This window comes from Prionailurus viverrinus, chromosome A2 (assembly GCF_022837055.1).
Source record: "Prionailurus viverrinus isolate Anna chromosome A2, UM_Priviv_1.0, whole genome shotgun sequence".
NCBI classification, from domain to species: domain Eukaryota; kingdom Metazoa; phylum Chordata; class Mammalia; order Carnivora; family Felidae; genus Prionailurus; species Prionailurus viverrinus.
The window spans coordinates 112725450-112797538 of NC_062562.1; the positions used below are offsets into that span (position 1 = coordinate 112725450).

At 36.1% G+C, this 72089-nt stretch overlaps 1 protein-coding gene across 3 annotated transcripts; it reads right to left on the minus strand.

The window, feature by feature from the left end:
• Positions 1 to 1950: 1950 nt before the first annotated feature.
• On the minus strand, positions 1951 to 52219 carry TMEM196 (transmembrane protein 196). Of its 3 annotated transcripts, XM_047850613.1 has the most exons (5): positions 52073 to 52219; positions 10628 to 10684; positions 6308 to 6562; positions 5065 to 5138; positions 1951 to 2149 (listed from the first exon to the last, which is right to left on the minus strand). In XM_047850613.1, the coding sequence occupies exons 1-5, from the start codon at positions 52217 to 52219 to the stop codon at positions 2143 to 2145; spliced, it is 540 nt and encodes a 179-aa protein (XP_047706569.1). In that variant the 3' UTR covers positions 1951 to 2142. The 3 variants fall into 3 exon arrangements, with proteins under 3 accessions (XP_047706569.1, XP_047706570.1, XP_047706567.1); XM_047850614.1 differs by lacking the exon at positions 5065 to 5138; XM_047850611.1 differs by lacking the exon at positions 5065 to 5138 and having other exon boundaries at positions 52055 to 52219.
• Between the last annotated feature and the right edge of the window lie 19870 nt (positions 52220 to 72089).

The window sequence follows — 72089 nt, forward strand, 5'->3', positions numbered from 1 at the left end:
AACATCTTACTGATGTATTATAACTCTGTATTATACAAACACGTCTACAAAGAAATGCCACCTAAAATTAGAGTCAGTGGTTATTCCTTCAGTACAAAACTACATCCTTGTGTAAATTCAGTAGATCCAGATATATACAAAATATCTGCATTGTATAGTTTATATTTTCAGTGACAATGATTATGCCTGTTTGTGGCATCAATAGAACAGTGATAATGTTGATTTACTATTGAGGTTGCATTTATGGGCAACTTTTGTAATGTGCTGGATAAAGAAGTTATTCATATGAGTTAGAAGACTTCAAACACTACACCAACCATAGTTCAGTTATTTCTTTTGATTATATACAGCCAGAATTTTCTTATGAGTTGACTTAAATGGGGCAGGTGATGATCATGTTGCTCTAAAACTAAAATACCTTCAGATTTCCATTAACTGGAATTATTATTTTGTTATAATTAAAACCCATATTTTGTTTCTAAATTATAACATGTTCTCATCCTGAATGTTAAAGGTTGAATTTACCTATGGCTCAATAAGTAACTCATAAAAATGACTTGAAAACTGACTAGCTTTGGGGAAAAGATAAAAGTATACAATACAGTGAGAATTACATATTTTAAAATATTACATTTTTAAAATCTATTACCAGAGGTTTTATTCTCATAAATATGTCAAAGACTATGCTATTTTCTTGCCTATTCAATTTGTCATAGATTTCTATTTTAACATTCCATTATGGAAGATTTAAATCTAGCTATATAAATGTTGGCCTATTTCCTTCTACAAAGAACTCTTTCAGGTTCTTTGAATAAATGTATTTTTAAAAATGGTCTGTATTGTTTCATGTAAATTATAAAGTTAAAAAAAATGAAATTAAGTTCTACCAAAGCTAATTATAACTTTACCTTTTGGGCATACATCATCGGGACTGTAAGGTGTTGAAATAGAAGTATCATGAATAATCACAAGTCATTATGTTTATATTTATAAGGTGGAAGTATGTGATTTAAAGTTGTTATGTTTATAAATCAGTATTGATCATTGTTATTACATAAATACCCTAAAAGTAAAATAGCCAAATAAGTAATCTATCTTTATACTACCCTATTCAGATATCTCAACTCCATAAATGTCAGTCACAATGAAATTTACACACAGCAGACATAATAAAAAGAATAAAAATGAACAAATTTAGTAGAAATCAAATGTGTGATTTTGTGGGCATATAAAAGCCTTGAAAAATTGCTTTCCCATATCTTTGGGGATAGAATCTTGATAATATCCCAACAGTATTATAATTTCTTTTTGACTACCTATTTACATTCATGAGTGCTATAAATATATGCTGTATATATTTTCTATATTTACAGTATATGTACACACACACACACTTTATTTTATTCTTAGGCTCATTCATGAACATGCAGATCAATCTGCACGGTATAATGAAAGCATATTTATTTTCCTTAAATGATGTTCATTTATAATTTTTCACTCTTGTGCAAAAATGCAAAAATATCATACAGATTAGCATTGTCTCTCTCTAAAAAAATTCTTGTTTATGTTTTTGTTTTTTTTATCATTTACAAATAAATTATGAAATATAGTTCATTCACAAATTGGAAATAATTATGTTTTTACAACAAGGCATTGCTGAGGTTTTGAATTGTGGTATTCTTTGAAGCCATTGTCTTTCAAAACAAAGACATCAGTAGGTTATTGTTACTTCTTGATATTTGTACTTTTGATTATTTTTATGAAATATATCATTACAAATCTAACACTCATGCTAGTCAAATAGTGGTTTTGTAGAATATGAATCTGCTTATTCCTCTTTTTTTTTTTTTTCCTGAAAAGTCTTTAGAACAATCTGGGAATTCTGCTAAAATTACTGCATTACTGAAGGCTTCACCCAATAAAAAAGCTGAAGAAATAAATGAGGCAAAACTGTGGGAGAATAATTACAGTGGGTGCTCAAGAGAGATAACAGCAAATGCAAGAACTGTTTTAATTTTATCTCCTAGTCCTTTGGTATTTCCTTTCCTCATGAAAATCCTAAAAAATGTTCAGTTCTTTAAAACATTGATTATACTCTTCCATTAAATATCAGTTGTGGTCCTCCATTGCTCATGTTGTCTGTCATTTCCTGTTAGAAAAAATAAGATGAATTAGTTAAAGTTTACTTCCAGAGTAAGATACTGATTTGGTTAATGAATTTTCAAAACGAATTTCAAGCCACTGAACAACTTGTTGAGTTTTGGGGAAGGACAAGGATTGATATTGTTGTTGCATTTGAGAAAATGAAATTTCATGGCATCTTGGAGCGCATGAAAATGCTGAAATGATAGTCTGTTAGACCAAAGTCTTCTACACACAAAAACAGTTTAATCTGTCCCCAGTGCCCTGAGTCTCTCCTTTTGTTCCTCAACTTTATTTTGGAAATACCTCACCTAGAAATTAGATGCTTAAGCCTATGCACATTGCATATTGCATAGGCTTCTCTGCTGAGCATATCAACAAAGTGCCAACATATTCTAGGGGTTACCTTATTCTAAAGAAAAATGGGTGGCCTTTTAGGCCCACAAGGCGATCATTGCTTATATGTAATGGTGGGTTACTAATAAATCACAATAACTGGTTTTCATGACACTATCAATGCTACAGTGAAAAAAAAAAACAACCAACCAAACAGTAAAACCTCAACATGTTTTTTAAGGGATCAATTACTAAGATGTTAATAAGGAAAACTACATGGAAGGCAAACGAAATTTAGATATAAAGGATGAACTAACATAAGTTCCATTTGCAATTTTAGAAAATGTTAATTTAAAAAAAATTTAGATGTTTTGAATTCATGTTTATTGAACAGTAAAATCTTCCCTAAACATTAAAGAAATATGAGGAGATATGAAGCCATTCCCATTTATAATATTAGTACACCATATTATAAAGAATATTTAGGCAAAAAATATCTAAAAGAATTTTACACTTGAACAAGCCTATTTGCAAAATATATAGTAAATAAAATTCAAATCAAAATTATTTGCTCATTTATCTCAAGCCCATCAGTTTATATCTAATTGCTATTTGGGTGAATTGAAATTCACCATTTAAATTCACCTTTTAAGTACATTAAAAGTTAATGTACTTGCTTTTGTAAACTTTAGAAATTCTTCCAAATATTTATTTGAAAAGTAAAAAGGTATCCATGCCTTATTCTGAATCTCTTCTCTTTGAAAATTCAATATAGGAGATGAAATAGAATAAAGATTCATGCTTCTTGTATTGGGTGGTTTGGAAAGTTTTTTAGGAGGATCCAGGAAGGACGGGAAGGTAGGAACTGACCTGGTTTTTAGAACTTTGCTTTGAAAATTTTGTTGTCTTTTAAAGATTTGGTAGAGTTCCTTCCAAGAAAATTCTGAGAAAGGAGACAATATGCATTGGAGACTTAACCTCTTCTTACATCAAGATTTGTGTCTCTTTGCAAAGTGCCTGGCTCCTTCCAGGCCCTAGGGAGTTGTCTTATACCTGGGTATCCAATATGCATCCTCAGTAAGGTGCCAGGGAATTACAAGGTAATAAGCCTAGAAACTCAAACTCTTTGGAGGTAAAGACTGAGGGAAAGTGAAGGTCCTTTGGTGCCAGCAACCTGCTTTGGTGGCCTGGCGATTGTTCAGTCTGAGTGGTTGGCTTTGCTAGATGTGTACATGGTACAAGTAAGTGTGGAAATGTGGTGGAATTGTTGCCCTGAGGTTAAGTTTATAGATAAGAAGCCTGATTTGAGGCTTCATTCATGAACTCACTGTGGGTGGCGAGATAAGATAGAAATGATTCTTCAAAAATGATCTGTAACAGAATTTACTCATTCAGCTTTCTCTATTCCTTCTTTTAGTACAAAAACAATTTCCTAATGAACTTATAGAAGTAAGATTCTTAGGTACTTGTTCTCTTAAAGTGAATTTGCATTCAAAAAGTTGCTTCAGGGGCGCCTAAGTCAGTTAAAGGGCCAAATCCTGGTTTTGGTTCAGGTCATGATCTCATGGTTTGTGAGATCAAGTTCTGTGTCAGACTCCATGCTGACAGCACAGAGCCTGCTTGGAATTCTCTCTCTCCCACTCTCTCTGACCCTCCCCTGCTCAGGTATGCACATTCTCTCTCTAAAAATAAATCAAATTTAAAAAAAAATTGGCTTAAAACCCATAAAAATTAATCTAATATATAATATTTTATTTCAGGGTGAAGAAAAAATCCAGTGTTTAAAAATCTTACAAAAGAAAGGAGTTTTTTCTAACTAAATTCATACTAGTATGGACAAAGTAAAATCACTGATAAGAGAATACAGCATAAATTAGGTTTTAAATGTATTAGCATCTTCAGTTTATTTGCAAATAGGCATGTCCAACTTAACACAAAGAATATACTCTAAATTTGGGCAGGATCAAATGGGACTATTTGCAAATGGATAAACTTTCTGCAATGGGGCCAAAGTATCTGTGTAGCTTTCTACATTTCCAATTATATTGCTTAATCAAGGCAAGAATGGTGGGTGACTAAGTTATTTTTAGCAACCAAAAATACAGGAAATAAATTTGAAATGTATCACATCAGATAATTTTATGAAAAGATGGCTTTCATATAGCATTTTTACTATATTAGTGTCAAACTTAGGTTACCTGCTCATGTAGTTTTGGCACAAGGGAGATATAGTTTGTCTTTATCAGAGTCACCTATTATTAAAAACAAAACTCTGGTCTGTGAATGATGGTATTGAGTCAGAATCATGATGTAGCAGAAAATAAAGAAGTCATGAATCATCCAAACAGAAATGTGTTTGGATGCTTATAGGAGGCTGAATATTTTAAATATTCAACCAAGTTTCAAGCTGCAAGACTCTGCCATGTAGGTTCATGTTGCGTCCTCAAAGTAGTTCTCATGAAAGCAATACTTTGAGGAACAACAGACATTACAGCAGACTGATCTGCTGACATCATGGCTTCCTAGAAGAGGCGTTGCTTCCTGCAGTGACATTACAACATGGTAACTCCCTAAAAATCAGCGTACCTTGTAGGTAACTCTGGTGTCGGGGGCACCACCGGGCAGCTGGGCAAGTCGGTTATTTCAATAGCCCTCAATCTCTAATATAAATATAACAATCATATAATAAATATTGCACATATACACAAAACAAACTAAAGCACACTAGTATACAAATAGAGAACAAAAGAGCCACTATCCAAATATATAATGATAATCTATTTTTAACAACCCATTTCTTTAAATTACCAGTCCTGCTATTTGTACTATAAAATTCTTTTCAAGAACATGTGTACATCTGTTTAAAATTGCTTTTTCCACGGAACAATTTAAGAATGAATATCCAATATCTACTCCCCTTATTTGAATGTATCGACTGCATACAAAATGGAAATGCATAAAACTATAGAACAAATATTTTTTTCTTCAAGATAACATTATAAAGGAATATGCAGTAGTAACTCTTGCTACTCTTTCTTCTATCCTGTGATCATGCAGTTTTATTTCCATGATACCAAGTGAAATATGATGTGGCCATTATCTTAGCAAGTTTATTTTACAGATCTTTTATCTTTTCCTTCAGAGGTCGAGTAACAGGAACTGAATTAAGAAATATGTGCAAAATGTAACAGAAACACAGACAGCTCACTATTTGTGCTTTAAGCAATAAGTGTTGTTTCCGGTATAAATGGGTTTCATGAAACAATTATGCAAGAATATTACTTAAAATACAGGCAAAGCTACCCAAATATGCATGAAGTTTAGATGAGAATTTAGTGAAGCTTTATGTGGATTGTAATATGGGCACTGATAGGCAAGGCTTTTTGTGGCCTTATTAAAAGGTCCTTTTATGCTCGAAAATCTAATTTACATAATCAAATGCATCTACTTACAAGCACAAGAGGTGAGCTAGAAAGGGGAATTCATCAGATTTCTGAAACTGGCATTATTGAGTTGCTAGTGTATTTAGTTTATGTGCTTTTCCTCAGTACAATACATACAAATCCATATTTATAAGGCATTCAATATTTTATGAAATGCTATTTTAGGAATGGTGTTTTTATATAGATAGCTATGAGATTGAAAATAGGTGTACCCAAAAGAGCAGAGAAAAAAATAATAAAAATTTTCTACTCCTAGTCCAATAGGGCCAAACTTTTATAAAATCCCAATGCCTCAAATTCTCATCTAAGCTGCAAATTGGTTCACCAAGGTTTGACGACAGTCTTCATCCCACGCTCGCAGCGAGCAGAAAAGGTACAAAACTCACTTTCTCGGCCATTTCATGAGAGTGGTGCAGCGAATGCTCCCTTTCAGAGAACATCCTCCTCTGCTCGTAGCTGGCTAGTCGACACGTGAGCCAGGAAGACAGGGTGCAGCCACCAATCCCAATGCACGCGAGAGACATGGAGGCGAGATGCAGAGGATAGAGGGAAGAGGTCTTCTTCGTCACTGCCCGCAGGAACTGAAAGTTCAGGATGCCTCCAATGAGTCCACAGATGCAGCAGGCAGAAAAAAGGATCATCTGATAGGAAGAAGGAAGAGAGTGTCAAAGATGAGGAAGCAAAGCCAACCTAACACAGCGCCCCATCCTGCCGCACCTCCCGGAAGACTGAGCTACAATAAAGTGCTTTGGGTCTTAGAGGACGAGAGCCATAGTTTCACCAAGTTCCCATGCAACCCAACTCAGGGAAGAGAGTGCAGACCAGTGTTTCAGAATTAATAGCTGACTGTGTAAAGGCCGGGGATACATCTTTTTGAAAACCCTGAAGTAAGCAAAATTTGTCTTCAAGGTAGATTCAGATTTAAATATTTACTATCTATCATGTGCTAGGAACTTGAGCAGATATCATCTCAATTAACCCACCCAGCAAACCTCTGAGAGAAATCGTGATATATACTTAGGAAAATGGTGAACAGGCAAAACTCAAGGTTAGGTAGGGACTGAATCCAGATTTTCTGACTCTAAATCCAGTTTCACTATGTTAATCCCCCTAAAATATCCAAATATCTTCTCATTGAATTGTCATTAGTTCCAACAAACTTCAAATGTTTATACTGCTCTAGCTAAGTGAGCTTAGAGAATATAGTTAACCTGTTTTCTTCATTTATACGAGTTTTATCATGTATCTGTTTCCCCCATAGGATAGGTTAGGGACTCCCTGTGAACTGGTCCTTTATACTACAAATCTTTTTTAAATCTGTGGCACCCACAATGAAGAATACACAATATACATTCCAAAAATACTATCTGGTTGTTTTGGGGAAACACAGGATGTGGCTTTACTTTTGATCTCATTATTGGTTTGATTTGGGTCTCTATAAAGAGAGCTGGTGGGGGTGGATGGTATTCAACCTAAATGTTACATAAATATGTAACTGAATATTGAATATTCCAAAAGCTTCAACGTGGGTTTTTGTTTTTGTTTTTGTTTTTGTTTTTGTTTTTGTATTTGTATTCTCTAAGTTCCCCTACGGGCTTCCTTTATACTTTAGCGTGTGATACTAATATAATTATTTAAACTTATTTCCATTTTTGTTCAGAACACGGTCTCTACTCCAGTTGCCTCTCTTGCCAATCATATAGCTTGTTCATTCCCGCCTCAGTGATATTTCCCATTTCCTGGAAATTAGTTTGCTTTTTTCTTGGATTGCTAGATGGAAGACTCAAATCTAGCCTTACCTTCTTCAGAAAGCCTTCCTGGATTTACTGACTTCCTTTGGCATAATTCCATAGGACAAACAATTATTTAACTTAATTTAGCATTTAATTTTACATTATTAGGAATCGTTTGCTGTCGACAATTAGTTGACTTTAGCGAGCATTTATTGAGTACCTGGCATCTGTTAGGCCCTGAGTGAGGCAGCTGTTGGCATTACAAAAAATAATAGCTCATAGTTGTTGTCCTTGAGTACACAGCAGTCTTGTGTGAGAGAAGATCCAACATTTCAAATGGCATAGCAGATATTAAGAAAGAGGGATGAATTGGTTGCCCTTAGAGTAGGGTGGAGGAGAATTTAGCATAACCAAGGGTTTCAGACAAGGCTTCCTGATAACATGTCATCTAAACTAAGTGCATGCCACTCCCAGAAAAGGGTAAGACCATGAATGTATGAAATAGCATAATGAAATAGGATGGTGGGCAGAAAGAATACCAAGTAGTTCGTTTTGTTTCTCTCACTTAATTCAGCATCCTAATTGTGTCCGTCTCACAGTATTTATTACCAAGCCTAAAAATCCAATGATGGGTGACTGTATCTTTTTATAGTTAATTAAATATAATACTGAATATCAATTGCCAAATAACTGAATCATCCAAAGTGGGAACCTGTAGCTCCTAGTTTCACATAGAATCAATATACTACCTTTTAAAGGATATTCAGATGGCATGCAGTTTCTTGGGAAATACTTTGGTGTTTACATATTCTCAGAAAACATGGAAAGATGTGACATTCTAGCCTTCAAATGATGAACTACTATTAATTAAGAAAGTTAATGACAAATTATTTGGCTATCATAAGAACACAATGTATCTCTCCTAATATTATTCTTATTCATTCTTTAAAGGCTTGCTACTTCATTTAACATATGCAAACAGAACATTCTCACCTAGGTATTAAAATGTTAAAATCTATACCCACATTTAAAAACATATACGAGGTTTGAATTTCACCAGACTACAGAATTTAGACTCTAGAGATACTTGGAGTGGAGAAATTACCATGCACTTTGAAGGGTGAGAATCCTTGATAGCTAAATGTCATCAATGGGAATATCAGAGGGTGAAAGAAGTTAAAGTGAATGGTAGTTTCTAAAAAGTTTAGCACTTATGATTTTTTTCTTTTATAACTCTTAAGAGAATTAGAAAGACAGAAAAAAGACACTAGTGTCTTTAAAAAAATTTCTTCCCTCCCCTTCTCCTATGACTGAATATTTGTGTCCCTCTAAATACAAATGTTGAAGCCTAAACCCCAATACTATGGTACTTGCAGATGGGATTTTTGGAAGACAATTAGGTCAGGAGAATAGAGCCCTCATAAATGGGGTCAGTGCCTTTATAAGAGAGACTTTTAGAGAGCTCTCTTTTTCCTTTTGCCACATGAGATCACAGTCAAAAATTTGCAACCTGGAAGAGAACCTTACCAGAACCCAACTACACAGGGACCCTAATCGAGGTCCAGCCTCCAGCACTGTGCGAAATTAATCTCTGTTGTTGATAAGCCACCCAGTATATCCTTCTTTGTTAATAGCCCAAATGGATGAAGATATCTCCCCTGCCTTCCCATACCCCTCTTCCTTTTCTCCTTCTCTGCCTCTCCCTGTTTTCCCCTCCCTCTCTCATTCTTTCCTTGCTTTTCCTCCCTTCCTTCCTTCCTTCCTTCCTTCCTTCCTTCCTTCCTCTCTTTCCCTCTCTCTCCCTCTCTCTCTCTTTCTTCTAAGTTCTAAGAAATTGTTCTTATATGGTTATAAAGACAGTAGTAAAATAAAAGCATACAAAGAATGAAGGCCAAGTCTAAAAAGTGATGGAAGAATCATAGATGAAAATTAAGAGCCTCCAAAAATTTGTATGTAAAGGTTTCCCTTTATATGATTTTAAAAAAGTATACCTCGTATGTCTAAAGCAATGGGTGCTTCATTTTTTTTTTTTGTCACAGTAGATATTTTCACAAAAAAAGATATGATTGAAAAAGTAGTTAAACAAAAATAGCTGTAATACTCCTATGCCTGTCCTCCTCAGATAACTGGCCTCCCCCTGGAAAACTCTTTTTAGACTCAAAGCCTGCTTTGTAAGGTCCAAGCATAGTATTAATTTTTCCAACTTAGAAAGGTCTATGATCTTTCCTATTGCACATGATAAAATAAACAACACTGTTTCTTTCTTTTGAACTCTCAAAAAACATCATGGAGGGATGTGGGGAATCCACACTTCAGCTATAAAAATTGTACTCCAGCCATTATCAGAGTTAACTGGGTGAATGTCTTACAACCCGGAAAGTCGTGATAGTACCGTAAAACATCTGAAAACACTTACAATTACATTCACAGTAATAAAATAAAATTAAATAAAAAAATCATTGGGAATTAACTGTAACTATAACAACACAGCTGTTTTGCTGCATTGCAAAATTAACTTCACAGTCAAAGCCAGTAATCTGTAGGCCCAGTTCCACATTTAAACAGTTAAATTTCCCATGAACTCAAGCCATGTCTTTTTTAGCTTACTGAAGAATTCATGTGTGTCTGGGAGTCTATAAACTGGAAAAGTGGAGATTGTCAACCACAGCAGTCATTATGGGTTGCATATTCATGCATTTAAAGAGTATATCAAAGCTTTTCTTTCTTTTTCTTTTGTCATAGTCTGTAATAATCTTGATGGGTTTTGTTTTGTTTTTTGTTGTTGGGTTTTTTGTTTTTGTTTTTTTTTTTTGTTTTTTTGCAAATGAAAAAGCCAGTATTTATTTGTCAGTCTTCTTTTCATCCTAAATGAGTAACATTCACTATGTGAAAGTTGGCTTCTCATCATTTCCATTTTTGGGTTCCAACATTTCAAATACGTCAATGCACAATACAAACAAGGCAGAAACTTACGACAAGTCCAGATTTTTTTTTGGCGCACAATATTCCACATATGCCACAAAGAAGAAACTGAAAAGGAAAAGAATAACAATTATTCCACATTCAAAGATAAGAAGACCTCTAGTTTTTAGCTTATAGCTCACTCATGACACTTGTTCCAGGGAAGCTTGAAAATGTTATATTCCCATCAAAAGCTGGAAAGAAAAATGCCTCATTCTAGAATAGTAAGAGATAAAAATGCAAACTTTAATGAAATTTGTTCTTTGTAAGGTTGATATAAGTAATTGTGGGACTTGAGCAAACCAGAATCAGTTTTACACTAGGCAAAATTAGGAAGTAAATAAATTTAGGGTTTTGTTATTCCTGTTTTCTTTCACTGTCTTCTTATCCCTTTCTATTTTCTCAGGGAGAGAAGTGGTATGATACATTCATTCATAATAGATTTCTAAGCAATTAGAAATCAATGAGCTTTACTACAGGTAGTGAATCTCACACAAACAAAAAATAAGGCATCAGACAGGGAGATGTTTTTCTTTAGAGACATTCTTTGTATCTCTCAAACTATGTCAGTAAAATGGTAACTTCCGTCCTCATTCTATCAGAAATACTGTCCTTGTGGGTATGTTAGAAGAACTCAAGGAGAATATTGGTGGCATGTAATTTCTTGTAAATGAGCATATTGGTGACATAATTGCTTTGCAAAAGCAGCTGCATGAAATCGTCTACCAGTGACACACTATTAGATATTTTGGTTATTGGAAAACAGCAAATCGTTTAAATTGTTTAAAAATATTTAGAGCCATTTCAAGGTACATTTATACATAGATCTGGCTAGAAGAAAACCATATAAATAAAATAATACATTCATTAATAAATAATAAGCCTGCTAAGGGCTTTCAGACTAGCAAAGAAAGCTTTGAATGCTGTTAAGGTTTTCCTTCTGATTTTCTTTTACATTTTTCTATCTCAAGCCTGAACTAATAACATAAGTGGTTTTAAATGAGTGTTTCACACAGGGGTAGATTATTAAATATACACATAAAATATTCTACTAATTATCTGAAATCAATCATATGCTTGTGAGAAACACCAACAAAATTTGATAAAGAAATAATGAGTAAGGGAAGTTTCCCTTTTCAGGGAACTTTCTATATAGGGGAACAAAATGATTATAAAGCAGGCAATGATGCAGCAAGACAGATCAGGGAACACAAGGATATGCTATAATTTGCTTCTTATATAGATTATCTTTCAAATTAATGGGAAAAAGATCAAGATCCAATGGGATTGGGATAGTTCATTTAACTGTCCTTAACATCATACACCAAAATGTCTAGGAAATGGTTTGAATATTTAAGTGTATAAAAAAAGTATAGTAACATTTAACAAAATTAAGTATTTATATAATTTTGGAGGAGAGGGAAAGATTCACTAAACATAACAGCAAAGTCACAGAAAAAAAGGGAAAATACTTATAAGTATTAATACATAAAATTATATTTTTGATAGTAAAAAAATAACATATCTCTCAAAGGCATAAAACAGATTGGGATTATATTTAGAAAGCATATGAAAGACAACGGGTTAATATACTATATAAATTGAGCTAATAAAATAATTTTAATACCATAAAATCATGAGAAGATAAAAGCTCAGAACTTCATAAAACTTAAATACTTGTATACTTTTCAGAAATTTTAAAAAGCTACTTTTGAGTAACCATCTGTCACCCCCCTCTGTGTCCTGGGTCTAGATGAACTTGTCCTCATGTGGACTCTAATTGATGACCCCATCTCACGTCTATCAAGGCTGGCTCAAGCCATTCCAGATTTGGACTAGTTCTGTACCTCTCAGTGCTTCCAAGCTTCAGGTCAAAGCCTCAACATGCCCTTTTCCTTGCTTGCCTGACTAACCCATTACTCACCCTGAAAGTCCATTCACCCAGAACTCATTCTTGAAATAGTTTGAAAGCAGTGGAGTTTTGTGTTCCTTGGATCTCTTCTGAAATCTGTAAACATTGCCATTATTTATTCACAGCCAAACCTGAAGGGACCTCAGGAGCTTAGGCAGAGCTCTCCATCCCAGCAACTTGGTTAGAAGATCTGGGTGGCACGAGTGCCTGGGTGGTTCAGTGGGTTAAGTGTCAGACTTCTGCTCCGGTCCTGATCTCACAGTTCCTGAGTTTGAGCCCCACATCAAGGTCTGTGCTGACAGCTCAGAGCCTGGAGCCTGCTTTGGATTCTGTGTCTCCCTTTCTCTCTGCCCCTCCTACATTCACAATTGGTCTATCTCTTTCTATCTCAAAAATAAAACATTAAAAAAAATTTTTTAAAGAAGATCCAGGTGGCAATAAAATCGCTTCCTTCTATCGTCCACTAAGAAAAGGAAGTTCAGGGCTGGGGAGGGGAAAGGTAGAGTTATGAGGTGAGCCAAACAATATTTTCCACTCTCAATCAGGGGTGGAGTGTAAATACTTCTCAATAGTCACATCTATGAAGGTATCCAAAATTCACATTCCCTGGAGGAAACCTGGAATCTGAGGAAAAAAACTAACCCATGTAATGGGCAGTATATAAAAATCATGGAATTTCTGAGGAGGATTTAAAGGATTTTAGCTGAAATTTAGCCATCATAGTTTATAAAGAAGTATAAAGGAAGCACAAAAAAAGCAGTATATGATCTTTTATTTCACTGGCTATCTGAACCCCAAGTCAGAGCACTGGAAAGGATCTTAAAAGATGACTTAATTCAGCCCCTGCAGTTTGCATGTCGGGGAAGTAGAGGTCTAGACAGGCTTAGCAACTTGCTCAATGTCACTCATCAAGGTCACAAATCACACATGTAATATTCTTACTTCTTTAAGTTACTTTCTAAAAATGTAATGGAATGCTTTTCAAAAGGATTTTTCAGTGCTAGTACAGTGTACATTATGTCCAACCAGAAGTGTTCAATGAACATCTGGTCATCTATAATGCTTGTTTCCCCCTGCCATGGTTAATTTTTGGTGTAATAAAAATGATCGCAAGATGAATCAATTGTATTACAGTCCAAAGTTAAGTGTACCTTATTATACAGAGAATTTGTTATTTTTCAAAATACTGTTTGTGCTCAATAGAACTTTATTAAGAATGCAAAGCACTTGCCCGACATGAAACAAGTGAAAAAATAGTTTTATTAAAAAAAGTAAAAATGATGGCTGGAAACATATCTAAATTAGATATGAAATTTTACGTGAGAAAATATAATTTTATTTCTGAGAAGATGGGCTGTTTAAATCCAGGGAGAATCATTTGCTTTGCTCTTACTATGAAGTTACATAAATGAAGTGATCTACTGATAGGAAGTGCCACTATGTAATGAAACCGGTTAGCCCTCCAAAGGGAATTCATTTGATTCCAATTTAGATTACATTTAATAGATAACTAGAGTTGTGACTCATTGTAGGATAAAATGGAGCAATTATGGAAATAGCATCCTATATTTTGAGTGGACTTTCTTAATGGAATGCCCATGGAGGCTTCTGCTTTTGCTTAAGATGTAGAAAGAACAACGATGCCATTTCCACTTAAACAATAAGAGAAAGCAGAAAACTATAGATTGATAACTTTGAAAGCCCATCAGAATGTCGAGGTCCAGGGCAGTGGAATAACTGCAATTAAAGAGGTAGAAGGCCCTCGAAGAAAACTCTGTATACACAAACTGTGCCATTTGTTACAGAGATAGGAGGAGGGGACATGGATTGTCACCTAAGTAGGTGTGGGCAGAGGGAGGTTGGTGGTGCCAAGTTCTGTTCTGTCCTTAGGCCTTCTTTCTTATGAAGCAAATGCTTTAAGCCCCTGGCAAAGGGGTAGCAAAGCCTATCATTTCCAGGGTATATGGAAATGCCAAATGTGGATGGCAACTGTAACTACAGGAATGGTAGAAAAAGATATCTGCACCAAAGATAACTAACAGCCTAAAAGAATATTAAGATAAAAATACAAGATTTTGAAAAAAAGAACATTTGAACTTTGAGCTGTATGTATAGTCAAACTCCATTCCCCCAAGAGATTACAAAAAAGACAGGAGTATTTGGGCAAAAGTACTGTGGTGGACTGAATTATGGCTCTCAAAAGATATGTGTGTCCTACTCCCCAGAATCCACGAATGTTACCTTGTATGGTAAAAAAAAAAAAAAAAAAAAAAAAAAAAAGCCTTTGCAGATGTGATTAAATGAAGAATCTAAAGATGAGGAGATTATTGCAGATTGTCCAGGTGGGCCCTAAATGTAATCCCAAGAGTCATTTAGGAGGAAGACAAGAAGGTCAAAAGAGAAAGAAGGCTTGAAGAAGACACAAAGAGACACAGAGAAACAGATCTGAAGAGGCCATACTGCTGGCTTTGAATGGGGCGCCTGGGTGGCGCAGTCGGTTAAGCGTCCGACTTCAGCCAGGTCACGATCTTACGGCCGTGAGTTCGAGCCCCGAGTCGGGCTCTGGGCTGATGGCTCAGAGCCTGGAACCTGTTTCCGGTTCTGTGTCTCCCTCTCTCTCTGCCCCTCCCCCGTTCATGCTCTGTCTCTCTCTGTCCCAAAAATAAATAAAAAACGTTGAAAAAAAAAAAAGAAAAAAAAAATTAAAAAAAAAAGAAAAGTGAGGAAGAGGGCCCTGAGGCCAGGATGTAGGCAGCCTCTGTGAGCTGGAAACCGATTCTCCCAGTGGCCTCCAGAAGGAATCTAGTCCCATAGACCAATTTTAGATTTCTGACCTCCAGAACTGAAAGAGAATAGATTTCAGCTGCTTTAAGCCCCTAAGTTTGTGGCAATTTTTCAGCAGCACTAGGAAACTAATACAGGCTCCAAAACATTATTCCACGTGAGACATCCTATAAGAATTACTAGCCGTTGTTTAGGAAAACAAACAGGGAAAGACATGAGATAAGAAAGGAATGTAGTAGAAAAAGCACAAAAAAAACACAACAACCAGTAAATCTTTTAGTTGAAAAGTATTGGTTGGAAAAATTAATATCTGTTTACAATGAGTATCCCAGGTGATTTGGGTGTAAGAGATGGTGAGGTGGGGGTAAAGATGTAAGTAGTGGTTCTAAAACTCTTTTATCATTTAGCAGAATAACAGGAACTAACAAGTTTTAGATTGACAGATAAGTACAACTTTAAATTTGTGCATTACAACATAGCGACTGAGAAAATAAAAATAAAGAGAAAAATACAATTTGACAACAAAGACTGAACCAGTAGATGTCAGGGAAATTTTTTTAAAAATGAAAGGAAATAAAGCGAAACTATAAAATAAGTTGGTATAAATAATTTCAATAGTGTAAGGAATCAGACTAAATGTGAATGTGTCCAATTTTCCTAATAAGAGGGAAAATAGAAGGGAAAAAAGAGTCTACAAGGTAAAGAAGGAAAGGGGTTGTTAAAAGATCCCTAAAATGAATAAATGATTGAAAACTTCTTTACTCCTTCTGCTTTTCTCTGTCTCTGTTTCTCTGTCAGCATTGACCTAAATGCTGGTTAATGAATTCTTTATTAGTATTTCTTTCTGTCCAAGAAAGTTTACTTTACTTTTAAGAGTAAGAAAGTCTACTGTAGAATTTCTCAATTTTAAACTACATAATGGAAAATGTTGAAACCATGGTTGTAATGGAAGCAGACAAAAACAATGGCCAGAACAAGCAAGTATTGGGTGATGAGATTATGAAAGATGGCCAATCTTGTTCTAAGACAGCTTATTATAGTTTTGCAGCGTAACACTTAACCACCTCAGATGAAACAATTTTCACTGAAATTCATTAGCCATTACAGAAGATATACATACTATAAAGTAGAAATGACACTACTTTTTCCCCCTTAGGGTAATGAGCTGAACCAAAAATTGAACTTAATACTTTGATACCATTAGTGATTTATGCCGTTTTGCCAAAATTGAAATTTCTTTAAAATATATAGAAAAATTGCCAGGAAAACAGACGTTAAATGTTGGGGGGATGGATTTAAAAGAAATCTATTTCTGGTTGAATAGTGTATTTCTCCTTGTACATGGATCAAAAGTTTGATAATTTACTTTTCTACCACCAGTTCTTGAATATTTTTACTCTACTTCAATCACCTATTAAAGCATGATAACTGGAGTTCTTCAAGGATTATTTTGTAATTTAGCACACAAAATGCTAGTATGCCAACAGAGTGCATATTTTTCCTGATACTGTGACGGTATGATTGTGATTTTCTTACATGATACTCTGGCTAGACCCATCAGGATGAGTGGTTTTATTCTCAGTTAAATATAATGAATCATAAACCACCGCATATTAAAATAGATGCAGCTTCAATGACCACCATATTTCATTTTTACTCAGAAAAAAATTTTTACTTGTACATATTCATAATAGTGGCTGAGATAAAGCTTTTGTGTTGCAAAGCATTTTGATACTCTCTCAATTCTCTAGCAAAAAATGTATTGAAAAAGGGAATTTTGGGCGCCTGGGTGGCGCAGTCGGTTAAGCGTCCGACTTCAGCCAGGTCACGATCTCGCGGTCCGTGAGTTCGAGCCCCGCGTCGGGCTCTGGGCTGATGGCTCAGAGCCTGGAGCCTGTTTCCGATTCTGTGTCTCCCTCTCTCTCTGCCCCTCGCCCGTTCATGCTCTGTCTCTCTCTGTCCCAAAAATAAATAAACGTTGAAAAAAAAAAATTAAAAAAAAAAAAAGAAAAAGGGAATTTTGCTTCATGATAGGCAAGTCAATGAAGAAAAGAAATTATGAAGCAAATAAACAGTTTTGAACTGCATGCTACATAAAAATGGAATTGAATGTGTTGTTTCATTTGCCATTCCTGGTACTGTTGGGGTGAGGGAATCGTCTATTTTTATTTCCAACCTTGCCATAACTCCTCAGACAAAGCTCTGCTGTTGCAATCAAGTTTCTGGATAATATGATGGAATTTCAAACTGAATGAATGAATTAATAGATGGATGGATGAATGTATCACAGTATTAATCAAATTTAGCGAATTCCAAGACACATAACTGGGTGCAATTAGTCTTTTCACTGAATCAAATCCAATTAACTTCTTTTTTGTTTTTCTGGAACACTCATGATTGGTCAGATTAGGGTAATTCTCTTCTCAATGGTGGCATTTGAAAATAATTGGGATGGCGTTGACCTTTTAAATGTCACAATCATAGCTTTGTGGGTTTCAAAAGTTTCCTTCTCAAACCTCAGATGTCCTTGAGATGTCAGCATCAGCGGACCTTTTTCTACACAAAAGTCACTGAAAAAGATACTACCTTGACACTGAGCGGTAATTGCCAGTAGATCCTTTTTAAATGTGAGAAGTAACTTCCCAAACTAGAAAGGGTTGTATTCTTTTTAAATTTTGTATTGATGTATAATTGACATATAACATTATATTAGTTTGTGCTCTTAATTATGTTGGACAGAACACGATTTGGGAAAGGGCCCTAGGAGTATATATTCCAGCTGTTGACTTATTTTCTCTCAATAGACACAGTGTAGGTGTTTCCCCTTGGTGAAACTAGAAATTGAGCAGTGTGTCAACACTCGCAGCTGAATGTTATTACCTACTATTGGCTAGTCTGTTCTGTAAATGACTCTGAGTGATTATAGGGCCACCTCCCCTTTAAATATCCTTTTTTTAAATGTTTTTTTAAATTTATTTTTGAGAGAGAGACAGAGAGAGAGAGAGAATGGGGGAGGGTCACAGAGAGAGGGAGACTGAGGATCCAAAACGGGCTCTGCACTGATAGTAGTGAGCCTGATGTGGGACTCTAACTCAGGAACTGTGGGATCATGACCTGAGCTGAAACCAAGAGTTGGAGGCTAAATGATTGAACCACCAAAGCATCCTCCCACCCACCCTCACCCAGTGACTGAACCACCAAGGCATCTTCCCACCCACCCTCACCCCGCCACCTTTAAATACTCTTTATGCAGACAGCATCTCTTGATGCACACACTATTCCAGTAAGATTCTCAAATTTACTCCTGGAAGAAATCAGATACTTTTAATTTAGACAAGATCAAATAATGTAAAAAGCAGTCAGCAGGTATCACAGAAAAGCTTCAGGACATTAAAAAATCAGAATATAATTTTTTTACCCATGGGATCAAGTAGTTTGTTACTTTGGAGTTCTTTCAAGCCCTCAGGGTACTATAGCTGGCAAGCCTTTCTGTCTGAAAACAGAGATTCTAAAGGAAGGAGAGTAGTTCCTCATTTTATGATTAGAAGAAATGGCCTGTCCTGGAAGGATGTTCCCTTAGAGAATACTATGGTAGGCAGAGAAGGATCCCTAAAAACAACTTCATCCAACTTTAGACCTTAGGTCACAATTATAGCAATCCTGACCTTAGGGATCCTCCTTGAAATCTTTTGTAGGATCTCAAAGTGAAGGGATCTCTTCCCATTTGAGGACATATGTTTCACATGATAATTCCATCTGAATATGTATCCATCCAGTTTCATGTCATAAGATTCGCCCTAACACTGTTAAGATTTAGGCAGAGAATAAAAGCTACCCATGCTATCTCCCCTTTTGTTCTGCCAGGATAATCTTTGACAATACACTTTTGTCTGCTTTAACGATTTGACCTACTTTGGCTCAAATGATCTTAGATATAAACACTGACAAGAATTTTTTAAACAATGGCATCTGTAAACCATTTTTAACAGAGTGACATGGGGATACTTGTCATAAATGCAGAGTTATGGGCCCCCATTGAATCAATTTTTGGTGGCATGGGATCCAAGACTCTGCATCTTGGATAAATTCCAGGGTAACTGCTTTGCTCCTTATAGTTTGAGAACCTTAGCTATAGAACCGAGGACTGATTTAATTCTCTGGTTTGACTTAGGTGAGCTGGCCCTGCCAGGAACTGGCTGGATGTGGGACCTTAGCATGGGAGTAGTAGCCCTGAAGGGAGCAGCAACAGATGTCTAATATCAGACTTTGAAGACTCCCTAGGCTTATATGATGAACCAAGCTTATTCTCTTTCCTGAAGGATTTAATAGAGAGTATTTGTCTCTTAATTCCCAGGTATTAAGACAGTTATCAGAAGCCTTACAGCAGAAGTAAAGGGGTTTTGTTCAGGCATATCTCCATCAACCATGGTGGGTGGGGTGGGGAAGGAAATTGATGTTGTTTTCTTGGGATCTTATCTTAGACATTCTGTGCCTTTGCAAGGCAAGTTTTAAGTGGCTTATCTTTGCCAGGTACATTTCCCCCATCAAAGAAGGGAGGCTGTTAAGGTCTTCAAGCGCCCCCCCCCCCCCATTTTCCCTTGATGATAAATCACTTCTGGTGATCAGAACACCTAGACTGAAGCAAAGGTGGGGCTATCAGTGCTCCATATAGAGCCTCTAAGAAATGGCAGAACTGTTTCTTTAAAGGGCATTAACAAAAGGAAAGTTTTCTTGCCCAGCTTTTTCTGTTCATTGTTTTCTGTCTACTCTCTTTTTTAAAAAAAATTTTTTAATGTTTATTTTTGAGAGATAAAGACAGAGCATGAGTGGGGAAGGGGCAGAGAGAGAGAGGGAGGCACAGAATCTGAAACCGGCTCCAGGCTCGGAGCTGTCGGCAGAGAGCCTGACATGGGGCTCGAACTCCGAAACAACGAGATCATGACTGAGCTGAAGTCGGTAGCTCAGCCGACCGAGCCACCCAGGTGCCCCTCTGTCTACTCTCTTTTAAGAGACTCTGGAATCCTGATTAGGGTCTTGCAAAATAAGTACAGAGAAGAATTATACTCCCACTCTGTGGTTCAGCATTACAGTTTATATTATTTAGCCAGGTTTCTGTGTCTGCTACAGTTCTCATAATGAATATTTTGGATCAGGTAGGAAATTATAGTTTTCTTCCTAAATATATTTATGCCAGAGCCTGTCAGTATACATAATTGGACTGTGAAAAACATTAGGTTGGAAAGAGTAAACTAGAATAAGATGTTTCCAAACTCCATGGGTAATCAAAGTTGCGGAGCACTATTTATAACACACCTGAAATTTACTAAGGGTGAAGTATCCTTTGTCTCCATTTACCAATTTAGTTAACTTCAAACTGGTTTCAAATGATGGCAAATGTGCATTATATCTTTCCTATAACTTGGTTTAGTTTTATTGCCAGAGAGCCCTAAAACCTTGACAAGGTAAATAGACTTGTAAGTCAATCCTCAAAAGAGATCATTAACAAATGTACAAAATTGAGAACTGATCAAAAATTTCTCATTGCCTTAAAACATCTAAAATAAGGTCTTTAAAGAACTTGAATTAGGCTGTTAAGACTATCAGATTCTGGTAAGTGAATCTGGAGAGTGAGGTTTTTGAGGACTAAAGTCTGGAAGAAATCATTGTAATTGAAGTGCAATAACAGTGTAGAAGATTTATAAACTTAAGTTAACAAAGGACCCAGGGAAGATGCCGAGTTTCTGAATTGTTTCAGAATAGCTCTGAATGGTGGTTTCTGAGTCTCAATGATTTATGTTATTGATGTGATGGCTTTCAGCTTTCTTTGGATAAAGAAGATTAGCCTAAGATAATTTTGAGCCCTCCTTCCAGCCTCCCACTGATTCATTTCTTCATTGCTCAGTAACTATATTATCCTGGTGAAATTGTATAGACACTTACCTGTCTTTGTAGTATTATAACGTGATACTACAGTGAATAGAAAATAAGTTAAACATTCGGTAGAGCCAGACAAGAGGTGCTGGGTCTTAAGCAAAAAGATGAAGCCTGACAGATTTTCTATTTCCTGGAGTTAAGGTGTGCTTTTACTGAAAAACCCACAAAGATTACAGGAAGAAATAATAATGTAGCAAAAAGAAATAATTTTGGAACATCAAAAGACACACTTGGGTAATGGGTTTTGGAGAAAATATTAAACACTGCACTCTCCATCAATATCCTTCAGCACAAAGATTATTTGCCTTACTGGAAGAAAGTTTACAAGATATCTTAGCAGATGGACCTTTACCCTCATCTTCCAGTCCTTTTAGTTTGGTTCCTGTTAAAGGACCCCACATGGCAACACTTTCTCAAGTATTCTGTTGGGATAAATTCTCAAATTTCCAAAGTTTACTTTTTCAAAAGTTCACAACACTTACTATTTGGGTTCTCTCTTCCAATATTTCTGGGAAGTCTAAAAACACAGTCTTTAATATTTCCACTCTGTGGGTAGAAGAATTAAGAAGCCAAAAAAAAAATCATACAGCAAGTCAGTGGCAGGAGTTCAACCAGAGCTGAACATTGGGGTTTCCAATTCATTGCTTATTGTGCATTATACCCCATTTCATGTTAGCTCTAAGTATATTAGAAACACTTGTCAAAAATATTCTTTTTTAAAGTTTATTTACGTTTATTTACTTTGAAAGAGAGAGAGTGAGAGAGCGAGTGAGCTGGGAGTGGCAGACAGAGAGAGTTCCAAGCAGGCTCCACACTGCCAGCGCAGCACCTGATGTGGGGTTCAAACTCACAAACTGGGAGATCATGACCTGAGCTGAACTCCAGTCGGAGGCTTAACAGACTGAACCACCCAGGCACCCCCAAAGATAGCCTTTTTAATACACAAGTCATAAAATGTTCCTAATGAAAAGCCTGTGAGAGAAATCTCCCTGGTGGGAAGGACAGGTATACAAGAATGACTGTCACCTTAGTTTTCACTTTCCTCTGGAATCTGTTTTCTTGTTTTTATTAAAAAAAATTTTTTTGTACATTTATTTATTTTTGATAGAGTCAGAGCACAAGTGGGGAGGGGCAGAGTGAGAAGGAGACACAGAATCTGAAGCAGGCTCCAAGATGTCAGCACAGAGCCCCACGCAGGGTTCGAACTCACAAACCGCGAAATCATGACCTGAGCAGAAGTCAGACGCTTAATCAACTAAGCCACCCAGGTACCCATTTTCTCTTTTTCCTATAGTCACTATCATATTTGGCCTCAGGTTCCCAGCTGTATCTCGAGCCCCGTGTAGATAAAACCTAAAGTAAGGTAAACCTCTATCTCCTCAAGACAACTAAAACAAGCTGACATTTACAAAAGGACTTGATAAAAAACCAAGAGGTACAAGAGCAAAACTGACAGAGAAATTGTAAGATGCAGGGCAATGGTCCCCTCCTGATGCATATCTCATCTAATATGCATGCCTGTGCCATCCCACATCCCGTCTGAAGGACCCAGGATTGCGGATTCTAAGAGGATGCCAAACCTAAGAAACAATGTGTAAGGGGCCACTCCGGGTTCTTCTGCTCCCAGTTAAAATTACTTTTTTGAGTATTATGTGAGTTGATTTGATAAAAATGGTGATTCTTTTGCATTTCATTCTCTTTTCTATCCAGATTTTTTTTGATGAAATAACTCAGAGAACCTTTATTTTTATTTATTTTAAAGTCCTAAGACCATAAAAATGCCTGTCTATGAGATTACCTGATTCAAACATAAATGCTTCTGGTTCTGCAGGACGTGTGTACTCATAGGGTGAAATGAGGACTAGCCAAAATTCTCTTCATTGATGTATCTGGGAAATGGGGGCAGTTTAAAATGTTGCTGATTATTTCTGGATTTAAATGTTATGATGAAGAATAAAGGATAGGAGTTATATGGAGTGAGATTTTCACTCATGACCAAGTACATTTTTCTCATGTCCACAAAGTAGCTTGGACTTCTTCACAACATTAATGAGGTCCCTTTGGAAATGTATGGACAGTGACTGAGTGACCACCTCTTAGGGTGCAGAGAAAAAATTGATATAAGTCTGATGAGGGACTGAAGTAGGATTCTATGAAATATACTGACATTCTGAATGAGATTAATTTACCACATGACTACAAGATCACTTTAAAAAAAAAAACAATTGGCACCCAGGGACAAAAGTGGCTCTGTGCAGTCTCTCTCTCTGATGAAACAGAAGACATTTCAGGCTCCTCTGTGTCCTGGGCTATTTATCGTAGTGACCATAAATTAGCCAAGACAATGTATAAAAGTATGGTTAATTGACGCCACTGAATATAGAATGCTGGTTAACGGTTTACTGTAACTGCAGAAACAGCCATGCTATTTTTACCTTTCTTTTTACTTAAGGTTAATAATAGATGACTCTTTATGGTTCCTAGTGTATAAAATTATAACTGGCATCCACATACAGATTTTCTGGTTTAGGCCACTTTCCAAAACATCAGTTAATTTATGTTCTTTAGAGCACTGCGGGAGTTAGGGGACTTTATCACTCCGCCTAGAACCTCAGCAGGAAGGAACTATGGCCAGAACTAGATTTAGAACTCAGGAGTGACATAATCAAGATGGTGCCATAGGTTGTTCTTTACTTTGTTCCCCCTCACGAGAAGAACAACTAACAACTGTTCAAGGACACCACTGGAAAAAACCCTGGAACGTGGGGTTGGGACTGAAGCACCCCCTGTACCACAAAGACCAAGGCACACGGCCCTCGAAGAGTAAGAGAAGCAGCTACTCATTGACCACCTTGCCCCTCCCCCAGGCCAGCACCTTACCGTGCAGGGAGGTCTCCCCTGAGCCTCTTGCCCCTCCAGTGAGAAAAGAGAACCCGAGAGGGACAACCACCCCCACCAGCATTGTGGGTCATTCTGTGGGAGCCCCTACTCTGGCCTCACACCATGGTGACTGCAGGGGAATCTACAAAACTCAAACACTGGGGAAGCGACTGTGACAGAGAAGGCAGGGTAGGGACTTGCAACCACCAGCACACAGATAGATCTCAGCAGATGGAGTTCACACCCTCAGTGCCCAAGGAGTAATCCCAACCAGCAGCTCTGTACGTCTCTAGAACCAAGTGAGGGGTACACTCTGATCGGGGAACTCAGCAGGGGGCATATATGCCTGATTCAGACATTCAGTCGAGGAATTTTCCTGGCCTGAGAGCCTAGTTTGCGCAGGCCCAGGCAAAGAGTTGGATCAGAGCACTGCCTGCTGTGGAGAGTGTCTTCTGGCCCCATCTGACCAGAAGGGCTGGTAACAACAGAGCACTGGTAAAGCTCGGGGGCCCTGAAGCAGAGAGTGGGCAGGCAGAGCTGACCACCCCAGAGCAAAGCCAGTACCAGGTGTGGAGCCCAAAGTTAGTGGAAGAAAGGAGGTAATAGAGATTAGAACAGAAGTGCATGCAGTCGAGAAGAGAAAAGCAATAGAAAAGATGAACCAAACTAAGTGTCGGTTCTTTGAAAAGATAAACAAAATAGACAAACCCTTAGTTAGGCTAACCAAGGAAAAAAGAGAAAGGACCCAAACCAACAAATTATAAGTGAAAAGAAGAGACATTACAACTGATATCTAAAAAGACCCCAGGGGCACCTAGGTGGCTCAATCCGCTAAGTGACTGACCCTTGATTTTGGCTCAGGTCATGATCCCTGGTTTCTGAGATCGAGCTCCACGTCATTAGGGAAATGCAAATTAAAACCGTAATCAGATATCACCTCATGCCTGTTAGAATAGCCCATTATCAAAAAGATAAGAGATAACATTTACTGAGCACTTGCCAGTCTCTGGGCTAAACATTTTACATACATCACCTAATTTAATTCACATCTTCAGCTGAGAAAACTGATCCTCACACAATTTTTTCATACCACACAGCTGGCATTTGGCAGAACTGGTATTCAAACACTGGCCTTTCAAACTTTAGAGGGTGAACTAACTTCATATTTTCCAATAATAATTTTACCCCAACTTTTTCAGTATTCAGTGCTGTATATTTCCAGTGCTGTGTTTTAAAGGATGCTCCAGGACAAAGATCCAAATAAGCCCTAAGTTTTCTCTTTGACAGGTGGATATTTTGGTAGTGTGGTAATAGAAATCCAAGGTAATTTGCCATAATGACGATCAGATCTTGGATGGTTATGATGCAAATGGGAAGGGATGAAATAAATTCAGATCCACAGGTAATTACTAAATTGTGATAAGGGAGCTTTTCCCCCAAAGGCTACTGGTTTCTAGTCTCTAAAGAGGTATTTTCCTACCACTTGGTGGCAGTAGCTACCAATTAATTCACAGTGTTGTTTTTCAATTGAACTTAAGTAGTGGTCTTTAATTCCTATTTGGGAGTAGTTTTCTCCTTTCAGTTCATTAACCTTTTCATGTAATACATTTATTTTCCAATAAATATATTTATTGTTGTTATTATTATTATTATTATTAATTATTGTCTTGGACATCATTCAGTTCCTTGGATTTCCCTTTAGAATGAAGATCATACATAATGAAAATAGAAAATTTCCAGTTTCCTCCATTCAACCTTATAGCTTCAGAGGTGTTCACTGTGTAGCTGACCAAAATAGGCTAATGACAGAGCTCAGACAGGATGGCTTATCAAACCATAAATAGAAGGGAACATATCATCAATCAGTATTAACTTAGTATGTGTTCATAATAATAAAGAAACTTCAAGCATGTTTTCTCAGTCCTAATGTACAGTTCACTTTACAGAAGAATAAAGTGAGGTTCAGAGAAGTGTAAGTAATCTTATCCAGCCTACACTTGAATGGAGTACACAGCTAACAAATGGCAGAAGCAGAATTCAAATCCAGATCAGTCTGACACAAAAGCATGTGCATTCTCCACTGTCTCATGCTGCCTTTCTGACAATGGTATTATTATTCTACGGGAGAAAGCCGTCACAGAAGACTTCTAATTTTGGGGCTCAAAAGGGAGTATCAAAATTCTAAGGATGTTCCACTCTCCAACGTAGAGAAAAGAAGAAATGAGTTTATGGTGATACAGAATGCATTTTGTTCAGTTTTAAAGTCAGGTAGAAAGTTGGAATCATCTACTAAATGAGCTAAGGCAAATCTTTTTTGGGGAGGTTTAGACAATATCAGTCTTAAATAATTCTATGGAAATATCTAAAAGCAAAAGACAGGATTAAGGTACTAAAATTTAGGACTTAAATGTACATTTTGTTTTAGGATATGTTAGGCCATGATGAAATCCTTATAAAACTATTTTAACAAAACAGCAGAATACAACACTATGCATATTTTTTTCTTATATTGTAAAAATTACTATTTTCATACATGTAAAGCTAAGGCAATAATATCACCACGTAAATAGTGATTACCTCTGAGTGGTGGGATCACTGGTCATTTTAACATCATTTTTGCAATTTTGTATTTTCCCAGTTCTCTGAGGTAAACTTATATAAAATAACAGGATGTTTCATTTAATATTTCCATAACTCTGTTCTGATCACATCACATCATATCATATTGGTCTATGGCTTTAGCATTTAGAAGAGTTAATGAATATAACAAGATGGAAAATAAGTCAGCCGAGGCAACCTTCTTAAAAGTGAAGGAAGACCTACTCATAAAATATTCTATGGAAAGAGCTCATCAAAATATTTTCCTTGCTGGCTTTTAAATTCCCACCATGTGAATGCTTTATTTGAATTAAGTCACAGAATCCCCAAAAGGCATCCATTTAAAATCCATCCTTTAACTTGGGTGGCTTTTACACACAAAAAAAATTGATATCTATGTGGGAAAAACACGATTTTCCTATTTTATGTGTATGTGAGAACCTTTGATAATAATCCAATGCAATGCTAAACGTCTTGGAAATTACTGTTTCAGTGAAAGGGAAGGTCAAGGCTTTTTGTGAGTTAGTCTTATATTCATTAACAGCTCCTCCAGATTCCTCTCTACCATTAATCGTCTTTCTTCCAAATACACAACATTCACAAACACTTCTGCTTACTGGGGCTAAGCTCAGTCTGTGGAAACTAGAATGTTAGTGATTCATAATGTGCCCAACATCAATATATTATTTGCATTTCTTACTTGATAATAATCTTTACAGTTTAGGATCAGTCTCTTCCATTAAGAGAGGCAGGCTTTTTCACCTTTAAATAATTCTGATTGCCACAAATTTCTTTCTTTCAGTAAGCCTGAAGCCATTGTCCCTGTGATATACACCCATTGCCCACATTTTATGACAAATACACCATCAACCCTGTGTGTTCTCTAGGCAAACATGCCCTGGTTTCTCAGTCATCTTCGTGATTGCTCTCTCGTAAATGTTCTGTTGTCTTTCTCTCTGTGTCTCTTTAAGGAAAAAAAAAAAAAGTCAGCCATGGAATTGCCTGGTAAGCAAATCGATAAATTGGCAGACCTTCTTCTTTTAGTCAGGAGATTTCTTTCTAGTAAATTTCCAGTTCATTGATGTTCCTAATCATTATTACGTCTGGCTTAAAACACTTGCCCTCCCTAGAGGTATTTGTATCTCACAAGAATTAACACATATCTATCTTTACCTATGGAGATTTTCTGTCTGGTGGGAGGTAGTTTTAAGCAGTGGCCCTCTGCTGTTCTTTGTCAATTCCAGGCCATTTTCTACTCTCAAAAAGTACAACAGCGAGTAAAATATATTGGCTCTACAATGTTTAGAAGTCTATAAACAAACACCATACATTATCCAATTCCTTTCCTTTACAAATAGTTCTATAATTTATGGAACTCAATAGAAATGACATCATTCCCTCAGAAATAAAGTGAGGCTTGCACAATTTGTAACCAAAATGCAGCTTTAGAATCTATGAATGAGAAACAATCATGTTTTATATCTTTTTGTTTTTTATTTACTAATTTTAATTAATTAATTGATTGATTGATTGATTTTAATATTTATTTATTTGTTTTGAGAGAGAGCGAGAGCACACATGAACAGGAGAGGGGAAAAGGGAGGAGGCAGAGAATCCCAAGCAGGCTCTGCTCTCTCAGCCCAAAGCCCAACATGGGGCTTGAACTCAGGAACCATGACATCATGATCTGAGCCAAAATCAAGAGTCAGATGCTTAACCGAATGAGTGACCCAGGTGCCTTGTATTATGTCTTTTTAAAATATGTTTTTTAGGCGTGCCTCAGTGGCTCAATGAGTTGAGCATCTGACTCTGACTCTTGATTTTGGCTCAGGTCATGATCTCAAGGGTCCAGAATGGAGCCCCAAGTGGTGCTCTACACTGAGCACGGAGCCTGCTTAGGATTCTCTCTCTCTCTCTCTCTCTCTCTCTCTCTCTCTGCCTCCCTCTGCCCCTCTCCCCCGTTCAAGGGTGCTCTCACTCTATAAATAAATAAATAAATAAATAAATAATTTTTTGAAGATTACAATTTCCCAATGTGCATTTCCTCGAATAGTGTTTTGTTTCCAAAGTTATCTGTGAGGACTAGCTATAACAGTCAGAACATGCTGAGGACAATAGTCAAAACTGTAATACAATTTTAAGTTTTACCCTGATTTCTTGGGAAACAATAAGGAAAGCATCTGCTTAGATGAAGAAGATATCATGGTTATATTGTTTTTTGATGCAGAAATAGAAAGTACGTTGGCATGATTTTTCTACCATTAAATGACATGAAGAGGAAACACGTATATTGGGAGAGAAAATAATCCCTTTCCCTTACAAGATATAGCATGATGGTCGTACAAATGAGATTACAAACAGGAAGAAGGTATCTGCAACAGCTTTCCATATTGTACTGCTGGGTCCTCTGAATCATTAGAGGAGCTATATGTATGTGTCAGGACATTTCTTGCTCTGGGAAAAGCTTGGTTGATGGGTATTGTCCACTAGGGCCTGGAATATAGAATCAGCACTATTCTTTACAGCCAGAGCTTAAAACAAATGGATGGAATAGAGCATAATGACTAAGAGTATAGACTTTGGAGTAAAGAAAACATGGGCTTTAAATCTGGCTATGCCACAAAGTAGTGGGACTCATAGCAACTACTTAAATTCTCTGAATCTGAACTTCCCCATCTATAAAATGGGCATACTACTACAAATATCCTCAAACTTATCTTACCGTGCTATTAAAAGGATTGATGAGACAATATTTATGATGTATTTGGTATAATTTTTATGACCCAATAAACCATAAGTAAGTGGAGTTATTAACAAAATTATATAATATTTTTTAGTATCTGATGAGTACAGACTAGTGTCTGAATTCCTGAGAGGAATTACACAAAATATTTCAGATGTTGATTCTTTGTTTATTTTCCTCATTCACAGAATCTTGCATTATGGCAAAACTGTGTATATTTGCTCATGTTTCCTCCTTCATGGAGGTGGATTGTCCCATATGAAATCAATATTTACTCAGGAATGTGGACACTATTATTCTCTCCAACTTCCAGCTGTGATATGCTGAGCAGCAATTAACAAGATTTTAAGGCTTATAAGTGGATTACCTTTTAGAAAGTAATTATCAAATGTATTAATTTCTACTTGATACCAATGAAGTCTTCTAAGTGTTGCCAATAATACTTGCCCTGAATGTGATATTTCAAAACAAAATGTCATTTCCAAAGTGGGTCCATGTTCTAAGAGATCAGAGAATAACACAGGATGTTGGTCATCATGAAAGCTTTGTCTGTTTTTAGCTTAGCCTACAATCATTTTACAATTCAGTGTGTTCACAGCCGGATGCATGGAAGTCAACAAAAGAGATCCAGCAGGGTACTATACTCACAAGTGAATTTCAAGTCTGCTTCCATTCATCACTTTCCTGTTTCTATCACTCTTACTACTATTTTCTTAAAAATAGAAGAGGCACTTTTAAATTAAGAGGCATTTTCTTAAAAAAGAGGCACTTTTGATTCCCCTCCCCTTTCTGTATCACTCCTATCAATCCAATTACTGTGAGCCATTAATTCTACATCCACAGTGAATCTCTTATTTCATCCAAGCCCTCAACAGCCCTCCCCTGGATTATCTATGAGCTTTCTAGAGAGGGTCTCTCTCTGCCTTCTGTTTTTCTAATGTCATTTGAAGTTCATCCTAAGCATGATTTTTAATACCTCACTTCTTCATACACTTTTTTTTAATGACTCAACAAATATCTTGGCCTGCCATCAGGCCCTAAATGGATGGTTTCAATCCAATTTGCAAACTAGTCTCCTGCTGATATCCTACAGCCAAAGGGACTTAGTAATCATTGCACACACTCAGCTTATCATCTTTCCCTAAATCCACTTCTCTATTTGCAAAACTTTGTTCTTATTCTTACCTATTCGTCAGAGTCCATCTTAAGTTTTCTGACCAGATGTGATTTCATCTTTTTTTCTGATTTCTCATAGTACCAAATGTACATCTTTTAATTTGACTCTAGTCATTTTTATGTTTATTACCTGTATCACTAGACATGAAGCTTTTTAAGGAAGAGACTATTTTTTCATATTTATAACTACCACCAGTACCCTACTCCCAACCAGAATATTTAGAATGCTCCCTGGTGTATATATAGTACATACTTATTAAATTGTTGGAATGGAAGAGGAAGGTCTTTGGTCATGGTACTTGTCAGTCAATAGGTTCTCAATAATTACTTGTTGTATAAAGTAATACATGCAGTTTTTATTCCCATAGTTCATAAAATTGCTCAACGATTATCAATGACACCCTACTGATTATTTCTTTATTTTGAAATAGTCTCCTAACAGGACTCCACGGGACTCAGCTCTCCCCTATTTTTTAAAAATGGTATTTATTTATTTTTGAGAGTGAGATAGAGAGTGAGCAGCAGACAGGCAGAGAGAGAGGGAGCCAGAATCCCAAGCAGGCTCCACACTGTCAGTGAGGAGCCCTGTGTGGGCCTGAACTTAGGAACCGTGAGAATCATCGCCTGAGCCAAAACCAAGAGTCAGATGCTTAACTAACTGAGCCATTCAGGTGCTCCTATCTCTCTCTTTTTTAAATGTTTATTCATTTTTGAGAGAGAGAGAAAGAGGGCATGAACTTGGGAGGGGCAGAGAGAGAGAGAGAGATGGAGACAGAGATTCCGAAGTGGGCTCTTCACTGACAGCAGCAAGCCCAGCTGAGAGCTTGAATTCACAAACCCAACTGTGAGAACATGCCCTGAACAGAAGTCAGACACTCGAGTGACTGAGCCACCCAGGCACGCCGGCACTCAACTCTCCTTATTTTCCCATTCTTTTCTGTCTATCAGTCCTCAGTCTCTGTTACTGGGTTCTTTTTTCTCTATCTTACTATAAGCTGGTATTCCTGAAGTGTCAGTCTCTTCTCATCTAAACTCTTTGCAGCTTTAACTATTACTTCTCTGCCAACAACTTCTCACATGTATAGATTGAGAATGCCCTCTATCTGAAACAGTTCCAACTATATTTTTTACAAAGATGCCCTCCCAAAATTTCAAACTACACATTTTTATCTTTCTGTATTCACTTCTACAGTATCAATGATCTTATGTGGTGGTTGAATGCCATTATTTGGTCTTCAGAATTTATTTACCCATCTTCTAGCAATTATACCTCATTTTTCTGCTGAGGAAGGCATCTATCCCTCACTCTCAGTCGTGGGTTTCTCACCCCACAAAGCTCTGTAAACCAACTTTAATGCATTAGGATGTTCTGTCTCCTTTGTCATAGTGATTGCTTCAGAAATGACCACAAGATACAAGTAAGGCCAATCAGAGGGAAAAGAATGAATTCTAGAAATTTTTTTTTTAATTTTTTAATGTTTATTTATTTTTGAGACAGAGAGAGACACAGCATGAGCAGGGAAGGGGCAGAGAGAGAGAGGGAGACACAGAATGTGGAGCAGGCTCCAGGCTCTGAGCTGTCAGCACAGAGCCTGACGCGGGGCTCGAACTCACGAACTGTGAGATCATGACCTGAGCCGAAGGCAGACGCTTAACCGACTGAGCCACCCAGGCGCCCTGAATTCTAGAAATTTTATTTCATCATTCAGAGAAACAGACTGTCTTTTCTACTGCCCTATGTATGGTGATGATATGACCTGAGAAATAGTAGGGGCTACACTGTAAAAACTAAGAATGACATCAACCAGGGGTGCCTGTGTGCCTGTCAGTTAAGCTTCCAACTCTTAGTTTTGGCTCAAGTCATGATCTGAGGGTCATGAGATCGAGCCCTGTGTCAGGCCACAGTGAGCATGGAGTCTGCTTGGGATTCTCTCTCTCCCTCTTTCTCTTTCCCACCCCCACTCATCTCTCTCTCTCTCTCTCTCTCTCTCGCTCTCGCTCTCTCTCGCTCTTGCTCTCACTCTCTCTTTCAAAAAAAAATAATGAATTCAACCAGAAGAATAGACACTAAGATGCTTCATAAAAATACTTTACCCTTCAGAGTGCCCCAATCATTCCCTGAAAATATTGTGAAAATATTCTCTTGAAAATCCTGTCATCATCCCCCTGGAGATAGCCTTCTCCAAAATTTCTCACTTCTGGAAATAACACAGCCATCCACTGAGTTCTCATTCTTGACATCTGGGACTCCTTATTGACACCTGTTTCATACCCTCAGGTATGTCAGTGAACCACACAGTATTCGGTTTGTCCTCAGAAATATATCTGCTCTGTTCACTCTCATTGTTTCCACTCTATTCCAAACCTCATCAGTGTAAGAGAAAAAGCTTCCAAATTTTTCTTTCCATCCTTACCTTCATCAAACCCACTCTTCTCTGAACTTGCTACCTCCACATTTTAACTCTTTCAATTTTACCCCATTGCCTTTAAGAAAAAAATCAAAATCTTGACATGGTCAATAAAGTGTTTCATATTCTGCCTTCTTCTACAGTCTCAGCCTTCACTGATTTCTCTCTTAACTTCTTGGAACTCATCAAATTCCTTCCCCCTCAGGGACTTGACATCTGATATTTCCATAGCCTGAAATAGTCCTATTCTTCTCTGACAGGCTAACTATTATTCCTGAATTAAATATTACCTAAATATTATTGCATAAATATTACTTCCTCATGAAAGCCCCCCCCCACACCCCCACCCCTTAACTTTCTGGACTAAGTTCCCATTTTAAACTCTTATAGCATCCTGACTTTTCCCTTTATAGCATTATAATTAAATGCTTAGTTGTATATTTATTTGTTTAATGTTTGTATCCCTACCATACATTGTGTCTTGAAGGCAGGAACATTATCTTCTTGTTCTTTATAGTACCACCAGAATATAATACAGAGTGTATCATAAGTTGATGGATGAATATTTCATGAATAAATGCATCAAAGAGGCACAACTTGTCTAAACTTAATTTGTTTTCTTGCCCTACAAACATGCCTCTGTTTTTGCTTTTCTGAGCTCAGTATAGTTTTACTCTCTTTAACCTGGGCAGAAAGTCAGCCTTAATTTCAAATCTCTTCCACTGTCATTTTTCATAGCCTGTTTCTCACCAGATTCTTGTTGAATCTGCCTCCATAAAGTTTCTCACACATGCCCTTTAATATCCATTTGCATTCAAGTTAGCTTTCTTCTGATTCTAAATTTTAACCTGAAAGATGTACATAATCCCCATGGCTCTAACTCTTCACACCGCTGCCTAGGTGATTATTCCTAAAATACAATGGCTCATGTTACTCTTGTCTTTCAAAACCTTTAAAACATTCTTAGTACCTGTCCATTTTTTTTAAGTTTTTTTTTTTTTGAGAGAGACAGAGACAGCATGCCTGGGGGAGGAGCAGAGAGAGAGGGAGAGAGAGAATCCCAAGCAGGCTCTGCACAGTTAGAACAGAGGCCGACGTGGGGCTTGAATTTAGGAAACCTTGAGACCATGACCTGAGCTGAGACTGAGTCAGAGACTTAACTGACCGAGCCAGACAGACGCCCAGTACCTGTTCATTTCTTTAAAGACATATAGTTCAAATTCCATAGCATACTACTCAAGTTCCTCACAGTTAGGTCAGACCTACCGCTTTACACTCTCTTTTTCTGCACATTGTGTGTTCTGAAACCAATGTTCTCTTTTCCATTCTCAAGCTTTCCATGCATCATGTCTCCGCCAACTTGGAATGCCCTTCTTTCCTCACTTCCCATCAAGCCCTCCCTACTTTATTTTTCCAGACTTGCCACCAAAGTCATATCCTCCATGAAGTCATCTGTCTCCCTTTTTACTTTCCTTTTTGCATCCACAGGATGTTCATACACTACATTCTGTATTTAACTACGTTTATTTGGATTTAGGAGGAGGCACTATAATTTAGTGATAGAATGTCTTCTCCAGAGTCAAATGGCTGAATTTGAATCATGGTTTCATCATTTTCAATTTGTGCAACTTTGGGAAAGTTACTTAAATGATTTGCCACAGCTTTCTCTTTAATTGGATGCATAAGAGAACATACTTCATAGAATTGCTGTAAATAATTAGATAAAATAATTGGTGCAAAACACTTAGAAGAATTCAAGTGCTCGATATCTGTTATTGTTTGCATACATATGTGTCACCAGCTATAAAGCTCTTGGATCCAAAGCACAGATAATTATCTCTCTCCAAATTCTCAGCAAAGTGCTTCATTTAAACTAAGACCAGTAATTATCTGTCAAATTGATTAATTGCAAAGTTCTAGGGTCCTGTATACCTTAAGGCTTTGTATTACTAAAACTGCTTTAATAAGATCCTGTTAGAGGTCCTATTGAAGGAGCAAATATTCAGGAAAGCAAGGAAAAGGGAGGGAAAATTATTAGAATTTTTAAAAGGGAGGAAATTATGTGAAAACATTATCAGTAATATTGTAATTGCAACTCTAAACAGGAGAATACACAAAGGAATCTTGTACAAACAAGCTGAAGACTTATGAGAAATGACAGTAGGGTTTGATATGTGTTGTTACCAAAGTGCAGCTTTTGATGGAATTGTTTTCTGTAGTCATGGGCTAAAAGGCTATGGCCATGCACTATTGAGAAAAATGTTCTGTACTTTATAACAGAACCCCTAGGCTCCCATTCAGTCTTCCTTTGTCATTTGACTATATTAGACAAGTCAACTGAATTCTCTGGGGCTTGATCTTTAAAAGGAGAGAGTTGGACTGTATGGGATTCATGAGTTCCTCCCTGCACTGATATTCTCTGGTCCCTAATCTAAGTGGCCCTGTTTTTACCCCACTCATTTTTAGCAGACATTTCTCCAGTATTTATGAGGTATTTCTTGAGTATCTACCATGGCACTATCACAGCTCTCTGACACTCCATATATCATTTATAATAAATGTTATTCTTCATTCATTTTATATAAATGAGGAGACTAATACTAATATCACATGATTATGGAATTAAAAGAAACAATCCAGTGAAAGTGCTTGCCTTGTTATGGTATGTGGCAGGTGCCAATAAATGTTTATATTCTCCTTCTAATTGGAAAATTTTTTTCTTACACACCAAGATCCAGTATAAATATTATTTATTTGTGAAGTCTTTTCAATCCCTGCATGTACTCCTAGTCAGAACCTAACAAAATATATTATAGTCAAGTCTATTATAACACTGATGCGCTGATAATATTTTATGGTAATTATTCACTACATATCTGTCACTCCCGAAGGCTCTGAACTCCTAGTCAGGTATTACATATTTTTTACCTTTAAAACTTTGGCACTAACACAGGACCTCACACTTACAAAAAGTTCAATGAAAACTCATTGGCGAATAGATAAATGAATGACTGAATTTCCAGTTAGTAGGAGAGGTGGGGAAAAGCCTCTCCTCTCTCAAAACACTTTTGGTATTTGCCAGATGATACCTGAAATCCCCTTAATGAAAAGTCAGACAAAGATTTGGATTTCACCATTTAAAAAAGAAAGGCTGAAATTTTTATGTCGTTGGGGAAGGTAACTTGGGTGTCCATTTTGGGAAATACTGTACCAGAACACTTAGCATACTGTTTCTACCAGCCAACTAAGTCAATTTAGCCTTCTAGTCCACTAATAGCTCAAATAGTCTTAAAGGTTTTCCTCATCTATAGTTCACGTCTTAGGTAAATAAAGCATGAAGATTTTCCTGATGAGCTAATTACTTCTTTTGATAAGAAAAATGTTTCTAGATTAGAGAAATTAGAAATCCAACATAAGGCACAGATTCGAGTCATATACACAACGTCGCATTTTCTGATAGTCACATTAAAAAAGAAAAAGATGAAAACTTGAATATATTTTATTCAACTCAATATATTCACGCTGCTATCATTTCTACATGAAGTCAACATTGAAAAGTTTGAAATATGTTGCAGTCCTTTTTGCCATACTCAGTCCTTGAAATCCAAATGTGTATTTTATACTTTTAGCACATCTGAACTCAGATCAGCTACATTTAAAGTGTTCAATAGCCATATGTGGCTAATGACTACTCTAGTTGTACAAATCTAAATGACACCTGATTTTAATTACAGTCACAAGCCAAAGAAAAAAGTTCCCCCCACAAATATCACCCAGGAGATACGATGCTTTCCAAAATGAGTTCATTTCAGTTATGTGTGAGCTCTAGAGACAAGTTAATTTCTATTGCCCTGGTTTCCCTGATAATTCAATGGGTGATGTCTGCCAAATTTGTATTTTTTAACTTATCAGATACTTTCCCCTTGATATTTCCTAAACTACTTATGTATCCCTCTAAGACTATTTTGAAGGTCTGAAGACCTAAGATGTTTGGTGATACCCCTTGGCTACAGCAAAATCATGAGTTAAAGTTATACCTCTTTCTCCAAAACAAAAACAAAAACAAAAACAAAACAAAACAAAACAAAACCTATTCCTTTGAGGAAATCATTTACTTTATAAGTGACTGGGGTATAAATAAGAATACTTATTATCTTTTATAATGATATTTTAATTTATTAACATTGCAGTGGAAAACTCAGCTTACCCCAACACTAGTAAATACACTCTGCTGTATCTATAGCCAAGGATACATTTGTGAAAAAGTGCACCTTTTTTAAATGTGGCCCTTTTAAAGTCATCTATCTTTATAAAATATTTTGACAATTTTTAAGACAGTATTGGATAAAGGCACAATGCATATACACATATTTGTTCCTAGCCACTTTAGGCCAATTGTATACTAAATCTGACTCTTAATTTTGATTTCTTTATGTTTGAATTAAGAAGAAAACCCTCAGACAGAAAATATTCAGAATTATATGACTTTGACATTCCCTATCCAAGCTCTTTGAATGTGTATAGATTGATAAATGAGCTTTGGAATTTCTTTTTTAGAGGCTTCTTGAAAGCAATTCACTTACTTACCTAAATTGATCACTAGCTCTTGTGGGTTTGGAAAATTTGCTAACCTCTAAAAATTCACTACAATTTCCCTGTTGCTTTGGAAAAGCACCACAGAGAACATGCCATAATTTCTGTAAAAAGCTGTTTTCTTGAAACCCCCAACTGGGGGGAGACCTCTAAAATGTGTTAAAATACTTACATCTTCGTGATAGTTTAGCAGTGCCAATAATTTGAGATCATTCCTGTTCAGTTTGAGAGAGTAAACAAATAACTGCATTTTCCTTTCAGTTCAGCATTTATCTTAAGGATTACTCAATATTTTGAGGCATCTATGAAAACTGGGTTAGACTAAGTATTAGATGAACTGCCCTCTTGTCCTGGTTCTATAGTTAGCCAGCAGTGTTAACTCTCAGGGCTTTAGTTTACTTATCTATAAAAGGATGAATTTGGAATAAATTACTTCTATGTCTCTATACAGTTTATGTTGTGTGACTTAATTATACTTCTCAACTGATAGGGAGAGGAAACATTGTAATGGCATTCTCTTCTTTACCCCTATAACCATGACAGACCTTAGATGAGACAGAGAACACAGAAGCCATCAAGGCTCCTCTCACCATTTGCCATTCAGTGTGATAAACTGCATCTTCAGTCATATTCATCTTGCTCTTCTTTTTTTTAAATACACAAAAATACAATGTATCAATACAAGACCTGCACTTCATCTCTACATTAAATCACCCTTCCTCTACTCAGACTTTCTCTCCCTTTCTACCTACTCCATTATTTACCTCAGCACATAGAAGTGTTCCAAAATCTCCCTTAAAATCAAAAACCTTCCTTGACTCCAAATCCTTTCACATTAATTGCTCTCTCTCTCTACACAGACCCCTTCACCACCACTACACCACTACACTTACTATTTCTGTATTCTTGCTTCCCATTATTTCTTTAGCATACTTCACACTGGAGTATGTGTCCTTTACTTCAACTGCTTTTGCTAAGGTCACCAATGACTTCCATGTTATAGTCTGCATCTTACAAGGAAGCTCTCTCCTTTGGGCTTCTCTAACACCACACTTTCTTGGTTTTCCATACATTTCTCTGGTCACAACTTCTCAGTCTCTCTTTCTTACCTTCATATTAATATCCAGCTTCTGAATTTCAGAGGAACTAAAGGCTTTGTTTTGGGTAATTTCAACCAGTAATATGGCTTTAAATACCTTTAAATGGGGGTGCCTGGGTGGCTCAGTCGGTTAAGCGTCCGACTTCAGCTCAGGTCATGATCTCACAGTCCGTGAGTTCGAGCCCCGCATCGGGCTCTGGGCTGATGGCTCAGAGCCTGGACCCTGCTTCCGATTCTGTGTCTCCCTCTCTCTCTGCCCCTCCCCTGTTCATGCTCTGTCTCTCTCTGTCTCAAAAATAAGTAAACATTAAAAAAATTTTAAAAAATATTATAAATACCTTTAAATGTATTTAATGTATTTATAGACTGTTCCCATGTTTAGATTTCACCATAGTCCTATGTTCTGAACTCTAGACCCATCTAATAGTCCACAGCATGTCTCTGTCTCACAGGTACCTCTAACAGATCACAAATAAATTCTTGATCTGTACACATCCTATGCAATTATATCCTAGACACACACACACACACACACACACACACACACAGTTTTCCCTTTTCTAATCATCTAATTCTCAAAAGAGTAAATGGGATCCTACCAGTTGCTCAGTCCCCAAATCTGAGACTTGTTCTTTTGTTTTTTTAATTATTACTATTATTTCTTTTATTTTAGATAGATAGAGAAAGAGAGAGAAAGTGAAAGCAGGGGAGACGGGCAGAGGGAGAGGGAGAGAGACAAAGAGAGAGAAAGAGAGAGATTGGAGCTCAGGCAGGCTCAATGCTCAGCATGGAGCCCCACACAGGGCTTGATCTCATGACCCTGGGATCATGACCTGAACTGAAATCAAGAGTCAGACACTCAACCGGCTAAGCCACCCAGGCGCCCCATCATTCTTAATGCTTTATTCAACAATGACATCTAATCAAACACTAAGTCTTGTCAACTCTGTGTCTCAAATATCTGTGCTTCCTCCATTTTATTTCAATATTTCACTGTCATCCATGTAACCATAATATCATAAATGTCAGTAGCGTCCTAACTAGACTTGTAACTTCTTGTCTGACTCAAATATATTTTATAAACTGAAGCCCCAAATGAGCTTCTTTAAATGCAAATATAGGGGCGCCTGGGTGGCGCAGTCGGTTAAGCGTCCGACTTCAGCCAGGTCACGATCTCGCGGTTTGTGAGTTCGAGCCCCACGTCAGGCTCTGGGCTGATGGCTCAGAGCCTGGAGCTTGTTTCGGATTCTGTGTCTCCCTCTCTCTCGGCTCCTCCCCCATTCATGCTCTGTCTCTCTCTGTCGCAAAAATAAATAAACGTTGAAAAAAAAAATTAAAAAAAAAATAAATGCGAATATAATCTTGTCACTTTTATGTTTAAAACCTTTCCATTATTTTTAATAGTCTCCTATTATAATTAAGGAAAAATCAAGACATTGCAAATTGTGTATAAAGCCTTAAGTGATTTTTTCCTTTTTGCCTCTTTACCTCACTGAGTGCATTCTATCTCCTTCTGCTCATTTGCCATAAATCCAGTCACCCTGGCCTTCTTTCAGTTTTTCAAATACATCAAACCTTTCCTATTTGAGGGTCTTTATCCATTCTCTTCCCTCTAGTTGGAACAGTGTTCTTCCCCTGTTTCATCCGGGTAATGCCTCATCATCCTTCAGAAAATACTGCTTCCTTGAGATGTTTTAGATGTTTGTGCATTATTTGTTCATTGTATATATATAATATATATATTATATATCTCTATCTATATGTCTGTATCTATCTATCTATCTATCAGCTTCAGAAGATCAGGAATCATGATTATTGTATTCACTGCTAGATCCTCAGAACCTAACTCAGACTGTAAAATGCTGTAGCTGTAGAATCAATATTTGTTGACAAAATCTTATAGAAAAGAGAACTAAGGAGAATAAGCATCTGGCATGAGAATTGGAATGGGAACCTGACTCTTCTGATTTGTTTTAGCTCTTTCTCCATGCTACATTGTCATTCCTCTTCTTGACTCATCCCAACCCAGTGGGATGAGCTCAGGCCCATTAAATGTCTTTACCATTGATCTCAACATGGAATGGTCCCCATCTCCATATCCCTAACCCCTAGGGGTCCTTGCCCCTGAGCTATGCTATCCCACAACCCAGCTCCCTGGGATTTGTCTGCCTTTATTAGATTTACAAATCTCCTTAATGACCTCTGCTTTCCCCTCTCCCAATTCTTTTGCATTTTTAGCATAATGTTCATCTTTAAAATAAGTCACTTTTCCACTTTCCTATTTATATTTCTTTCTTTTCTTAGTCCATGGAAAACCCTGCTAATTATGCAGTGTTATTTTTTCCCTTAAGCTAGAACTAATTTCTTATTTTCCACCCCAAAACAGAGCACTGAAAAAAGCAAAGCACATAGATCCATATACCATGTTTCTTTCACTCCAGAAAATTATGAAGTTTTCAATATTTCAAAAATTCAACTGGAAAAGGATAAGTGTACATTTTTATCAAGAAAGTCATGACCTCTCACAAATATGATCACCTTTACAAAAAACAAAATACCAAAGGAATAAAATGTACAACAGATATGTTGTTGTGCTAAACAGTTCTCCATTAGCATCAGGCCATCTTGGTGGCTTAGCAGGTAGCATGGGGCAAGAGGCAACTACAGTGAAAAAATAAATTGAACCAAAAGCACTCAAGGGAGACATGGAAAGAAAACCCCCACAGTGATAAAAAGGGATGCACAGCAGGCAGTGAGGTAAATCTTTTTCAGAGACTGTAAGGTAACTGAATGAAACCAACAATCACAAGAATGAATTTCAGAAGAAATCATCAAACATAGCACGTAGCTGATTGGCATGTCAAACTTTTCTAGATGAATCCAAGTCCAAAAACCTCAGAAACTTCTTACTGCCCCTGGACCCAAATCCCTCAATGTATAGAAAGAATCAGCCTTGATTCTCACACCATTCCCTCACATCTCCCTTTCAGTGTTCATGGAACTCAGTCTTTCTTGTATTTAATACATTATGCATTGTGTTCTATTCCAATTCTGCTTTGTGATAGTTTTTCTTTTTAAAAAATAATCTGTTGACTATTTTGAATATGCTGAGTAAATAAGGCTTTTGATGTTAGAGCTGTTTCTTCTCCAAAAGTAGCAAGAAAATTATAAATTTTGGTAGGAGGGACTGAATTTGCAGTACTACACATTTAGGTGTCAATCACCCAAATAATTGTTAGGTATAGTCATTACTCATGTTAATCCTTAAAATGGAACAAAATAAAACTATCTCATATATAGCAGTAACAAAATTGAAGAGTTTATCTTCTGAGTCCAAATTTTTGTTATTTTAGCCATTACAAAAAATTGAATTTCAAAATTCAAACACATAAAAATTTAAGATAATTATTTCTGGAGGGAAGTACAAGAAGTTGTCATCAATATTGAACACCCAGGTATGGAAACATTGTCAATAACATTCTGTTTATTAAAGCAGCTTAAACTTTATATATATATATATTATATAGGGCCTCTCTATGACCTATGTCGTGATGACAATTTAGTAAGTGTTTGTATATAGCTTAAGGTAATTTTACATTAATGTGGGCTATCCTAGTTTGCATAATTTTTGTTTATATTTTTATGTTTAAGATTTCTTCATGTCATTTTTGAGTAAGATTAACATAGATGCTGTAATGTATTTGGACAACACTCAAATATAATGTCCATAACTTGATACATGTGGAAAACACAACAAAATTTAAAATGTAGAAGATACATTTGGTGAAGATGAAACAACAACAACAAAAAATACTTCCTTGGGTACGTGCCAGCTTTGAGTCTGTGATTTGTGACCTGTTCTCACAGAATTGAAAATAGCCAGGGACTCCAGGGGACTAGAGGGTAGAAGTTATGTTCTTCCCAAGAATTGTCAACACCATAGAAGAATGTCCACCCAACATGCCTGGCAGTTTCTGAAACCCAGCCAGTTATGGAAATGAGTTGCAGCTCATAGAGGATCACAGCATTGTGAACTTGTACCCAAGTCGGGTTACTAGCAGCCTAAACACAGCATATAGTGCATATCAGTGACAATTATCAACTTCCTTGTATGAATTTCTTATCTTTTAATCTCCCCTGCATACGCATATGAGCACATGCATGTGTTCACACACACACACACACACACACACACACACGCACACACACACACACACATGCACACATTATCTCTTCAGGTGATTTAGATCACTAAATCCTAAATCTGCTAGGTACTCATTCCTTAGGTGAAGAAACTCATCCTGCTGAGATAAATGGTCTAACACAGCAGTTGGAATTCTTAGGCAATGCAGCATATTCGAAATATAAGCTGCCAGTGTTACTATTATTAATGTGACTGTTATTATTATTAATTCTTCAGAGCAAACAATGTAGGAAAATAGTCAGCAGGAAACAAGTAGAGAAAGAGATAAGAATTCCAACAGCCTAGCCAAAAATAATGATAAACTCAAATACATGATCTCTATTTGGGAGAACACACAAAAATTATCCCAATGTTGACCTAGATAATATTCCTGGGACCCTGGAAAATGAACTCTAAATCACAACTATTAATGTTTGAAATTGGTTATGAAAAGCACATATTTTCTAAGAGAGGGTATATGACCTAAATGTTATCAAGCATTGAGTCCAAGATCAATTTCATCAATGGCCTTACAAAAAGCTACCCTTCAGAAATGTATAAAAATAGAATTTCTATTAACACAAAAATAGAGACCACGTACAGAAAATTGATTTTCCAGACATACAGCAATAGCATGCAGTCATTGTTGTGGGCTCATCATAGTTATTAAATACTTAACCTGTATCAAGCCCTTTATATAAGTATTCATTTTAATTTTTTGAACTCCATAAGATAGGTATTAGTATTGCTATTTTACAGATAACTTAGCTGATAGCTCAGGGAGATAATGTGACTTACTCAAACTTAAGCTAACAAATGTTAGAGCTAGAATGTGAACCCAAGTCTTAATGCCTCCAAATCTATTTTCATTTCTTAATGTAATGCTGATGTTTCCAATTAAATAAGTGAACTCTTATATGTCAGGCAGCTGTAAGAATTATTGAACATCTTACAAATGCACCATCAACAGGAAAGCCACTTGAAGTGGGTTTACGTTTGTGATGGTAGATTTACACTTCCCTCAAGTCTCAAGAGTTCCCTCACATCTTTCTTCTGATACAGGATACATGTCTTGGAATCAAGAGCTGGTGTTTTGCCTTGAAATGAGCACCAATGCCCGGTCCAACTGCTTTGGCCTCATGATCATCAAGTTCTAACCAGCAAAGCTCACCAAATTTAGTTAGGAATCAAAGGCAGATTAGTCTTACCATTCTTTCAGGACCCTTTTAAAGCTGGTCTTATCGTATCTGGGTGAGCTACATCTTCACTTGCCAGTTATTATGTGAACATCTCTTTGCTTTAACAAGTCTAGTCTCCTCAATCCTCCACAAACTCTCCATTTTATCATCCCTTTCATGACTTTACACATGTTAATAGTTCTGCTTAGCACATCTTCTTTTTCTCCTCTGCCCACTGGAAACCTGCCCAATCTCCAAGGCCTGGATAAAGAGCTCCCCCCACAAGGGAGTCAACCCTGATCCCTCACTGATAACTCACATTTTGAACTAGGTTTAAATATGGTTTGTATATTCCTGACTTGCTTTCATAATATGTAATGATCATTTGAGATGCATAATTTCAGTTTACTTTTTAAGGCTAAAGCCTAAGCTCTGAAGGTGAGAACGATTTGGTCTAATATTTCACATTCTTCTGGGAATATGGAAGTTGTGCTTGTTCATCAGTTGACTATGTCAGTCTCTTCTGGGAAACAGGTACAAACAGTGATGGGGACTTGATCTTTATGCCATTCTGCCTGACTCATATATTCAGGGATGGGAGCAAATAATGAGATCAGACTTCAGTGAATGACTTTTTCATGACAATTTCCCATGTTCCACACAATGCAATAGAAAAAGTGCAGATTTTAAAATGAGACTGTCCATCTTTAAATACTAACTCAGCTGATTAAATAAAAGTGGATTCTAGGTCCTTTTCCCTACATAAATTTTATATAATACTACATTCTTCACAATGTTGTTAAGATTAGAAATAATAATGTATATAAAAACATCTGGAACACAGTTAACTATTAATAAATCATATCTTGTATTACTTCTACAAGACAAATAGCTCAAGGCACCCTGTCTCCCAAAATGGTCTTCTTAGCCACTAATATTTTCTTTTTTTGTCTTGACCACATAATTTTGTCCAATATTTAATAATAAATCATGAACTAATGGAGCTTAGAATTTCTTCTCAGGAATCTTGATACTGGTGCTAAAAACCATGAGCCCTAATTAATAAGAATCGTTGTTGAAATCTAGGTATTTCATTGATGCATCTATTAATACTACAACATGTAATAAATATTGCTTCAAAAGCAAAACCATAAAAACCTCCAAGATATTATGTATCTTTTTTTAAGTTTATTTATTTTGAGAGAGGCAGAGTGCAAGCAAGGGAGGGGCAGAAAGAGGGGGGACAGAGAATCTGAAGCAAGGTCTGCTCTGACAGCGCAGAGGCCGATGCGGGGCTCGGACTCATGAAACATGAGATCATGACTTGAGCCAAAATCAGATGCTTAACCTGAGCCACTCAGGTGTCCCAATACTATGTGTCTTTATTAGAAGTATTAATTTGTACTTTTATTTTGACTAACGATAAGAACATATATAGTTTTATATGTTTTCAAGGACTTTGATTTATGGCATAAATAATGGTTCCTACATCCTCACTGTTTGACTTGTCTGACTTAGATAATTGTCTAATTTATCTTATCACTGAATATTTTTATGATAGAATTTTTACCATTCTCTTTACCCCCAAAAGAAAAACAGAGAGAGACAGAGAGAGAGAGAGAGAGAAAGAGAGAGAGAGAGAGAGAGAGAGAGAGAGAGAGAGAAGTGCCTTACTGCTGTTTCCCCATTCAGTTTTAAGCTGAATATTTTACATGACCTGTCTAATGCAGATATTTTGGTACATTTTTGTAGTTGATAATGTACCTTGTGAATTAAATCAAAAGGTAACTAGACACATACCATATACGAAAAAAACCAAAAGGTGAGTCAAACTAAAATTGATCAGCGGTGTTGAAGAAATGTTGAGACCCAGTGTAGTACTGGTGTTATCTAGGTCCCAGGCAGTCCTAGGATAGTATAAGGGCAGTTGAAGAAAGAAGCAATTTATGCTCACTGAGCACTTATTCTATGCCAATGTTGGTATTGACGGTAATCCATGAAACTGGTACCGGCATTTCTCTCCTTGACTTCATAAAGAAACAGAAGTTATCCAGTGCCACAGTTATAGTGAGTAGGATATATGAATCCAACCTGTCATTCAATTTGACTATAGTATATATAGCTTGGATCTGCATTCACAAGAAAAGTTGCATGGTTTTTGATATAATAGAAAAAAGTACTCATACAATTTCTTCTGTCTCCTAGAAATATACTCAATGAAAATATATACTGCCACCCACTTATTCTGGAACTGTCCATTTAGCATGTTGAAATAAACATCTACCTGCAGAGTGACCACCTGGTAATTTTACTAAATTACTAAGACAGTAAAGTCAAATATTATTTAAGACTCTGAGCTTATTTATTTATAGAATGTCATTTGAATGAATAAGTTTATATATATATATATAGTGTAGTAGTATACTATATATACTATATATATATATATATATATATATATATAGTAGTAAAATGAAAATCTGTTTACTTCATAAGTAAATGACCCAACATTATTTGAACAAAATTTTTGGGGTTTTTCCCCCTCCAGTAGTTGTGTACACACACTTTCACCAAAATCTATTCTAGTTCTTATAGAATTTTAAAGACAAGCGTTTCAGTTTGGATCGGTGGGTTATGCCACCAACCAATAAAATTAAATATTATCTGAGGGCTAATATAGAAAGTTAAATCTCTTGGCCACATTTGAAGCATGTATTGGATGATCTGGTTAATAACCATGTCAATACAAGAAAACCAACTTGAACACTTTAGGCAAAATCATCCAAATGAAAGGGTTTGACTTTATTCAAATCATGTTTGTATCAAGGAAACTGTCCACAAAAAGGTGACTGATGCAATTATTATCAATTATCCCCTAATATTCCTATGCCAAAGTCTTCAAGATAGTTATACTCTCAGATCAGGGCCAAAATCCTGAGACATAATTTGTCACAGGCCCTAGATAAAAATTTAAACACATGTCACTTTATGAGGATGAAATATAGACTAAAGCAAAATACTTCATCAGATAATGACAAAAGTCACCATTTTTCTTCTATTATACCATTATCAATCAATACCAGAAATAGAATTTTATTTATGTTTCATTTGACACATAGTATGGTTCCTTGAATAATAACTACACTTCCTAGTAGTTTGACTTATCCAACTTCTTTAATTGCCAATATCTAATGGCCCTAACCCCAGTAGATAAAAGTGGCACTTGACAATAATCGTATACATCAAATAAGGAAGATATTCTTTGCCTGGGCTTTACAGAGTCCATGAATGGGCTTCACTACATCCAAAACTTAATCAAAATTGATCTACATGTTCAAACAATACTATTTATATGTGGAGCAATGCCTGTGAGATTACACACTAAATTTATAATGGTGGCTAATTTTGATGAGTTGAAAGAGAATATCAGCTTTGATTCTTTTTTTAACCCTTTGATATGAAAATATGTATGAATTACTTGTGTAATTAAAATTAATTCCAAAGTTGGTTTTAAATGTATATTTGTAATTTTTATGAAGGTGGGGTAGAGCTTTCATCTCATGCTCAGATATACAAATTTCTTATGTTATATATTTTGAAGCTGGAGAAAATTGATATATTATCTGATTAGAGACACATTAGCTTCAAATTTTGTGCATTTGAAGTAACTTCAAATGTTTCAGATTTATTTCTCCTTATTGTTTTATTTTTCCTTAAATGAATTGGATAGATTTAAAAATTAAAAATAACACTTTGAGGCAGATATCATTTTATATATAGCACCTCCCTTACATTGCTAATGTAGGATTAATTTCAACACAAACTTCCAATTGGCTGAGTTGTTGCAATGGTAAATCAGGAGTCCACATAACAGGTGGCCTTGATTATGTTATAAATTTCACCCACCTAAAGTATCAGATTTATTATCTGGAGAAAGTTATAATATACAAATCAAGTATTGTCCAGAAAAATAAGCAAAGTCATTCAAACTTTTAATTATTTTAAGGTAAATATTTTTTTGAATATTTAAAAGACTGTGGGCTAAACAAGGCTTAGGAAAGTTTCTTTTAATACTTTTGATTTATAGAATGAGTATTAGATATAGATGGATGGAATTTAGCATGCTATATCTCAAATACAACTTAGCACTAGATGTTGTTCTGGACACAACCATCTGAATCCCTACATTTTCAAGTGCCAACCTAGAGCAGCAAAATAAAATTCTCTTGGAACCATGAATCTGTGTAGTACTAAATACAGTCCATTTCCATTACAGATTCATTATTGATGGGGAAATGTAACTATCATACAGCAACTTGGAAACATAGCTCTGTCTATTGAACTCTGTCAATAAATTGTACACGTCAATTATATTTCACATGACTTTCTTTTCCAAAGCAGTTTACTCAAGAGTTCATTCATTGTTATCTAGCAGTAATGTCTTCTTTCAACAAGGTTACTATATCAGCTATAACAAATGAACAGGAAGAAGCAAAAATCCTATAAGGGATTTATAACTTTCTTTCTGTATAGCGAAATAATTTTTTTTCCTGCTTATTGGCCACATCTTTAAACCGATGACAGGAACCTGATCACCCTTTGCTTCATTATAAAACAGTGACTAGAAATATAAGCATCCATCCCCTGGGTTTCTAAGACTTTTATTTTACTATTTAATTTTTAAATCACATTTTGCAAAATTTGCATATTTGGGTTCAAAGATCAAAATAGTTGCCTGAATTCTTAGTGTACTTGACTAGATAAAAAGCTTATGTCAGAGTCCATATATAAAAAAATAATTCCTTCACAGTACAGTTTTATTTCTATTGATTTCTAAAATTTAATTCAGACATCTTGTAATAATGACAATAATGTATTGAAAAAAACTTCATGGCACCAATCAAAGCACACTCTGATTATAGACTGTGGTTATTGTGACAGGTTAATTATTGTAAAATCCCAGCTAGTGTTTATAACTAACACATATTTTTAATTCATAAAATACCAAAGAGATTAATAATTTTTTAATCTAGTTTTTCTCTGCTTCTCCTTGAATCTCTTTGGGAAGTATGAATTGGTATTATTATTATTATTATTATTATTAAAAATATGAGGCAATAAGTCTATTGCCTTAGACTGGCACACAGCCTCGCATCATGGTCTGGCCGCAACCACTCTTTCCATCCTTATCTTCGTTTCACACATAAGCCCCAGAAAAGTAGAAGAGCCTATTCTTTCTGGAACATAACACATCCCATCCCAGTTTGTGCCTTCATCCATGCTGTCTGAAAGACTTTCCTTTCTTATGCCCTTCTGCCAGTTTGTGCACCCAGTATTAGTGGCTTGCATTTATTCAGTGCTCACTACACACTATATATTTACTAAGAGCATTATTTCATTTATGCCTTTTAACAGGCATACAGTTAAAATAAAACAGAATAAAAATATTCTGTTTTACAGAATATGAGAACTGTGGATGTTATCTCGATAATAAATGACAGATCCGCACCCAGGCAGACTTTGGAGTCCACTCTGTGATGCATTACTTAACACTGTGATACATAAATCACAAGTCCCAATAAACTTCCACGATCAAGAGAAAAGTAATTGTTATCCCATGGATATTTCACTGACCACCCCATACTCTCACCCTTATATCTGCCCCTATATCTCTCTGAGGTCAAACTTTAATTTCTCACCACTGATAAAGTTAGTGATATACTCATCTTGTCTGCTTTACTAGTTATTCTGACTTATCTTAATAATCTTTGTATTAAATAGTCAAATGCACATGGTTAGCCCTCTATAAATACTGGTTATATGAATTCATCATTGACAGAAATAAGAGATAATTGAGATTATATCACAAATGACCTCTGAAAAACAATTTAAAAAATCAATTTAGGAAGTCTATAATTTAATAAATAATGATCAAAACTGAGTATTTCTTCATAAATTTGATTTTTTAACTTGAGTTTATAAAAGTGATCCCAAAAGGGACTTGTTGGGGCATCCCTGTTTCAATCCATTCATTCAATCACATGTATTTTTTAAAAATTTTATTGAATCAGGCAATAGAATTTAGAACTGTTGTTTGAGCACTCTAGGTGAATTTTGGTTACTCTAAAGAGCCAGTTAAAGATGGAAATAATTCTTTATGATGACTATATGTATATTATAAATAAATAATTATTTTATTTGCTTTTTACTGGGCAGATTCAAAACTTTCATTTTTGGTAACAAATACATATGTTGGCTCATTTAGATAATGGTACGTTGTCTGGGAAGAGAAAAAAATAATCTATTTTCCTTATGTGATGCCAAGCAAATGTAACCATTCTTTTAATTCTTAAAGATAAAGTGGATACTTTAATTCTACTTAGAGACAACCTATGTTTATTCATCCAATTTCTCAAAATTAAGAGGGGAAGTGATTTGAAGAGTATTTGAGGATTCTCCTTCATAAGTCGTCAAAAGGTCACAATTTGCCCCATTTGTTTTAAATGTTGATATTATATTCAATTTTGATAGTTGTCTGATAGAAGTTTTAAAGTCTGACTAATTCTGTTTAAATAGTGATAACTACAACTCTCAAAATAATCACTATTACATATAAGATGTAAAGTTCTCAAATTTAAGATTTGCCTTTTAGCCTTTCATACTTAAGTTTAAAATGTATATTGATAAAATTTACATAATAAAGAAAAAAGTAATTATTTGGAGATGATAGTAACTTACTGAATTCAGAACAAGGATTTTTGGAAACATTCAGTGGTAGAATTGAGTACCATTTTTACTTTTCCTTTTAACTTCTGCAGTTTAAAAACATTTGCTTCACTTTGAAAAATTAAAATATAAAAACTCATTTTCCACAGCACAATTGTACTAGTTTTAGGAATGCTGGAAGGTCTCTCAAATCTGAATTACTTTGAAACGATTTTTCTTAAACAAATAGTCCTTTTTCTTCTTCATTGACTTAAAACAAAAATACTCAAGCCATGATTGTTAATTACACCTACCGATCATCAGTGACAGAACAACATCCTATTAAATTATCTTGAAAACTGGAATCAAGCTAGAAACCAAGAAGGATATAGCATCTATATACTCAAAGGAGAAGAAAAAAAAATGATTTTTCACAATCAGGGCCACACTAGGAATAGTGCTGAGTTATTTTATTGGTCTTTGGTGGAAGGAAAGAGTCTCTAAAGCTTTCCTGGAGATTCCACCCACAGTAAACAAGAAGGTCATTGGGTCTGACATCTGACCTAGAGGAAATTATGACATTCTCTCTGAGCATTAGGTACTCTTTAAGCCGAGTTATTCTCCAATTAGAATGTAGTTACATATCCTACCATTTATTGTTTAACTTATTGCCTAGAACTTACAGAAGAGTTTTTAGATGTGAAGTATCAGAAAGCTAGCAAAGAAAAATTAAGAGCAGTGTTTTCTGGGATAAAATATTCCTTTTACACGCATACCACATTTCTTTTCTGTTTTATCAGTGTTGTCTTTAGTCGGACACTGTTGCCCAGAAATACATGCATCAATCTACCCTTGCTTGTTCCTGATACAAGAGATGATGTAACACTTTCATTTTGATATTCCTTGTAAAAGAAACAGGCTAAGTGAGTCTGCCCTTGACAGGTGTGACTCCCTAATCAGCACTATTAGGCAGCCTTTTGCAGATTCAGCCAGGGCAAACTGCTGAACCCCCCTAACCACCACCACCACTTTAAACAAAGCCATTTAATTTGGTCTTAAGCAAGGTGAGGGGGAAAAAGCCAATTAGTAAATAAAGGGACAAACATAAAGAGGAATAATCTGCCAACAAGAACCTACATGCAAGCCAGAGATTTATGATTTTCTTCCCCAGGGAGGGAGTGACTAACGCACGCACACTGACCATCACCGTAAAGAGGTAAAGAGAGAGTGAAATGGCTCAACGTACACACACCCCGCTCCATACCGGGGACGAGTCTCCGAGCTGCGGCTTGTGCTCTCGGAGGGCCAGGCTGAAGCTGACCGCCCCCACGGCCACGCTGGACACCCCCAGCCCTATCTCCAGCACAGAGAGCACCAAGAGGCTCCCAATAATCTGGCCGCTGGTGCACATCCTTCCTCGGTCATCATTCCTTCCAGATCAGAGAGGGAAACCAACCATCCACCTTCTTTCTTCCACTATCCTCCTTACCCCTTCCGCCCCCTACCAGACCCCAAAACTTTTCTTTCTTCACCAGCGAAGCATTCTCCACAAGGACTAGATTTCCAGAACCGGAGACCCTCTTCCCTGACCGGGCCAGAGGCAAGAGTCGCTCCGCCCCCTGGCACGTTCTGACAGCGATCGTCGGATTTTCCCGGGTTCGGTGGTCGGGGTCAGGAGAGGAGAGTGTACCCGCAGAAGGGCTTTCAGGAAGGAGCCAGAAACCTGGCGGAGCCAGGAGTAAAGGAGCCCTGCTCGAGAGGCGCTGTCCAGAGTTCTGCCGCGTCCCAAGTCTCCGCAGGAAACCTGCTTCCTTCGTAGCCTCCCAGACCCTTCAGGCTTCCCTTTCTTTCCTTGCCAAGGAGATGAGCCTTGCTTCCCAGAGATCCAAAGCGGAACTGTTCAGAGCTTCTCTCTCCCTCTCGCTCTCGTCTCCTCTCCTTTGTTTTCGTGGTAACACAAAGTGCTTCTGCGAGTGCCTCGGTCCCCAGGCTGAGCGGGCGGATATATTCAGCACCACGCTCCTCGTAGTTGCTGTGTCGCCAGAAAAAGCGACCTTGTCTGATGGCCTTTTTCCGTCTGGGTTTCTTCTCCCTCCTCGTCGTCCTCTTCCTCCCCCTGCCTCTTGCTCTGATTCTCTTTCATTTCAGTGACCTCATTGGGATTTGAGAGGTTGATGGAGGAGGGAAAAGCCTGATCTATTTGTGGGTCTAGAACCAATACTCTTGGCTGGCTCCTGATCGGCCCCCCCTGGGGACCCTAACCACAATGATCCTCGCGATCCCTGCCTTCGCATCTCCCCTGCTTGCTCCCTTCTGGGTTTGTATCCAGATGGAAGGGGAGGGATGCCTACGTCAACGCGGAGCTCATTCTGTGTAAAACTTTCTTTTGCGTATACACGGGGTAGGGTGGGGGCACAGTGGGCAAAGAAATAGAAAGGCAGAGAGAGCCGAAGAGATGGAGAAAGGCCAGACTCCTAAATTCACTAGGACCCCTATGGACTTTCACCCAGGAATTCCACACTCTAAAGAGCTAGACTCAAGCCTGCTCATAGGGAGCATCAACTCTCCTTTGTTTCCACAAGTCCCTTGCGTGTTGGTAGCGGAGGTGTGGAGACGCAATGGGCCGAACACACTTTAGTGGCGATGTTGGTGGTCCTTATTCTTCAGCAGACCCTTGCTCTTATCCAGTAGCACTGCTATCCGTTTGGGATGTATCGCCAGATTTGAGCATGACTAGGACCCTGTGTTCACACTGAAATTCAAGACATGTGTACATTTAAGTATTACGTTGGAAAGGGCATTATTAAAAACAAAAATCTGGCTCTTTGAACAACTGACAGTTGTCAGAGTCATCAGGGCAGGAGCCAACCCTAGCTTAGGTGTTTCTGTGTTATAATCTGATGCACATGGTGTTCTAGAAGTATGGAAATCACTGTGTCTGTTTCCCATTTTCATATCTCTGATTTTACTTCACGAAAAATCACAAGGCATCTCATCAGGGAGACTCAGGAAACAGGGAGATGAGAAGGTGTTTTTGGGGTGTGGGCCATCTTTCTCAAAAACTGAGTTTCACAGTTGGAGATAGATTGGAGGAAAATGAAAGAAAGGAGAGGGGCTTCTGGGTGACTCAGTCTGTTAAGCATCAGACTTTGGCTCAGGTCATGATCTCAGAGTTCCTGGGCCCAAACTCCATGTCATGCTCTGTGCTGACAGGTCAGAGCCTGGAGCCTGCTTCAAAATCTGTGTCTCCCTCTCTCTTTGCCTCTCTCCCACTTGCATTCTGTCTCTCTGTCTCTCAAAAATAAATAAGCATTAAAAAATAAAAAAAATAAAAAAAAGAGGAGGATTGAGTGAGGATATACTAGACCAAACCAGGGCATCTTGTCCTCTGCATACATGCAGACTAATGCAATGTAGGCATCTCTCTGATTAGAAGTTTCTTTTTTTAAAGCCCTAATGCTGAGATCACTAAAGCTGAGTGATACATATTGTATAGCCTAAGTGTCAATTCCAGTTTTCTCTTAAATTTGATTTGGGGCTTATTTAATCATTTAAACTAAACTATTAAGTTATCAAACAATTATAATTTACTTTCTTTATGATGTGTTTATATTCTACATTTAAAAAGAATTGAGTCCTCTCACCTTAAAAAATATAAAAGCAGGAAGGAAGAATTATAAGTTATTAGGCCTTTAATAGTCCTCAGTTATTGTGATATTTGGAAAACAACTCAAACATTTATGTTGATTAATTAGTGAATTCATTTTCCACGTCTTGAAAACCCAGTCCACCAAACAGCCAGTTGTTAGAATCCTTCAAGTATTTTTTGGTTTTAATGAGGCACAGTTTATTTTATTTGAATATTGTAGAAATCATCCAGATGATCCAATTTATATGTAGAAATAATGAAGTATCTAGGTTGCCTAGCTTTGGTTTGTCTTTAGTCACTCCTTTTCTTTTCTTTTTTTTTTTTAATTCTTCCCCCATTTGAAAGAGAATAACAAACTAGAGTAACTGTTCAAATAGATTGGTCAATGCAGACATACAGGAAGGAGTGTGACTTAAGGAAGGGAAATTAATTTTGTAGAAGACATACAAGTAGTGTTAACAATAGATAGACTTCAGAAAGAGAAAGAAATAAGTAAATCATATATTATGGTTGTATTATTTCTGAATGCAATGCCTAGAAATATGTTCACTTAAATGCCCCCACAGCTTAATCATATGCCTGAATATAATCAATCTTGATTGATCCTAGATAACTGGTGCATAACTCATAACTTTTAAAAATCAAATGATGTATACAGAAGAAATTAAATCTATCTTCACTTATCAGTGACTACCAATGAATTACACTTACTTATACAGAAATATTTAGAGGAATAAAATAAAACCAATAATTATACATAGAGGAAATTATGTTTTATGTTTAAAAACATGAGAATCAATGCTGTTAGAACTTTCAAAAGAATACTGCCTGTTCTGGGAGCAAAGTAATTTTACATGCCCCTTTAAATGATGTAAAGTTCCCTCAAAGTAAACAAAAGGACCACTAAAATTTATTCTTAATCATAGAAATCATAACAAAAATGGATTCAAATTGGCATCTTTTATGCTTCAAAACTGGTTTTTAGAGAAAGAATTATAGGATGAAACTGCAAATCAAATTAAAACTAAACACATACATAAATAAATAAAGTGCATCACTATCCAAATACCAGTGGCTCTACAGTTAGAGGGTTTAATTTTTAAATCATGGACAACAAAGGAGCTATTCATGAGATCCAGTGATACATGGCTCAATACTTGTACATCTTTAACAAGAGTCATAGTATAAAAAAATCTCAAGTTTGCCACCTGCTGGTTTATAAATGACACAATGAATATGAGTGTATAGGTAACCTGAAATAATTCATATTAAACTTATCAGCTAATCAGAAAAAAATCCTTCATAACTGATTTCTTTAAGGACCTAAGTTCTGCCAATAAGCATTTAAGAGTTCTGAGATACTCATGCACCCATCTTCCCAAATAAGACTCATAGAAATTTTAAAATATGGACAAAGGAAAATCCAAAAGTTGTTAAACAAATACCACCTGTCTTTGTATAATGAAGTAAGCTGATGAAACAAGCAAGTCAGTCACCAATACTGGTTAGTAACTGAAAAGGTCAAAATTTTAAACATTAATTCTGAAATCTGACTTCAAGTGTTCAAGCTACTATAAGCTAAATTTGTATGGTGACTGAATGACTAATTTAGTATAAAAATTAAAGAAAAGAAAAACCACAAAATCATTACCAACCATTTGGCAGTTTTTAAATGTTACAAGTACATTTAATATCTTAATACTCTTGTCAGTGTGGTTAGAAATGATTATACCTAAAGACTTAGGTAGGATTTGATAATGTGATTCTGGTAAAAAGGGAAAAAAGAAAACAATATTTAGAATATTTTTTAATTTAAATATCAAGAAGTGAAGATAATTAAAACTAAATTTATCTTTTTGTTTGTTTGTTTGTTTTGTTTTCTGGTGATAGATCTTAGAAGTCATTACCTAATAATATTGTTAGTGCTTATGAAAATTAGAGAAAGTATGGTACTTAGTACTGTATTTATCACAATTTCTCATTTATATCCGAAATATCCTTTCACTATTAATGACTTTTAAACATGTATAAAAATAACCCCAAATGATGTATTTATAGTGATTTCTACCTTTAATAAAGTATGGGTATTTCTACTCCTGGCCATTATGGAGTAAATGGGACTGGATTTACTCTATTACTATATACAATATATTCAAACAAACTGTTCAGATACTGTGTGACAGACAGAGCGCCATTGTAATCTCTGGGTGAGGAGAAATAAAAGCAAGGTTTTCTCTCCCGGTCTTTTGACTATAGGCACTTAACAGATTGTGTTACAAGAAAAGAAATACTAAACAGAGCATGGTAGTCTTACTGAATTTCTGGGACAAAGAACAGAGTTTTGGGAGGTTGAGGTAGCAACATTTTCAGGACAGAATATTAGAGAGGAGGGTCTTTTCAGGAGAAAGAGATCTCTACAGGGATCCCTTGAGTGTGTGCTTAAATTCTTAGCCCCACAATCATGAGGTGCAACTTCACAAGACTAGAAACAGAATGACGAGAGAACTAAAATCTGAGGCTTACAAGATGTCTGGGAAGGTTAAGGTTCAAAAGCAGCAAAAAAGAGTCCTTGTTGAACACTCAGCCTTCAGTGGAAAACTGAGGTGGGGCACTCATAGGTAGGAGGGCTAACCTATGCCTGGAGTAAAGGCAACTACATCTGAATGAAATACTGAAATACTTCAAAACAGGCCTCTCAACTATCAGTCTCTTCAGTAAGTAACTTAACAAAGTCTAACACATCTTGGGGCACCTGGGTGGCTCAGTCAGTTAAGCATCTGACTTCGGCTCAGGTCATGATCTCACAGTTCTGGAGTTCAAACCCTGCATTGGGCTTGTGCTGACAGCTCAGAGCCTGGAGCCTGTTCCACATTCTGTGTCTCCCTCTGTCTCTCTGCCCCTCCCCTGCTCATGCTCTGTCTCTCAAAAATGAATAAACATTAAAAAAAAATTTAAAAAAGAAAGTCTAACACATCTTAACGAAAATTACCAACCATTACTCAACAGTGTAAAAATCACAGTATACACTAACCAATTAATATCTTAAATATGAAAAAAACTGGAAAATGTGATCTATAACTGGGATATCAGAGATGACAGAATTAGATAATACTTTAAAACCTCTGTTACACATATTAGAAATATATTCAAAGGTGAAGAGGAAAACAATGTGAAACTAAATGAATTATAGACATAACAGGCAATAAAATATAATTTCTGTAGATGGAAAATTATATATCTGAAATCAAAAACAGTAATTTGAGAATAATAGCAGATTAGACACTAAAGAAGAAAAGATCAGTGAATATTAAGATGCAACAATAGAAATTAGAATTACAGCAAAAAAAAAGGAAAAAAGAAAAAAAAAACCCACACACACCAAAAAAACCAAAAAACCCCACCCCAAACCCACAATACAAATTAAATCACAGATAGAAAAAAAGACTGAGAGAAAAAAAATAGAGACTCATTGACCTACAGGACAATTGAAGAAGTGAGGCATGGATATAATATAAATTATAAAAGAGGAAGATAAAAAATTTGACATAATAATGGCATATTGTTTTCCAAATGTGGTGAAAACTACAAATGCACATACCCAAGAAGCTCAATAAACTGCAAACAGGATAAACACACAAGGTACATCACAATCAAATTGCTGGAAACCCGTGATAAGGATTAATCATTAAAAGCAGCCAGAGGAAAAATGACACATTACGTACAGAAGAAAAGAAGAAGGAATTTCAGACTTCTCACCTAAAATTACTGAATCCAGAGGACAAATGAATGACATTTTGAAGTAATGAAATGTAAAAACAAACAAAAAACTCTATTAATCTAGAATCATATGCACAGAAAAATGCCTTAAAAATCAAACAGAAAAAGATTTCTTTCACACAAAAAACTAAGAGAATTTACTTAGACATAAGATCTTCATCAAAATGAATATTAAAAGAAATATTCTTAGGGTGCCTGTGTGACTCAGTGTGTTAAGCATCTCGTTCTTCATTTCAGCTCATGTCAGGATCTCAGGGTTCATGAGATCAAGTCTTAAGTAGCATTCTGCCCTGCTAGAATCGGGCCTGCTTGGGATTCTCACTCTTCCTGTCTCTGTCCCTCCCCCACTGTGCCTATATGTGTCTGTGTGCACATTCACGTGCTCTCTCTCTCAAAATAAATAAACTTAAAAAAAAGAAAAGAAAAGAAATATTCTTCAAGCAGAATTAAAATATGGGCCTATAAAAGGAACACTGACCATAATATATTGGTAACTGGAAACAATGTTTTTGGACTTGGAGGCCAAAGATTCTGCAATTGAGACCAGAGATGCCGTGCAAAGTACAAAGTTTGCAATTCTAGCAAAGCCAAGAAGATGAATAGCTAAAACAAAAGAGAAGGCCAAAATTCTTGCAACCAGAAAGACACAGGTTTCATACCCATTTCTTTTTTATTTTTATTTTGTTAAGATTTTATTTAAAGTCCAGTTAGTTAACACAGTTTAATATTAGTTTCAGGTGTACAATATAGTGATTCAGTACCTCCATACAACACCTGGTGCTCATTACAAATGTACCCTTACTTCCATATTTCATCCATCCCCCAAACTCATTTCCCCTCTGATAACTCTCAGTTTGCTCTCTATAGTTAATAGTCTGTTTCTTGGTTTGTCTCTTTTTTTTCCTCTTTGCTCATTTGTTTTGTTTCTTAAATTCCACAAATGACTGAAATCATATGGTATTTGTCTTCCTCTGACTGACTTATTTCACTTAGCATAATGCCCTTTAGCTCCATCCATGTTATTGCAAATGGCAAGATTTCATTCTTGAAACCTTTTTTATGGCTGAGTAATATTTCATTGTATATAACACCACTTCTTCGTTATCCATTCATCTATCAATGGGCACTTGGGCTGTTTCCATAGTTTGGCTGTTGTAGACAATGTTGCTATAAACATTGGGGTGCATGTATCCCTTTGAATTAGTATTCTTGTATCCTTTGGGTAAATACCTACTAGTGCAATTGCTGGACTGTAGGGTATTTATATTTTTAACTTCTTATAAACACTCCATACTGTTTTCCAGGGTGGCTGTGCCAATTGGCCTTTCTATCAATAGTGCAAGAGAGTCCCTTTTTTCCACATCCTCACCAACACCTATTGTTTCTTGTGTTGTTGATTTTAGCCATTCTGATAGGTGTGAGGTGATATCTCATTGTAGCTGTGATTTGCATTCCCCTGATGATGAGTGATGTTGACTATCTTTTCATGCCTCTACTGCCCATTTTTAAATCTTCTTTGGAGAAATATGTGTTCATATATTCTGCCCATTTTTAAATTGGATTATTTGTTTTTGGGGTGTTGAGTCTTGTAAGTCCTTTATAAATAAATAACCTAACCATACACCTAAAGGAGATAGAAAAAGAAGAACAAAACCTAAAGCCACTAGAAGGAAGGAAATAATAAAGATTAGAGCAGAAATAAATGACACAGAAACTAAAAAACAATAGAACGGATCAATGAAACCTGGAGCTAGTTCTTTGGAAAAATTAATAAAATTGATAAACCTCTAGCCACACTTATCAAAAGAGAAAGGACCAAATAAAATCACAAATGCAAGAGGAGAAATCACAACCAGCACCAGAGAAATAAAAACAGTTATAAGAAAACAATATGAAAAACTATATGCCAACAAGTTGGACAACATGGAAGAAATGCATACATTCCTAGAAACATATAAACTACCAAAACTGAAATAGGAAGAAATACAAAACCTGAACAGACTGATAACCAGCAAATAATTCTAATCAGTAATCAAAAAAACTCCAAGAAACAAGCATCCAAGGCCAGATGGCCTCACAGGTGAATTCTACCAAACATTTAAAGAAGAGTTAATACCTATTTCTTCTCAAACTACATGCATTTGTAATTTCTGACCCTCTCTTACACTTACAAAATTAGTGCTAAGATACAATGTTATGTATTTCTCAACTGAACAATCATTCACATCATTACTTCAGAACCAAAGAAATTGTTAAGAACAAGCTCTTAGGTTACATTACCAAATATGCAAAGTAGATTAGCACATAATGGTAGAATTGACAGGGCCATGAGAATACTTGTTAGATTTCATCTTATGCTTAGATCCTTTCTACTTACTATATTCCTGACCTCTTCAACTCATCCAGTGACCCAGAACAGACTGCATTTTAAAAAGTCTGCATAATAAATCAACATCTGTCTTCTGGACTAACAAAAAACAAGTAAAGACTATTTTTATTGTCATGATCATGCAAATATTTTACAATTTTCATGCCTTGTGTCACATCGAAAATTTATGGGAGAAATTTCCAAGTCCCTTCAAGATCAGGTACAGGTCACTGATACTAGGGAGTCTTAACTTGTCCCTGCTTCTCTAATATAAAAATACTTACACTGTGTAAAGTACAACAGGTGTGTTCCAATGAGAACCATGTACTAGAGGATAATTTTCTCTGTGGTTCTATATTTTTTTGTAAATGTACCCTATAACAATTTTGGCCATTTTTGATCACACTCTGAACCCTGATACAAGGCTGAGTTTTCAACCAATGAAAACTGCATAGTACTTGTCCTATGGATTGTCCTCTGTCTCCAGTCTTGTACTCATAGAGGTTTTTTTTGTTTTTGTTTTTTTGTTGTTTTTTTTTTAACCTAAGGGCTGGTTGATTCATTTATCTCTATCTAATTTCATCTTGTTGGCTTTTGCCCCTCATTGTTTCCTGCTGAGATCTTTTTGGATGTTCTTTCTGTCATCCTCTGCACTATCTATTCCTTAAAGAATTATGCATCATTTGCCCCCAAGCAGTGGGCCTATTCTGGCCTCATTCTTCTTCTTCTTAACATTTCTAAAAATGTCATTTTTATTGTCTTTGACATTTTTAACAAGCTTCTGCTCATTTATGCTTCTTACTTTTCTGTCTCTGTATTTCCAGATTCCTGCTACTCTAAGGTTTTATCATCACGTACATGTCCCAACTTTCAGCTTTTTCTATTTCCCTCAAAATACATGCTTATCTGATTAATTCTTGGACAGGTACAAGATTCAATTATTTTTACCATTTTATTTTCCCTCAAATGGGGGATTTTTTGTTATAATAATAATTTTAGTTTTAAGAGATTCCTGTCCAGTTCAGCTATCTTACAACTACAGTATTTGGCTAGGGGCTTAGTAGAAATTTGGGTGTATATCTCACTATGTCGATGTTTGTTTCCCCTATTTTGAATTGACACTAACTTATAAACTCACTGAACAAACACTTAGAAATTATCTGTTGAACAAATATATGAGCAATTAAAATAAAGAGCTGATGAAAGATGGAGAGATGTTATTTTTCCAAGCCTTTATCCACAACTTCTTCAACTGATATTTACAAAAAAATCAAATCAGCATAGTGATTCCTCTCCTTGTTTCCTTCACTGACCTATTTAAAAATAAAATGAAAAAGGCAAATAATAACCTGGAAAAATGTGAAACAATAATAACAGTTTTATTCTTAACATATAAAAAGCTATTTCAAACTAAAAAGAAAACAACTTGATTGTAAAGATCACAATGTATTAACAGGCAATTTTCATATGTAAACAAATATAACAAATGACTAGTTATTATTTTAAAAAATGATAATTCATATTGGGGTGAAGTTAAATATTTATTTTCATAAATACTGTGGAAATCTCCATGGGTACAATATTTTATTTTATTTTATTTTATTTTATTTTATTTTATTTTATTTTTTAAATTTTTTTCAATATATGAAATTTATTGTCAAATTGGTTTCCATACAACACCCAGTGCTCATCCCAAAAGGGTCCCTCCTCAATACCCATCACCCACCCTCCCCTCTCCCACCCCCCATCAACCCTCAGTTTGTTCTCAGTTTTTGAGAGTCTCTTATGCTTTGGCTCTCTCCCACTCTAACCTCTTTTTTTTTCCTTCCCCTCCCCCATGGGTTTCTGTTAAGTTTCTCAGGATCCACATAAGAGTGAAAACATTTCTCTGTATGGTTTATTTCACTTAGCATCACACTCTCCAGTTCCATCCACGTTGCTACAAAGGGCCATATTTCATTCTTTCTCATTGCCATGTAGTACTCCATTGTGTATATAAACCACAATTTCTTTATCCATTCATCAGTTGATGGACATTTAGGCTCTTTCCATAATTTGGCTATTGTTGAGAGTGCTGCTATAAACATTGGGGTACAAGTGCCCTTATGCATCAGCACTCCTGTATCCCTTGGGTAAATTCCTAGCAATGCTATTGCTGGGTCATAGGGTAGGTCTATTTTTAATTTTCTGAGGAACTTCCACACTGTTTTCCAGAGTGGCTGCACCAATTTGCATTATGGGTACAATATTTTAAAGCGATATCCAGCAATATTTATCAGGAGTATTAAAAATGCTAATATATTTTGACTCAGTAATTTAACTTATGCATTTTTATTCTAATAAAATATTCATTGATGATCAAAAGGATGACATATAAAAATGTTCATAACAGTATAATTTTTAGGAAAAAAGTTAAAATCAGCCTAATTCTCCAATTAAAAGCTAAAATTATAAGAAAGAATTGTAAAGTTATAAAACAGAATAATCTATAGTCATTAAAATTACATATAAAATTATATACTATTTAGCAATAAATATGACTTGAAATTATACTTTAAAAATCATATAAGTAAAGAAAAAGTCCTAATTTTCTTTAAAAGTATGAATGTAAAAAACACTGTAAGGAATTATACATTTTATTAGTGCTCTAAGTGGTGATTATGTTTTTTATTCTCTCCTTTATACTTTCTGTACTTTTCAATTTGTGAACAAAATCTTGTATTAATTTTTAATCAGAAAAAGTTATACAATGAGAAACAGAAACTAAAAAGCACAGCAGTATGAGGTTGCTTAATGTGGGTGGGAAAACACCTATGAATCTCAATACCTCCATAGAGTATTATTATATTTAAATTTAATTTAAAATTTGAAGTTATGATAATGCTTGGAAATTAAAGTTGTGTTAAATATTCCCAGCTTAAGAAGCCAGGGGAATAAATCATAAATTTAAAAATAATTTTTTTTTAATCAGAAATCTTTAAGCTTTAAAAAAATACATTCTTATGCCTTTAAATCATAAGGGAATATGGAAAATCCAATGAGAAGAGTTTATTCCTCCAGTGATAGGTCATAACTGTAGTAGATCAGAGGCCATAACTGTAGTAGATTATATGCCACAGGAGCTGAATAAGTATAAGGTTTCTGAGGTTCCAAGGGAAACTCTTTTTGTTCAGCTAACTCTATATTCTCTCAACTTGTGTGCCAATTGTTGAGAATAAATAAGAAACATCAGAAGTTCTGTTCACTTTTTCAGGCCACTGAGACACAAATAAAATTATTTCACTTCCTGCATCTTCAATCAGTGAATCGTGAAGAATAAAAGCAGCTTTTACATTTTATTGGTAACTTAGGAATGTTCTTTGTTTGGAACTCTGTACACAGCCAACAGCAGTTAAAAATTTTAGGTTTACTGATCGGACAGTTGCATTGCCATAAAAGTAGAATATTTAAAGAAGTAGGTCAAACTTTATTCTGAAGAGCGTGAGTTAGGAAGAGAACTATTACATAATATCAAAAATAAGTTAGATAATATTAATTATTCATCTCGATTACTGTAATTAGTTTACTCTCACCCATACACCAGAACTTGACTATGTGTGGGCTCAGACCCTGAAAACATTTTCTGAGCAGGGCAGTGTAATACTAATTCATGAGATAATACTAAAGAGGAATAATAGCTAGTATCTATGGAGTGCTTACTGTGCATCAGACACTCTTTTAGCTGCTGGGAATAGCCCATAAATAAAACAGAATATCTGCCCTAACCAGTTTACACTCTGGGGGGGATTCACACAACAAACAAGTCAACAAATGATTATATAATTTCAGAGAATGAAATAAATTGTTAAGATATGGGAATGAAGTGCTGAATGGGTATTTTAGGTAGTGTCCAGTATGGGACACATGATCAGAGAAACCTGGATGAAGGAGTGTGTGAACCTGAGGAAGAACTGGGGAAAAAAGCACAGTAGGCAAAGGGCAGAATGTTTCTGGAATGGCTAAAGCCCAGTGAGTTAGGTGGAAAGTAATTGGAAATGAGAATGAAGAGGTGGCCAGTCACTAGATTATTTAAAGCTGCTTGACCATGGTAATATTTTGTACTTAATTCTAAGTTGATAGATTAGAAGCTTTTGAGAAGGGAAGTGACATGAAATGACTTATATTTTAATAAAATCTATTTCTGAATCTGCTAACTCCAGATGCAATCCACTGAGGGATGGGGCAGGAATGAAAGAAGTAGAAGTCTATTACAGCTCTAAAAATGAAGGCTGGAACTAGAGAGGTAGTGCTGTAGCTGGTGAGATGGACATTTTGACAATATTGTGCAAAGGAGAAATCTGAATTTAAAAAGCTAGATCATTCAAGGGGGTGCCTAGCTGTTTCAGTCAGTGGGACATGCAACCCTTGATCTCGGGGTTGGGAGTTCAAGCCCCATGTTGGGTGTAGATATTACTTTAAAAAATCAAATTAAAAAAAAATAGAGCATTCAACTGTAATCTTGTAGTGCTGTTGCTCCTTACCTTCATCACCTTCCATACCCACCAATGGATATGTGTCACCGCTGGATGAAATCTGCAATCACTGCAGGCAGCATAGTACTCAGTATCCTCCAGTATTTGCAGGTATGGTATGTGATACTGAGTATTGCCAAGGAGGTACTTTATCTTTTGGGCATCTACTTCAGTAGTCAGGTGCAAACATACTCCGTGAATAAAGTGGCTAATGAAAAAACCCTAAGGATTACTGGTGTCAAGGATTACTGAAGCAGCACAATGTGACAGAGTTAGTGGAATGGGGGATAGATGGCCAGATGGAAGCTTCCAGAGAGTGTAGCCTTAGGTAGTAGTATCTTTACGCTTATTTGAAACATTTTTTTTGGTGACACCTGTGCCCTTTTAGTGCCACGTAGGCCACTTGCAAGCAGTTTTGCAATTACAGATGGTTATCAGGAAACACTTGATATAAAAACATCTATTGAACTTGAGGAACATTCACATTACTATAAGAAATTTCAGAAGAAATAATGTTAAAATGTTTGTGTTTTAAATATTATTTATGATGATTTATAGTAATGACTGAAAATTATGATCAACTACTGATCCAAAAATAGTTTTTTGTCAAGAATTTGAAAAGACCATTTTAGCACAGTTTTGATTAGGGATGATGTATCCCATTAATGGGAAAAATTTTAATATAGTCTTTTGTTAGAATATATTTGGAAAAAAATATAAATTAAAAAGGTATTATTTTATCTAATATTTTATATGGTTTTAATCATAATCAGGCCATCTAAAGAAAATGTAATGATTTTTTAAATCAAACCCCACTGGGATGTCCCCAAATTCCCTCCCTTTTTTCCCCAGTGGATCATACATCTTCCATTATCTTCTCTATGTGCCATGATTTGAGAAAGGTCAGGAAGCTCAGAAAATACTGTACCCTAGGAAGGAACAGTTAAGAACATGGAGATACTTCAGATGCTCATGTCTAAATAAACTAAGAGCTTATCTTGTCCTGTTGCTTCTTAGGATCTTTCAGGAAGCATAAGGGATAATATCTCTTCTTTCAGTAGAACAAATTCATCTTGAGACTTCCTCTGCTCCAGGAGAAAGCCAAAAGCTTTGTTTTAGTAGAAGAAAAGAATTGGAAGGCCTTTGGTAGAGTTGAAGGAAAGGTTAGGGAGGACCGCATTTCCCAGGATTCAGGGACAGTGGAGGAGGTAATATCTCTGTGAGTGATAAAATCTGGTCCCTATGCTAATGCAGGGCCTTGGGAGGTGGAGCTGTTACATGTAGAGTTGTTATATGTGATTGCTGGTACAGGAAGAACCCTTGGAAATATCAAAAAGTCCTAGTTGCTGAGAGGAGATGAATGGATACTCTAAGTAGTCAAAGAATAGTCTTAAAATGGATCACATGGATTTATGCCACACTTTCCCAACCAAGGTTCTGCAAAACAATTAAGCTTATTTTTTTTAAGAAATGAGTTATTTTTTTAAATTTTTTAAAAACGTTTATTTATTTCTGAGACAGAGAGATACAGAGCATGAACGGGGGCGGGGCAGAGAGAGAGGGAGACACAGAATGAGAAGCGGGCACCAGGCTCTGAGCCATCAGCCCAGAGCCCGACGCGGGGCTCGAACTCAGGGACCCTGAGATCGTGACTTGAGCTGAAGTCGGACGCTTAACCGACTGAGCCACCCAGGCGCCCCAACAATTAAGCTTAACAGGAAATGAATATTTTGCCAATTTTACCAAGGATGGTTTATAGATAGTACCATTTTAGGAACATAGGAGAAAAGATAATTCATTATATATAATGAATGTCTTAGGGCAGTAGGGCTTAACTCTTATGGAACCCCTGGTTGAGAAGGGATGATCTGGACAATAACTTTCTCAGGAAAGACCATGATGGATCAAGGACAAAATCATTTTCCAACTTTTTGGATTGTGTATGATCTCTTGAACTCTTATACAACAATTCTTGGGTGGGAAAAATATCTCCCTGACCCTCCATCATATTGACTTTTATTAGAAACTCTGAAAACAGTAGTTTAAGTTAAAGAATTTGAATTAAAAAAAAACAATGTGATGTTTCTTATTACATATATTTTTTGAGGAGAATGTTTATGCCAATTTTATGTAATAGACAATTATAAACCAGAAGACAGCAAAAGAGAGAACAAATGCTAATTTCATGAGAATTTAATCATCCTGTAAGGTACAACTTAGTCGAAGATTCTTATCACTTATAGAAGAGAATTGAGAGGAACCTGGAAAAACAGATTTCTTCTGTGAGGAAAAGTGGTATCTCAGCAAAATAGTAACTTGTCCATTTCATCAAGTATGGTTTTGTTTATTGTTCTATATCATCAGTGATACTAACAAAATATTTGGTAAATAGAGTTGGTAGAATCAGATATTCTCATTGTAATTTCATTTCTACATAGGAAATCTAACACTGTACTATGTTTTGAACTTCAAAGAACTTTAAGGGATCAGGGAAGATAAAATGATTGATTTCCAAATATACAAGGATTGAACTTATTCGGTAGCACTTAAATACTCTATCAGAGTCTCAATTCACTATAGTGCCAATAATTGGATTTGGCATGACATAATGATTTGTTCACTTTATGTTTAAATACAAGCCTAATTTAGGTATGGCCATTTTCCTCTAAGTTCAATCTTTTCATCATTTGTTCAAAAAAAATATTTACTGCCTGCCTGCAAAACACTGTTTTATGAACAGAAAACCTCTTTTTTTCAGTCAAAATTTTTAAAATATCATTTGTTTTAATGACATTACAGAGACACATTAATGTATTTTATGAAACAGACCTTTTATCTTTCTTATCCACCCACTAAGAGACAAATAATTGGTAACAAGACAAGCTAAACATAAAGAAAAATATATATCTGAAGTTAGTTACTTCTTAGTATATTTTAAAATGAGATTATTTTCTGTGTTTGGGATGCTAAACCAAACCAACATCTTGTCAGCAAAGCATTACTCCCTATAACTCACCCTCTGGCTGCTTAGACTGCGTTTGTTTGCACCGTCTTGAGTTATGGAGCTCACATTGCCTCTCTTAAATGAGTATCCCGTAGTCGAATAGTTGTTACTCTCAGGAGACCTTTCTTTCTGGTGTTTAACCTAAATTGTTATTTTAAAAAATAGATATACCTTCTTACACTAGACTATGATCATTTGTCCTTATTTTAGAATTTATACATTTCCCATATCTATGAGCTATTATTTTCATTCTCACTGACAAAGCAAAATGAGCATTTTTAACCTATCATCTTTCTTTTTTTCTTTCTCTCAAAGGCATGGAACTTCATGGACTCTTTTACCACTTCCTAGGCTCCACCACTTGGTCTATTGCTGGAGGCTCTTGAGCTGCCAAACATTAAAAGAAAATAGTTTTCCAGGTGCAATCTTAACACAGTCATATGGAAAGTGATAATAATCCTCTCACCATGGCACACTGCCCAAAATAGCTATTGGCATCCTTTGACACTGTGAGGAAGCAAATTTTATATTAACTTATTTCACTTTACATCTACTTGGCAGTCATGCCATGTGACACAAGTTCAGAGATAGAAGACCCCCCCCCCTGATGACTGAGTTTGAGGTAATCCTACTCTAGCTAGAAAATATACAAAGTAATTGAAAATGAGTAACACATCACTCATTTCTCCACATCCGTGATACTGACAATTCAGTGGTCTGAAACCCATTACACAAGTACAGTCAGTGGTGATTAAGTTCTTTTGTGATGGTTTTACATACTTTGATTTTATTTAATCCTTACAATAACTCTGTGATATATTGTAGTTGGGTAAACTCAGTTTCAGAAGTTAAGTAGCTCAGGCTCTTAGAGCTAATTACTGACAGCTTCCCTACACACAATGACCTTTACATGATGTTTGGGTTTTTTGTTTTTGTTTTTGTTTTGAATGTGAACAGATCAGCTGCATTGCAGCCTGGATTTATTTTTGAGTAGAAAAAAAGAACAGAAGGTGGATAAACTGGTAAGAGCTGCAAAAAGGAAATGAAAAACAAACCAACAAACAAAAAAACCCACATGTAGTGTCTGCACACACAGGTTTACATAATGCTCCTTCAGGGTTTTTCCTTTCGAGGAGAAGTGTAATATACAAACAGAAAAGTGCATGTAAATGTTCAGATTGATGGGGTTTTGCAAATCAAACACATTCATGTAACCAGCACCCAGACCAAGAGCCTTAGACACTCTCCATGCCCACTTTTAGTAACTATCCACCCTACCACACTCCAAGATTAACCAGGATCGTGAGTTCTAACAACACATATTTTTGCCTGCTTTTGTATTTTATATCAGTGAAATTATATATCATAGTCTTTTATATTTGGTTTAACTTAACATTATGCCTGTAAAATCCATCTGTATTGTCACATGTAGCTCTATATTATTATTCTAATTGCTGTTTGCTATTCCAAAAATCATAAGTATACCACAATTTATTTATCCATTCTACTTTTCACAGGCATTTAGGTATTATAAACAGTACTATTATGAGCATTCCAGTATATGCCATTTGGTGAAATATGTACATATTTCAGATACATACACACACACTCCTCCTGGGAACAGAACTGCTGAGACATAGGTTGTACAAATATTCAACTTTGGTAAATACTGTCCAATAGGCTTCCAAAATGATTCTACCAGTGCCAATCATTTATTATTATTACTTAATAATCACTATTACTGATTATTTCTTCAGTTATGACTCCTACTATCACCATTATTATTCCTTGAATTATGATTATGAGCCAGGAACTGTGTTAAGTACTACATATGTGTGTGTGTGTGTGAGTGTGTGTGTATGTATATGTATATTCATGTGATATATAGAATACATAATTTATAATGTTTGTAATATAAATATAAACATATGCAATATATAAGCACTATATGTAAATAGCAACAATAATACAGTATACTCCTTGAGGTTGGAGTATGTCTTCTTCTTTGAAAGTGGTATACCTTCAAAAATTCTTTGAAATTATTCTGCATAAGAAATTTGTCTTTTATCCCTGTTTATCCATTATTCAATCATTCATTTATATCAGTCTAAAATTATTGATATTTATTTTATACTTTGGGTTATAATACAATATGACTTAATTTGCTCAAATTGTTCTCCCTTTGGCTATTAAGAACTCTTTCACTGATTCCAGCCTTAGTCGTAAAATCAGCCATTTATCCAGGGATGTATGGAGTATGGTATGGTATTAGAAACCAAGTTCTGGATACCTGATGTTTAGTTGTTACTGAGATGTTGTTACTTGTAGGCCCTTTTGGCTGACAGCAAAAAAAGTATGGTATTTATACAAACTAGCATATATACACATTTATAAATATTTCTGTACATAGCCTTCAATGTTTATGTTAATCTAAATATCAGTGCATACTGATATTTAATTCTAATCTATTCCCATGTAGATCATTTTAGGATTCTCCTGATCCTTGTTCATAAATTCTTATAACAACAGTGAAAAACATGACTCTCACCATCCACCATCTATTTACTTAATTGTTCAGTTCGAGTATATACCTATAGCTATATCAGAAATATTAACCAGTACTCCTGTGGGAATTAACTTTATCAAAGCAAACTTTATGTGCAGTTCCTTTTCCCCCTATTCTTAGAGAATCCACTCACTTTGAAATTACGTAAGTCAGCACCTTCTCCCACCCTACCTTAAGTGGGGTTGTTTCCTATATTTGTAACACAGTTAGATTTTCTTGTCACAAACTGCATTTCTTTCTGGGATCCCCAATACCCTAAATGATTTTTATAATGTTTACAAACATAGTTAGCTCTCTTTGCAATAAGGTTCTGTGGGTTTTGATCAATTCACAATATCATGTATCTACCATCAGAGTATCATACAGAATAGCTTTACTGCTCCCAACAAACCCGTGCATTTCATTTATTCATTAGTCCCCCCAAACCTATAGCTAACACTGATCTAGTCACTGCCTCTATAATTTGCCTTTTCCAGAATATCATATAATTATAATCATTTAATGATATAATGATAAAGCCTCTCAGACTGGCTTCTTTCATTTCACGGTCTGCATTTAAAATTAAACTATGTCTTTTCATGGCTTGACAGCTGATTTCTTTTATCACCAAATAACATTCCGTTATATGAATATTCCAGCTTGTTTATCTATTCACCTATTGGAGGTTGCATCTATCTTTTGCCACTCATAAGCAACACAGTTATAAACATATATGTGCAGGCTTTTGTGTAGACATAAGATTCTGAATTACTTGAATCTTCAAATCAGTTGAGGCTTTCAGGCCATGTTCATGGACTATCTTTTCATTTATTTATATCCATTTTTTTTATTTTTTATTTTTTTTAACGTTTATTTATTTTTGAGACAGAGAGAGACAGAGCATGAACAGGGGAGGGTCAGAGAGAGAGGGAGACACAGAATCTGAAACAGGCTCCAGGCTCTGAGCGGTCAGCACAGAGCCCGACGCAGGGCTTGAACTCACGGACCGCGAGATCATGACCTGAGCTGAAGTCGGACGCTTAACCGACTGAGCCACCCAGGCGCCCCTATCCATTATTTTTTTTATTAGAGTTTTCTGCAACTCTGATCACAGGTAAATCTATGCACTCAACAGTGACTTCAGGAAAATGGCTCTCTGCATTTGACTTCTGTGTTCTTCTGTATTGGCTCTATTCTCATCTTGGCTCTCTCTAAACAATAACCTTAGAAAATTCACTTATTTTCTATGGGTTTAGCAATATCAGGAGAAACTGAAGCCTTTTCCAAGTGGTGAAAGTTTAGGGTGGGACTCTTGAGCCCCTTCTGTATCCGGTGCCCATTCTGAACCAGTCACAGTTACTCTAACTGGTCAACGAACTTAGGGGATGAGGTCAGTCTCATCACAACCACACAGACTGAGAGTGAGA

Bases quoted from the DNA above. Each gene is read 5' to 3' on its own strand.
- TMEM196 (XM_047850613.1), bottom strand. From the start codon at position 52,219: ATGTGCACCAGCGGCCAGATTATTGGGAGCCTCTTGGTGCTCTCTGTG. The intron at 10,685-52,072 runs GTATGGAGCGGG...TTTCCTTTTCAG, and splicing joins AGCTCGGAGACTCGTCCCCG to TTTCTTCTTTGTGGCATATG. The intron at 6,563-10,627 runs GTAAGTTTCTGC...TCTTCCTATCAG, and splicing joins AAAAAAAATCTGGACTTGTC to ATGATCCTTTTTTCTGCCTG.